This window comes from Thalassophryne amazonica, chromosome 8, assembly GCF_902500255.1.
Source record: "Thalassophryne amazonica chromosome 8, fThaAma1.1, whole genome shotgun sequence".
In the NCBI taxonomy this organism is placed as follows: Eukaryota; Metazoa; Chordata; class Actinopteri; order Batrachoidiformes; family Batrachoididae; genus Thalassophryne; species Thalassophryne amazonica.
Window position 1 is genome coordinate 106,547,709 of NC_047110.1, and position 72,089 is coordinate 106,619,797.

Consider the following 72,089-nt stretch of genomic DNA (forward strand, 5'->3'; position numbering starts at 1 on the left):
CCACGCAAACACAGGGAGAACATGAAGACTCCACAGAGGAAGGTCCAGGTTGGAAATTAACCCAGGAACTTCTCACTGTAATGCAACGGTGCTAACCACTAAGCTACTGTGCCACCCGAGAACCACAAAGAGACAGATAAAGGAACCAATAAACCACCACCACAAAATTAAATTGTAATCAATATGACCAGAGACAGACAGACGAGTGACCACATGACCTTTGCTCTCCCTCCACAAATGTAATTCTGCTTCTTCCATCAGTTGGTGGAGGTAATTATTCAAACACAACAAAGAGATTTGAAAATCTAAATAATAAATAATAAACAACAAACTTATTTGACCATTTTCTGCTTCAAGGCTGCTCGTTCTTCCAACATGAGTGAATCTGCTCATAAGTAATTGGACAAACTATATACGAGTCTGGGAGCATGTGCTGGTGCTGCGCTTTGCCATGCCCACAACACGACAGAACTGCCTTGAGTCCTGGATGGCAACTACCCAGGCAGACAACTGGTCCATTCCCACATCTCTAAAACACCCATCTAGCTGCTGCAGCCAGGTGGCATGTTGGCATCCTCTTGACCTTCTCCAGCTACTGGGGTCCTCAACACTCAGACACCTGCGTGCTAGTTCATGAAATGGATCCGCATGACCAAAATGTCACAGCTGACACTCTCTCACAATGCAAGTGATCCTCCTCATCCTAACCTCGCTTACTAACCGCTCGTTTGATACAAAGTCCAGCAGTATCCAAGGATCTTTCAGAGTCACCACGTACCAAAGACATCCTTTGTTTGCCTGCAAAGGTATCAGCATCGCCAAACACCTCTGTCCAGTGACCTTATGGTTCTGCATCTAGAAGTATGGTTCTGCATCCGGACCTGTAGGTGGTCCTTGAGCCTACAGTTCATCCCTGTAGGGGTTGACAGTAGGACTCGTACTTCAGCCACCGTAAAATCATCTGGCACCAGTTCCAAGACAAGAAAAGAAAGACTCCTCTTTCTGCTCGCCGAGGGAGTAACTCTGCTACTGTCTTTCACTGGAAGGTAGCATTAAGTAGTGGATGGGGGGAAGCCATTTGGAGCCTCATCTCCAGAGAAGAAGAAACTACAGGAACGCCCCAATGGTCTGGTCTTTGCTGGTGCTATGCTGAGGGGACATCCACTGCATGGTGGCACGCAGGTCCAAACCTGAAGCAGCTCATGCGGGTGGGCACCTAGAACATCCTTTCACTTCGCAAGGATGGCTATCTTCCACTGCTGTCGAGGGACCTTGGAAAACTCCACATTGCAGAAGTGCGAAGACCCAGAAGTGGCCAGATCTCCGTGGGTGGATACACCTACTTCTAGTTTGGTCATTCCAACAGTCGGCATATGGCGGCAGTGTCAGTTGCAGTGGCAGACCAGCTCTTTCCAATGGTGTTGGATATTACCCCTGTCAGTGAGCAGAAATATAACAATTAGATTTTACAGAAATCATCACTTTTACAGCCAGTTTTCTGCAGATGAGTGATTGATTATGTCTTGGATTTCATTTCCATCAATCATTAAGAGAATGCATCCCATTCCTGGTCCTCATGAATTATTATTTATTGTCAGCAGTACATGCAGTTTAAGCTTCAAGAGACCACACGTAGTTGAGCAACATTTTTCCCCCCCATGACTTCATATTATGACTTCTATGTGATTTTATCATGAAGTTACTTATACGAATGTATCACAACTATTTTACCGATTAATATGAGAATTTGATCAAATCGGTAGCCATACTGGTAGCAAAGATATAATGAAAAACATGTTTTTGGGTGATATTTTGCTTGACCTTGACTTTTGACCAGTCATCTGGAAACACTAACTCAAGTCATATTCTCAACAGGTTTGATTTTATTTTGTTTTTATTGAATGAACTGAGTCTGTCTGACTGTGATCCTTCAGATGGTCAGCAATTGACCCATAAACACAAATACAAACTCCCACAAACACCCACACGCCATTCATGACCTTAGTAATGATGACATCACCCACTGGAAAGCCCCCACCCCCATCAGAACTCCCATTTAGTGTGATTCAGGATGTTTTCTCTGACGTCAGGTTGCTGTTGGAGCCCTTTTGGGAGGTTAACTCATGAAAACGTTATTAATTCTTGGGTAACATGTGGATGTAACCAGGGAAGCTTGTTAATGGTCAGTGAGTGTCATGAATCCATCCTAATGTGAGTGCTATTGTTGAGAGCCAGACTGGGAGTCCGATAGAAAATGTCACGACTAGATCTGGTGAGTTTACAGAAACGGCAAAAGGCATGAAAAATCTAAAATGTTATGGGGACGTTCAACAGTCTAAAAAAAGGAGCTTGGGAAAGTAACATTTTGCAATGACTTACAGTTTCTCATTGAAAGAATTTTCCAAAACCAGACTTGGAGGTTGATTTTTTATGCATCTCTTCTAATAACTGCTGCCTGTCCGTTGCATATGAAAAGTTTAATTCCAAAATCAGATAAATGCCATTTTTCAAAAATATTAATTTACTGTCACCAACACGTTTCATTCATTTTTAATGTGAATTTTGGCTTGGTTCCCAAATTAGACAAGTGCTGAGTTTATTTCCCTATAAAACAAGTTATATCCATTTCAGCCATGGATATGTAGCATGTTGAGGGAACAATATGGATTCACATGTACAGCTGTACAGCTGTTTGATGGAAGAAGTCATTTTTGGCCATTAACATCTCCAAAAATTAAAGTTTTTTTTTATTATTATTTTAGTTTATCTGATATGTGTTAAAAAGTGATGAAGTACATTTCTATTCCATAATTTACTGCAATATAAAAATTTGTTTCATCAAAACAAAGACAAAGAAAATCATGATTTTCTCTAAACTAAGAAAATGTATCTCATTGAATTTGGGAAAGTGACATTTTGCACTGAGGAATACTCAAGGAATTTTTTTAATAGATATTTTTTTAATAATTGTTGCCTAGATTAATTCTAAAATGTGTTAAACACTATTTTTCAAAAAAAAAAATTAAAAAAAATTACTACTGCCAAAACATGTTATTAATTTTGTCACTCAAAACAAGATGCTTCAATTCAATTCAATTTATTCATTTTATATAGTACCATATCACAACAGAGTCACCTCAAGGCACTTCACACAAAACAATTCAGAAAACAAAATAAAATTAAATTATTTAAAAGATTAAAAAGCATAGTAAAAGAGTAAAAAAGTAAAAAGCATAATAACATACTATGCCAGTATGCTAGCCATATGAAAGGGAAAATAAGTGCGTCTTAAGTCTGGACTTGAAAGTCTCCACAGAATCTGACTGTTTTATTGATGCAGGGAGATCATTCCACAAAACAGGGGCACGATAAGAGAAAGCTTTATGACCTGCAGACTTTTTATTCACCCTAGGGACACAAAGTAGTCCTGCACCCTGAGAACGCAAAGCCCAGGCCGGTACATAAGGTTTAATTATGTCAGCTAGGTAGGGAGGTGCCAGTCTGTGAACAATTTTATAGGCTCGTAGGAGAGCCTTAAAATCTGATCTCACAGGGACAGAAAGCCAGTGAAGAGACGCCAAAATTGGTGTAATGTTTGTTGGTGATTTTTGAATGCAAATTTTGCTTCAATTGATACGTGCCGTGTTTAGTTCCCTACAAAAAGAGTTACATCCTTTTCAGCCATGATATGTAGCATTTTGGGGAAATAATGTTGATTCACGTGTACCATGTTGTGACAGCAAAAGTCATTTTTATAATAATAATATAGCCTTTATTGTTATTGTACACATATACAACAAAATTTGTCCTCTGCATTGAACCATCCTAACTACAGTTAAACACAATCCAACTACTAGGTGCAGTGGGCAGCCTCAGTCTGGTGCCCGGGGACCAACTCCAGATGTACAGATGCTTAGTCAGGGGTAGAGGAAGGAGGAGACTCTAAATAGGAATGTTTTTTTTTATTGTGGAAAGAAACTGGCACAGAGAGAACATTACAAACTCTACACAGAAAGGCCGGGAAGCAATCCCACAACCTTCTTGCTGTGAGGCATTAGTGCTAACCACTAAGCCGCCGTGCCACCATTTTTGGCCATAAAAACCTCCAAAAAATTAAACAGGATTTTGATCTAATATATGTTAAAAAGTGATTAAGTACATTTCTATACCATAATTTATTGGAATATTTCTAAATTAATTTTCTCAAAACAAGCAAAAAAAAAAAAAAAAAATCATGTTTACCTGAAAACAAAGCAAATGGATGTATGAGTATCTCATTTTGTAAATGGACTCTTCACATGTGCATCTTTATGTCAGTTATTTCATCAAAACCTCTTGTTTTGCTACAGAAAAAGGAGGCGGCGACATCAAAAGTGAACCGGTCTCAGGTGAGTTATAGTATCAAGCATCCAGATATTTACTTTCTTCCAGTCCCAATACACTGTATTCACAGTATTTATTTTGCAGAGGTGCACAAGATAAAAATAACAATGATAAATGGATCACAATGAGAAAACTGCAGACCTTCACCAGTAGCCAGAACACGTTCTGTAAACACAGACCTTTTGGCGCTCCCAATCCCGCATGTGGATTACTGATTTCCAGAAGTGTGCTGCCATGTAAGATGCTCAACTGCACACCAGGAGCAATTTATGGAATAAGGACCTTCCTCAAGAACATTTTTATGGTTTTCCTGTCTGATGATCCCCTGGTCACAAGTCTCTAACCTCTAAGGTACCGCCTCCCTCCACAAACTCGCTTGGATGAACCATGCCACCACATTCACATTTTATATGCATTTATCCAGCCAAATTTGCAAACAGTTGTTTGCAACTGTGTTGCCCCAGTGCATTTAAAATGCTTTGGTTCAACATGTCTGGATTGCTGGTCGATAATTTTTGTAATTAAAGTCAAGTTGGGCTAAATTTGTGCAGGTTAAAAATTACCCTTAGTTTTTCACTTGTTGATTAGTATTTTTTTTTTTTTTTTTTTTTACTAATTATTACATAAAGTTGTTACACATGTTGTGTAATTCAATCCCTGTCCCACACACAAAATTAATGAATTAATTTCAAAAAATAAAAAATAGTTGAACTTTTACAGGGATTCTGTTGTGCAATAAATAAAAATGAATAAATAAACGCAGTAGAATTAACAATACATATATTGTGGATTTGGTGTTATACAGCCTTCAGGTCCTCAGTTCACTGCATATAGAAAATCCTTTGCTATAAATGAAATTTATGCAAGAAACAGTTTATTTTATATTTCTGTGAGATATGTTCAGGAAGTCCATATTTGGTGTCCCGCTGGCTCTGTATAGAATACATCAATGGGCTGATTTGTCCCACTGTGTGCCACACCCACATACTGTGGGAGGCCATGATGACTGCTCTGACGGCATAAGGGGCGTGGCAAGTAGCAGAACCTTTTCATTTAAAGCAACAGCCACAGAAACAGTTAATTTTTACAGAACAGGAAACTTTTTTTAACTTTTGGATACTGTACATCATGTCAGTGTCTGTTGGTGTTTTGGTTCCAGACATTAATAAAGGCTTTTTAAGATACCGGCCAAACTATTTAAGTTTGCAAAAAACAAACAAAAAAAGTGTAATATGACACCTTTAAACTTTATATTTCAATACTAATTTCAAGGCACTGTTTAAATTAGTTAGTTGGACCAACAGCGCAGTTTCTTTTTTTTTTTTTTTTGACCGAAAAATGCAAATAAAGGCCTCCATATCTGTTGTGTGTGTGTGCACGTGCACGTGCACGTGCGTGCATGTGCAGTGCTGCTGCGGTTGTTGGGATTGAAAAATGCAAAAGCCATTGGTTTGTTCTGGTATGAGGGCGATGAAAGCCCGAGGTGTTGTCATTCCTCTTGTTCCCCCTCCACACGCTGGAGGTGTGACATCAACGGCAGTAATGAAAGCAGCTCATCAATGGCCAGGCCAGAGAGCTATAAAAGGCCCTCAGAGTCCACTTATAACTGACAGGAGAATCCACAAAACTGAGCTGACTTCACTGTACACCACTGACACAGCAAGCCTGGACCTCTGCTCTCAACTCCAGAGGTACGTTCAACTTCTTCCACTTTAATCACTTTTTATGTTGCTTTTTAATGCAGCATCACTTATGAGGCTTTTAAGATCTGAAAATGTGTAATAATAATATTAATTATTGCAGGAAATTTCATGCAATGAATGATTCAATCATTTGCGTGATTTTGAGAAAATATAATTTTCCTGCAGGTCATCATGCAAAAGCTCAGCTGTAAACTTGTCTTCATCTCTCTGTGCTTCATCAACCTTTCCTCGCTCTGCGACAGTCGAGCCCTGAGGTCATTCAGCACCGAGTTCACATGGATGAACTTTAATACAGATATTTATTGAAAAAGCACGGCTGATGTCTCTGTTCTGATTTTGTGCACAGAAAAAGGACAGTGAGTGAGGTTCAGCTTATGCACAACCTCAGGCAGCACAAGCAGGCGCAGGAGCGTCGCGAGTGGCTGCAGACGCGGCTGCGGGGCATCCACACCGCGCCGGCCCGAGGCAGCAGCGAGGCAGGCCACACGAGGAAAAGGCCGATTCCAGAGGAGCTGTCTGACCTCAGCGACCTGACACCAGAGCAGATCCAGCACACGTTATGCTTGTTGGAAAAGCTTTTTGACTCAAAGCAGTCTTGACTTTGGGGGATTTGAGATAAGAGACAAAAACAGGCGGACGTTTCCTGTACCTTGAAAGATTTAGATTTTTCTTTTGAAGTCCTTCCAGATATTTTATGAATGTCTGAATGTGTCCATCTTTTATTTAAATGTTATTTTATTTATTTATTTATTTTATGAAAGTCATAATGCTGAAAAGGACAAAGAGAACTGTGCTTTGTTATACAATAAAGCGCTTTTATTTATTAAGCTGGTGGCTTTGAAAAACTTGTGTATTGATAATGAATTGAAAAAGCCAGACAAGACAGAGATGGAGCAAAGCCAAGGTCTACCCACTGCTGCTTTTACTGAGCTGAAATAAAGTTCCCCAGCCAAGGATGAAACGTGTGCTTCAGTTTGTCTATTTGAAGAGCATAATTCTAAAGGTTGCAGAAGCAATAAATGGACATTTTGCTTCGAAGTAGGACTTGGGTCAAAAAGAAAAGGAAATTCTGAGGTGAATCCAGATGTGGATTTATCATAATTTCTTATTTATTATTACTAGAGGGAACTCAGAGGACGCGTTGTGCACTGTTTCTCAAACATACAAATGAAAGGCATCAGAGGGCTAATGCACACCCTGCAAGCTCCCCACACCAAAATATAAACGTAAAGGAGTTTTTAACTGCGTATGACTTCATCATGTGACATTATCTTTGTTGTGAAGTCATGCATACCAAACTATCACAGTTATTTTGCTGATCAATATATGCTTTAGCTCATCCATCTATGCTTCTTGGTTGTGGAGATGAACAAAAAAAGTATTTTCAGACCATGTTTTCCATGACCCTGACCTTTGACCTTTGACTAAACAAGTCCAAAAATCTAAACACCTCTAGATATCTATCCAAGTAATGTCCTCTCAAGTTTACTCCATCTAGGCTTCTTGTTAGTCACTTGACATAGACAAAAAAGGTGTTTTTCAGATGACCTTGACCTTTCAACAAACAACTCAAAATCCTAAACGCCTCAAGATAACTCTCCAAGTAATGTTCTCACAAAGTTTAATCCATCTAGAATTTTTGTTTGTTGAGACAGAGAAAAAAAAAAAGAAAAAAGTGGTTGTTTTTACCATATTGCCATAAGCTTGACCTTTAACCTTTGTCTAAACTACTACAAAATTTACTCACCTCTAGATGTCTATCCAAGTCACGTTCTGACCAAGATTAATTTGTCTGGACTTTTTGGTTGTCGAGATATACAAAAAAGGCTGTTTTTGGGGGGGGAGAGACACAAGTTTTCCATGATTTTGACCTTTTAAACTTTGTACAAATTACTGCAAAATCAAATCATCTGTAGACAAACTATCTCAGGAATATTCCTACCAAGTTAGAAGAAAATTAATCCAGCCATTTTTTTTTTTGAGTTATCTTGTCTAAAGACACACACACACACACACACACACACACGCATATTGTGAGTGAGAACCACCCTTTCTGCTATGTTTAGAAATAAACTGATACTGCACTTAAACTCTACATGTCTGTCAAAGTCAAGTTCTCACCTCAGATTTTGAAGAATCACTTTGAGAGGAGCATTTTTACAGCCTCTGAAAGTCTTTTCTTTTAAAATCTTGTGAGGACCGCCCTAAATGTCCTCACTTTCCAAAATGGTCCTCACTAAAGAAAGAGGTCCTCTACTCACGATGATCCCCACAAAGATAGCGGTACAAACCCCCCCCCACCCACACACACACACACACACAGTAATAAGATAAGACAATATACTCCTTTATGAGTTCCCAAAATTTGCAGCATTGCAGCAGCAGTATTATTAAAATTGTGCGGCCGCTGGGCAAAGTGAAATGTGCGAATAGAAGACAAATGTAATTTCCCTAGGCGTGGCAAATCAAGAGAATGAAAAACAGAGAAATACTACGTACATTCTAAGCGGAACAGAAATGCATAAATGCAGTGAGTAATACAAGTTCAGTCAGTGTTGACCTGGAATATACATAAATAAACATATAGACTTCCTTCGAGCAGTACTGATTGTGCAGTGTAACAGCAGCAGGAAGGAAGAAGAACCTGCCACACAAAATAACACCTGAATCAAGGTGAGACATTCTAGGAAAAGAAAAATTACAATCTGCTTCAAATCTAATCAGCTCTTCCGTGACCTGAGGCTGACCTTTCCAGCAAAATTAATTGAAATGCATCTATGTCTCTGTGAGATATCCAGCTGACAGACAAACAAACAGCTAAAAGCTGCACTCGGAGAGCGTTCAGACCGTCTCTCTTCTATGATTTATGTTTCTCACCTTCAGACTCACTCAACAAACCCACTGAGGTGCCCTTGAGCAAGCACCTGATCCCGGTATGCAGCGGAGCCCCTTTGCATGGCAGCACCCTGTCATCACTGTGTGTGAATGGGTGATTGTGACGTGTCATGGTAAAGCACTTTGTACGCCAGATGGCCATGTTGCGCCACGCAGCCAAGACAACCGTAAGACTGACTGAGCTCTGGAAAGTTTTGGGCATGTTCTAAAAGAAAACAAATTTAACTGACCTATCTGCATTAATGCCGCACCACACAGAGGAGCACTCACCCCCACAGGTGTGTCTCACCTGTCAACGTCTGTGACATATGTCACTAAAGCATAAAACAAGACATTTCATGCATAAATGTACCTTATAGAAAAGGGGATTAACAGGTTTTTTTTTTTTTTTGGTTTTTTTTACAAGCACAGTCAGAAATGTGTGTAACTGTGAGTATGTTAACATGAAATTTCAACCACATTTAATTGCAACACCTACATAAAAATAGATTTTGCACAGTCCATCCACTTTAATTTTATTGAGTAGTTATTTTCCTATTATGCTGTGCACTGGGGAAGCATGGTTTTGTAGTCAGCCCTGTGTGTGTTTGTCTGTAGAACAAACAAACAAAACAAAGCGAAAAACCAGCAGGACAGATTTTCACCAGATTTAGTGGAAATATTTCTTGCACAAATATCTTGAGATGATTAACTTTTGGAGATGATTGGACAAAGGTCAAGAAAAGCATAGTGTCAAGCATATTTTCTGGAATATCTCTGCAACCAATGAGGCGAGAGAGATGATCTGAAGTTTATACTGATCAGCAAAAGATTTGTGATTGATCTGCATACGTGGTGTCATGATGGAGTCACAAAAAAGTCATAAACGGAAGGAAGGAAGGAAGTTCAGAGCACACAGGGTTTCATCAGATTTATGATGCCTTTCATTAGTCAGTTTTTATTAGATTTTTATTAATCTTTTTTTTTTTTTTTTTAATTAGTCATATATTGTTTACTATCAATATCTTTTAACACTAATCCTATGTTGGAAGGTTTCTTATCCTCTACAGTTGATTTTTAAAAGTATTTCTAGATTTTTATATATAATTTTACTGCCCAAATAAAAAACAGTCACTCAGTTATTTAAAAAAAAAATCTACTACCATTATCAAAAAACGTTTTTTTTTTTTTAGAAATTTCCAAATCAAGCAACCATCTCTTTTTCCATTCTCATTTACCAAGAGTTATATTATATTATATTATATTATATTATATTATATTATATTATATTATATTATATTATATTATATTTATATTATGTGGATTATTATGGATATTAATTTCACTTGATCACGGCTATGCCCGTTCTTATGATGTGTGTTTTTATTTTTATGAATCAATTTTATTTTATGTGGGCACGCGAGACCTCGGGGGGTTGGGGGAATTTGTCTCGCGATACGTTCACGTGAACTCAGCTTTTCCACACTAAAAACAAAAACACAAAATTAAATCTTTTCAGTGAAGTGGAGTTTACAGTGCAACGCTGGCTTTCACCGTGAACGCAGCACTTAGTGGCACAGTAGTCTGTTTTTGGCGTCCCGACCTGAACTAAAGGTTCCGTTGCATTATAGATGAAGTAGGCAAAGAAGAGTCTGTTTTTAAGCTTTGTTTACGAAGCTACTCTGCTAGCCGTTCGCTCGGCAGGCTAACGGAAGTGCCTAAAATCCTCTTCATGAGTAAAGAGTAAACATGACTGATCAACGGAGGTCTTTGGCTTCGCTGGTAAGTCGTGTTATAGTTCTTTATTTGTAATAAATCCACGCTTGTTTAATTTTTCGTTTTATGTGGCTAGCATTAACTTAAGCTAGCGTGCAATGCAGATTTTGGCCACACGGTGTCGGGTTAATGACAAATGCTTTATCTCGTCGCCGTTGTGTCTTTGCTGATGAGATTTTAGATACGAGGCTTTCTTTAATTTCTATCTTCTTGATTGAAACTTGCATTATTTTTAAATTTATAAGTCGAGTGGTTGCTCTTATGAATAAAAAAATCCTTGAGAAAGACTGCTTTAAAAAGGCTCTTATCAGTAGGCACTCATTCTTATTTAAACTAGACAAGTGCCTCCTGTGCAGCTTTGACACCACGCTGTCTCTCCTTATCTGGTGGTAATCACAGTGTTTTTTTATTGGATGCCAAATGATTACAGTGTTTTTTTTTGTTTGTTTGTTTGTTTTTTTTTGTTTTGTTTTTTTTATTGGATGCCAAATGATTAGTGTTTTTTTATTGGATGCCAAATGATTACAGTGTTTTTTTTTTTATTGGATGCCAAATGATAACACTGTTTTTTTATTGGATGCCAAAAGATAAGTGTTTTTTTTTATTGGATGCCAAATGATAACACTGTTTTTTTATTGGATGCCAAATGATAACAGTATTTTTTTTTTTATTGGATGCCAAATGATTACAGTGTTTTTTTATTGGATGCCAAATGATAAGTGTTTTTTATTGGATGACAAATGATAACAGTGTTTTCTTATTGGATGCCAAATAACAGTGTTTTTTTTTTTTTTTTATTGGATGCCAAATAACAGTGTTTTTATATTGGATGCCAAATTATTACAGTGTTTGTTTATTTATTTATTTATTTATTATTGGATGCCAAATGATTACAGTTTTTTTTTTTTTTTTTATTGGATGCCAAATGATTACAGTGTTTTGTTTTATTTTTTTATTGGATGCCAAATTATTACAGTGTTTTGTTTTGTTTTTTATTGGATGCCAAATGATAAGTGTTTTTTTTATTATTGGATGCTGAATGGTTACAGTGATTTGTTATTGGATGCTGTATGAATACAGTGGTTTGGTATTGGATGCCACATGTGGACAACCGAATACTGTATCATACAAATATCCACTTTGTATAAAAAAAAGTACAAAATCGAGTGGAGAAACTCAATGCAGCAGATGTCAAGACACATATGCTTCAAAATAATCACTTTTACAACCTGTTTTTTTTGTTGTTGTTGTTGTTTTTTTTTGTTTTTTTTAAGTAAGTAGCAATGAAGGGCTGGCTTCCAATCCTGCGACATAATAAATATTGTAGAAATGTGATTCTGTGACTTCCATAGTGTGTGAGTGTCAGCTATGATATTTTGCCCACATGGTGTATTTCACTGGGCATGGTGTGGCATGCAGATTCCTCATTGTTGAGGACCCCAGTGGCTGTGGAAGGCCAAGACACACCCACATCTCACCTGGCTGCAGCAGATGGATGATTAGCTACTTTCAAGATGTAGGGATGGGCTTGTACAGGAGCATGCTCCCAGACCTGACATGACCTGAAATGTGAATATGAGCAAATATTTTAAGCAAACAGATCTTAAACAGCTTTGCTGTGTAAAGTGACTGTTTTACCATCACTGATTTTTGCGTTGGCATATTTGTGTCAGTGGATCTTACATTCAAATGAGATGACTGGGAACATCAGGATAGTTGTCTGTGTGTAAAATATCTAAGAAAAACATTCACATGCTAATATGCTACAATGGTGAAAAATTCAACCAACCATTATAAAATAAATGAAAATGTTTTATCACATTTGTTCACTCTGCATCAGGGCAGAACAAAGTGGCCATGGGCCTGTAAAATCCCATTATAATCACAGAAACAACGATAGTACCAAATTCAATTCGGACCAATTTATTTATGCAGCGCTGCATCTTAACATAATAGTGCTATCAAGTGAGTGATTGTGATACGAGATCAGTGGATAAAATAAGATGTTTCACACCACAGCACTGATGCATCACCAGCCTCCCCATAAAAGGCTCCCACGACCTGCAAACCAAGTTCTTGAGCCCAAATATTCCAGCGCTGCACACATCTCAATGCAAATAGAGTTCCATTTAGACACAATGTAGCATGACTTCATCTAGGGCTGCAGCTATCGATTATTTTAGTAATCGAGTATTCTATTGATTAGTCTGGCGATTAATCGAGTAATCGGATAAAAAGTACTTTTGCATTTTTAAACATCAATAGTCCCGGGCTCTCCCTAAGCAATGGCACAATGTCGCTGCGCCAGAGTCTTGACATTTTGCTGAAATGTCGATGGGATGTGGCTTTCTGTTTTGTTTTTGTTTTTTTCAGCTTGTAAAATCTAACAATTTTTGAGTGTTTTTTTTTATTTTTTATTTTTTTTTTTTAAGGTTTGTTGACTGGGTCCCTGTGTGATTTTTGTTTTTTTCTCTCTCTCTCCCCTCTGCGATTCAGCAGATGCATTTCAGCTGGAGGTTGAACCTGCAAGCATCACAGTCAGCTTTTTTTCTTATCATTATCATTATTATTTTATTTAAGTTACAGTGTTTGTGAAGCGTTGTGTGTTGCCCAAAATGCCAAAATTAAAAAGCAAAACACTCAGTGTGAGTCTGAGCAAAACATAGAAGAAAGAGTGGACTTCTGCTGAGAGGATCTTCTTTCAGAAACCGTTTGTCAGTGTGGCTGGGATGGAGCTGTGACTTGCCCGGTGTGAGAGGAGTGCTGCGCCCCTTAGAGTGCTTTGATTGGAGAGTGGCTTCACCTCAGAACATGGCGCCATTTTGGTTCCAACTGTGCTGAACTACTGAATGAACCCTTAATGTTTTCAGAATTTTTAAAAAAAATTTAACCACATACAGCAACACATCCAGGTACAGGTACTATCAAAATAAATCTAAAAATAGTTAAGCTATAAAATTTACATACATTTACAATTTATGATGATTTATTTAAATAATTTAAAGCCTGATTTATGCAGCTGCTGCTCTGTAACTCCGTGTCATGCAATGACAAAGTTCTCCATCTCTGGATTATGCTTTATTCTGGACTAATTTGACCCTCAACAAGCTTTTCTTTCTGCAATCATCACCTCCAAATCATAGGTAAGCTGTACATTTCCTCTTTTATCGACTTATTGCTGTAAAGTTGTGGATGTTTCTGATCAGTTTGTAATCAGCGTTCACTGCAAATACTATTACAATATGATGGCAGATGAAGGTTTGAAAGCAGCAAAGTGTCAAATCGCAGTTGGCTGTGATTTGACACTTTTCTGCTTTCACTGTGCAGCCTGCAGCCTGAAAGAAATAAATGGTCAGACTTTGACTCCGATCCCACAATCAAGGGTTTTAATGGAAATACAGTGGGATCGGACGGGACATTTTATCCGATGTGAGCAAAAAATCCATTGTACAAATTCTGTTATATACAATGTTTATTACATGGAAAACAATACAAAAACTTTGGGACTTTTTGACTGGTGACTGTGAATATCTGGTTTATACAATGACAGTTTAGGTGAGTTTTACTGAACATGGGACTAAACAATAAATTTGCCTCTGAAAGCTTTGAAGATGACGTCGCTTCCATCCCACAGGGCTGACTTTATTTTCCAAAATTTTTCTTCTGTTCGCATCTGAAGGGAATCTGTACATCTTGAAGCCCTTGTGTCTGTTTGTGCTTCCAAATGCACAACAACCTGGTATTTTCAGCGAATAAATAAATAAATAAAATAGCTGGATTTACATGCAGATGGATCAACAGCGAACGCTATTTTGAACCCAAGATGGCACCATGAGTCATGTGACTTTTTTTTTTTTTTTTTCTTCGACTCGTCATGTTGCCACTCTCTATCAAGGCACACTAGAGCCCGTCACACCGGGCAGAGAGAGACAACAGCTGGCCCCCGGGCGAATAGTCACTCCCCACGTAGAGCAGACCATGTGTTTTTTTAAAAAATAGACAAACACACTGCTTCACTTTAAATGCAGAGTCAGTCTATTTCAGATGATCAGTGTGGACTGTCTTTCTCTTAAAAGGCTTTATTTTATTGTGTCATGTTGGAAAGCTGTAGCTTTTGGCAATAAATTGATTAGCGTTGACACGGCTTATGCACGTGCTGTAGTCTTCTTCTGTTTTTTTTTGTTTTTTTTTCTTGGGGATGGCACAGTGCCACACACAGGCCTGGCATATGTACTACAATGTTAAACGGTGCTTCGAGGCACAGAATTTGCCTCGAACATTTTTTAATCAAATTATTCGAGTTACTCAACTAATTGTTTCAGCCCTAACTTCATCCCACACCTATTTACAATCCCTAATTCTTTCAGTGCACACACTTGTTAGCGTGCTACACCCACAGAGTCATGTTCAGTCAGTTCATGGCATTTATATACCAGTAGATCAGTAGATGTTTCCTCCAGCACGATCAACCATCCAAGAGGAAACCCTTCAGTCCCAAGCATGGAAATTACAACGCTGTAAAGATCATGTTATCCCACTTATCTGGCCTGAGAAATCCAGATGATCTCCTTGCATTCCTTCCCATCCTGCTCATCTGGATATCATCTTTCCTGTAACCAGATCAGGTGTGGCACCCACATCAGGCAGGATCTCTGACAGAAACAGGAGAGAAACTAATGAACAGAAAGACTAATCCACTTTAACATCCATGCAAAAAAATATTATTAATAGAATTAAAATATTACAAATAGCACTTGCAATGATTTTGTTTTTTCCCCCTCCTTTTTTAAACCTATATGTGAAAAATAAAAACATTAATGAAATACTTTCTTAGGGAGAGTCTCAAAACATTGTCCATGATTGATAATTTTTGCTTTTGCTTTAATAAATGTAAAAATATTGTAGTGTCCTGAAGTGCATCCTTTCCCATCATGCAGTGAGACAGTGTTTGTTGTGTGTTATTAATTGCTGGTGCTTATAGTTTTGACTTCAATGTGTGTTTTTTGTGTTGCTGCGCAAATGGTGTGTGTGTGTGTGTGAGGGTGGATTTTGCACACATTATCATTTTACAGTAATAATTATGTGTTTGGGTCTGTACACAACAAAAGCTGCTAAGTGACTTTTGTGTTCATCAGAATGCTGCAGTGACTCACTGATTCCTCTTTTCCCTGTAAATTAGAAAAATGTGGAGGAAAAGCTGTTAATCTTGAATTACTTCTGCCTCCAACCTGCATTAAAATTGTACAGCCTTTGGGTTATTTAAGATTTAAGTCATAAAAAGAATTTTCTTTGGCACCACTATAATTTGATGTATTAGCCTTTAAATAGGGCATTCATATCAAAATTCACATTGTTCGGAAAAAATAATAAATAGTTCCCCTGAAGGGAAGAAATTCAAATAAGCAGATGGCCTTGAACTACATTCGGCAGCGACCCAATACAGTCTGTGATGGTGACCGTAGTGACGTCGTAGATCTCATGGCGACTTCTCCTGACAATGCTGGGAAACACATGGCGACAGCTAATCAGATCAGAGGTCCACGCTGACGTCTGCTGGCTGCTCATTCAAACTAAATAATCCAAAATGACAGAAAACGCTCTCAAACATCTTATTTCTGTATAAATCTAATATGTTTCTCACATATTTTGTAAAGTTAGCGAGAAATAAATACTTCTATGTTTTAAAAAAAAAAAAAACACCTCTAAAATGATGCACAAGACATTCGACAGATGTTAACGTGCACACCCCGTGCACACGAGATCAAAGGTAACTTCTGGTAATTTCGAATCCACATGTATATGCACATGCTCTTCCTCCTGCAGGCAGCATTAAAAAGAAAAGAAAATATTCGCTATGGAATTCCTCCCATGTAAATCTGTTCTCTTCATTAAACTGAGATGTAATTTTGCACTGATACAAATAGAAACTGATCTTATAATGCTTGGATTTGAGTACAAAACAAACACATTTTGTCAGTTTTGTGGAATTTGAAAGGCCATATACAGCTGTATATATATATATATATATATATATATATATATATATATATATATATATATATATATTAAAAAAAACAGTTGATCATCATATTCTACTTGATAGGCTACAAAACTGTTTCGGGATTGCTGGAACTGCTCTTGTGTGGTTGACGTCTTATCTGTCTGGTCGTTCCCACTGTGTTTTGTGCAACGACACTACCTCTGATTTTAGGGGCATGAAGTTCGGGGTTCCGCAGGGATCCGTTTTGGGTCCCCTGCTTTTTCCCCTGTATATGGCACCCCTTGGGAACATTTTGCAGCGTTTTGGGGTTGCTTTTCATTGCTATGCTGATGACACTCAGTTGTATATGCCGATAGCTTCTGGAAATCCTGTCCACATAAAATCTTTACAGGACTGTCTCGCAGCAGTGAGAAGTTGGATGTCTAGCAACTTTCTACTTTTGAACTCTGATAAGACTGAAATGATGGTTCTTGGTCCAGCAAGACATCGGCATCAATTTGATCAGCTAGCGCTTAGCCTAGGTTCATGTGTTATACATCATACTGACAAAGTGAGGAACCTTGGGGTAATTTTTGATCCTACATTGTCCTTTGACCTCCACATTAGGGACATTATGAGGACTGCTTTCTTTCATCTAAGAAATATAGCAAAGATTTGTCCCGTCCTGGCTGATGCTGAGACTCTGATTCATGCTTTTGTTTCTTCTAGATTGGACTATTGTAATGCTTTGTTTTCTGGTTTATCACAGTTCAGCATCAGAGGTCTTCAACTGGTTCAAAATGCTGCTGCCAGACTTCTGACACGAAGCAGAAGGTTTGACCATATTACGCTGGTTCTGGCATCCCTTCACTGGCTTCCAGCCTCTTTGAGATCGGATTTTAAAGTATTACTATTGGCCTATAAAATTGTTCATGGACTGGCACCCCCGTCTGGCCGGCCTGGTTGAGTCCTATGTGCCCAAGAGCTCTGCGTTCACAGGGTGCAGGATTATTGTGTGTCCCGAGGGTGAAGAAAAAGTCAGCAGGTTACAGAGCTTTTTATCACTGCGCCAAAGCTCTGTGGAATGATCTGCCTGCGCTGATACGACAGTCGGATTCTGTGGAGACTTTTAAAGCCAGGCTGAAGACACACTTGTTCTTCCTGTTTTATCATTAGTATTTTATATGATTGTTTGTCTTTTTTTATTCGTTTTATTTATTTTATTTCTTTTACCTTTTTATGGTTAAATAATTTTATTGTGTTTTAATCTTATTTCATTTTATTCTGCTTTTAAATGTTTGTGTAGCGCCTTGAGGCGATTACTCATGATTTGGCGCTATATAAATTAATAAATTATATATATATATATATATATATATATATATATACACACACACACCATGGTTGTGAAATTCACATACATTCTAGGATGTTTAGGGAGTTTTAGTTTTCCTATCCTCGGTGTCTCATGGCGACAGAATTTCCGAGTAGCACTTGAACGCATCACCGCCCTGATTCAGCGGAGCACGCGGCCATTCACATTTTTTTTTTCTTTTTCTCTAAAGGTGACTCTGAGTGACTTGCCGCGCGCGCGCGCTCCTCTCGTCTCTCCTCCTCGTGCGGATACATTTGAAGCTTTTGGCTTCGATGCGCTCGGTCGAAGTCCTCGTCGAGCGCGTGGAACGATGCTGGTGAAGTTAGAAAGTAATGAGCGACGATGCTGAAGCCGCCGGGAAGCCCGCTTTGTTCGGAGGAGGCTTTTGTGCCGCTGTCATCCCGTGCTGCTTTGTCTTCACTTGGCCCGCGCACAGCCGCCGGTACGTGCACGTTAGAGGTTGCAAATAATATTAAAAAATTAAGTTGAAATTTTATTTATTTATTCATTTATTTGTTTTGCTGTGTCATTATATCACATAACTATTGAGTCAGTGATCATAGTGCTGCACTGGTGATGGGCTGATGCTGATTAATTTTATAGTTTGATCTAATCCGCACTGACATTTTATTATTAATTGTATTGTGATATAAAACAAATATTCTGTTCCATCCTTTATTTGCTACCAGCCTGCACTGCTGCATGGAGCTGCTTCTCTTTGCCCACCAGCCTGTTGGTGTCAGCAGACCCTAAATAATAGATGGGGACCCTCATCCCCCCTCCAGGCTCTCTCACATCACGCTTTTAATAGACCGCCACCGCTTCTCGTATTTTTCGGTTTGTACAGCTCAAACAGGAGAGGTGAACTTAACGTTAAAAGACATGAAAGTGGCAGTCGATGATTCTCTGGAGAGCATGAGCAGCCACATCCAGGTGTCTTGAGTCACTTCTAAATTTAGACTTAATCTTGATGGCCTAGGTCAGTGTACATCAAGAATCGCTTGATCATCTTTTGTTCCATTTAAATGGGGACGTTAAATCTATTTTAAAAAAGAGGAAGCAAGCCATTATGACATCATAAAAAAGCCCATTCTCACCACATTAAAGAGATCAAAGGATCATTTGAATGTGGAGCACTCCCCCACAATTTAGCCCACTTTTCCTCTTGACATTCTCTGTCAGGACTCAGAATTTATATTGAAATACGTTCAGAACTTTTTAAGGTGTCCTGTAATAACCGTACAGACGCCAGTGATCGCCGTAGAAATGATTTGGCTGTAACGCATTGCAGACAGTTGGAGGCAGTTGTATCGGTGTCTGTGGAGGCTGAGAAAGTGAAACGTTACCCCTCCTTTCCACCTCCTTGTGTTTCTCCCCGGCACCAGTATGAAGTCTTGGCTGCAGTAGGTTTGTGTTGCCATGTGAAAAGATGAAAGGAGCCACCTCAGCTCCTTTGTTGCTTCTCCCCTGCTGGTCAGGCTGCTGGCTGCCTGCCCGCTTGGCTCAAAGATGTTTTTTTTTTTTTTTTTTTATGATCCCTTTTCTTCCACACATTAAAACCTCATTGGAGAGAAAACACGCATTTGTGCTCTTTTCGGGCATAAATCCATCATGAAGATGAGTATATTAAATTTGCAGATCCACAGTCGTGATGTTGCTAAATCAATTACTCGTGACTCTGTTCCCCCAAGTGGACTTTGTAAAAAGCAGAATCATGCTAGTAGTTTATGTCTGTCTATAAATAGATGTCACTGATGTTTTCACATTCCCAGCAATTGGTAGCATTTTCTATAAAGGCAGTTAGGCCTTCTGCAGTCTTATTGTCGTCTGGTTGTCAGACGTTTCGGCTTCTATTACCACCATCTGCTACTATACCGTGAAACAGACGCTCCAATCAAACAGGTTTTCACTTCAGGAGTTTGAACTGATTTTGTGTAAACAATTATGTGTTCATAATTGTTCTTTAAATTCACCTTTGTGCTGCTGTTGTTTTGAAAATGCTCATTTCTGTCTTTCATGGATCTTTTCTAATGGCTCTTTGTGCGGTTAATTAGCAGTTCCAAGCAGCAGAATACTGATTGACAGTGTCAGACTCTCTGACCTTCATTGGGATCATTTTAGGTGTTAGTTCAAGGTCATGCAGGCCTTGATACTTTTTTTAATCTTAATTTGTTATCTGTGCTACAAAAGCCTGATCTGTAAGTCTTTAGCCTCATTTAATGTGCAATATTGAATAAGGACATGGACAGAGCTTTTTGTCTGTACTCTGCATTTATTTCATTTGTATTTGTGTCAGGGTTTTTTTCAGTAATATAAAAATGCTTAAATTTTGAGTAGTGTAAGAACAGTAGACTATAGTTTTGTTTGTCTTATTCAAAAGTTCTCCTTGAAATGTTACATATGACTGAAATACCCACTGTAACAGGAATGCTGTGAAAAATGTGCGATCACCAAAATGGTGTCCAAGCAAGCGCACACAGAGTGCTGATGTCGTGTGTGAATTGGCTCATTTATCACTTTGATTTATGACACGGTTTGTCATCTGTCCTTCAGTGACCAGCCCTGTGGTGCGTCAGTGTTGGACTGCAACCAGCAGCACGGGGTCAGCGCCATGAGTCTGTATGGGGCCGGCACCAACAGCAGTACTGTTGGGAGCGCCAGAGGAGGAGGAAGACCAGACTTTTACCATGAGCAACGGCAGCGCTCCAGCGACCGATCGCGGGACTCCTCCCACGAGCAAGGAGAAAGCCAGCTGACCCCCTGCATCAGGAATGTTACATCTCCTACACGGCAGCATGGTGAGGAATAAGAAGGAAGGGTTGGAGGGAAAACTCAAAACAGTTCCATCTAAATTGTTTGTGCAGCTGGCAGTGTTGATGTATATATTTTTAAATAAAGTATTATTCTGAGTGATTTTGTCCTGTGTATGTCCTGCAGACCGTGAACGTGGTGATGGAGGCTCTTCTTCCAGATCCTCCAGCCCTCGTCCTCCCAGAGTTTCTCTTTCCTATTCCCAAATGGGAGGGGCTCTTGTCAGTGGACATGTGACTCGTTCTCTGGGTCCTACCGTAGCTGACCTGCACTCTGTGACCCAGAACCTGGGCCAAGGGTCATGTGACATGATTTACGTATATGACCTTGGCAGTAAAGATGGCCATCGCGCCGGGCAACGGGTGGGAGAGCGTGTGACGCTTAATGTGGACAACACAAGATTTGTGGTGGATCCCGCCATCTTCACAGCTCAACCCAACACTATGCTGGGGAGGTAATGATGACAATGATGGATTTAAATGAAATCCACACATACAGAATTAATGAAGTTAAACTATGTTGTTTGTTTTTGCAGATGGATGTTGCTGGGTTTTTTTTTTTCTTCTTTGTTTCTCCATCACTCTTACTTATATCCCATTGGAAGCATATCTTTTTCCATTATGTGCGAATACTGCTGTATCTGCTTGTTGGACTGCCCCCTCCCACCCCTTTTTCAATGAAAGTTGATTAAACACCTACCGTAAAATAAATAAATGGTAACTTGACTGCATTTATATAGCACTTTTCCATCAGCATCAAAAGCTCAAAGTGCCGTACAATTATGCCTCACATTCACCCATTCACACAGAAACACTCACAGATGGCAGGGTGCTGCCATGTAAGGTGCTCACTACACACTGGGAGCAACCTGGGGATTAAGGACCTTATCCAAGGGCCCTCAGTGATTAAATAAAATGTTGTGGCCCCCAACACATCATAAAAAGCAAAAAAAAAAAGAAAAAGAGTTTTGCAATGTTTTTCCTCGTCCCTTTCACGTCATACCTGTGATGATGTCATCAGTGTGCGCTAGTAGTAGTCGTATGACGATGTCAGTTTGAGGATTTGCAGTACGAGAGTTGCCCACAAGGCGAAACAGATCTGATACTAAATGGGTGATTTATTTGGGATTTATTTTTGTGATGAAATCAGACATTTTATTGAAACATATGGAGGGGGTGGGCATTCTGACAAATGTAACAAATGTGCTCATGCGTCCGCCCACCCCCTCTTCATAGATTAAAATAACATTGGTGAATCTGCGTAGTCGGCCACAGGATCAGCAAAGGAGTCCTGAATATCTGTTTGGTTTGAGGTTACTGATTTTTTTTTGTGTGTGTGTTCAGACCCATTCTTTTTTCTTTCTTTTTTGTTTCTTCAGGATGTTTGGTTCTGGTCGGGACAATAATTTCACACGACCAAATGAAAAAGGAGAGTTTGAGGTGGCCGACGGCATCAGCTCAACTGTATTCAGAGCAATTCTGGTGAGCGAAACAGACTTTTGCATGTTTCTATATCATCCCAACTTTTTCTGATTTGAGGTTGTGTGTGTGTGTGTGTGTGTGTGTGTGTGTGTGTGTGTGTGTGTGTGTGTGTGTGTGTGTGTGTGTGTGTGTGTGTGTGTGTGTGTGTGTGTGTGTGTGTGTGTGTGTGTGTGTGTGTGTGTACACCCTATATTTTCCAGACTATAAGTCACTGCGGAGTATTCATCACATCTATCCAAAATTGCATCATGAAGCTGTGGGGGGGTTAAGGCTCAGTTGCCCTGGTCTATAAGTCAAATTAAATTTTGCAACACGGTGCTTTACCTTCATGCAACAGGAAACAAAATGAATTTAATTGGCACATTATTTATAATAATGCAAACACAATATTTGCAAGCAGAAGCAAATGAGCACATTGATATTATTGGACAAGGCAGAAAAGGCGAGTAAACTGGTTCTTGTTGGCAGTGAACATATGATCATAGCTGAGGTAAATGTGTAATTTGAAACTTTATATATAATGCCAAAACCATTTGTAAAGGATAATAGACTTGCCTGAGTTTAGCTGACTTTCCGTTGTTGTTTCACACAGTCCAAATACATGTCATGCAAGTTGTATATGCAAGTTGATTTCTTAAATTTAAGACCATCTAATTCTTTGTTGTCATCTGTTCTAGAGTCTGAATTACAATACCACATTCAGTGTACAGGAGCAGCTTGATACTTGTGTAGATGGTGCCATTTTGTGGTCATAGATGATAATGCACTATTTATATATATGTTGCAGGACCTTCCAAACTAATTTAAAAAAGTGACTTATAGTTGTGTGTGTGTGACATGTCATCTCTCGTGTGTACTTTTATAGTCTGTGTTCCTCTTCAAACATCTGCCGTCGTCATTTCCCCTGACACTCTTCTTTTTTTTTTCTCTGATGCTTTTCTTGTTCTCTGCACACCTTCGGCTCTATTGGTCCATCGTTTTGTTCTGCTTTTACTGACGTGATGCTCAGATCGTTCATCTCATGCTGTTCTGTCTCTGCACTGCACTTTTGTGAGGATAAATGTGAGAGCAGGTAAATCTGTTTTCTGCTCTACTTTTTGAATTCACACCTTCCCTGATCTTTCATTTGAGAACTGTGAGCGCTGCCTCAGGACCGTGGTCCACAGAAAACAGCCGATTTTTGATAAAGACAAATCGAGCCACCACTGGGTTAGTCTTCAAAGGGAAATATTTTTTGTGCCTGATTCAGTTTTTTGGACCAATTGTAGGATGTTTTAGTAAAGTAGGCTGTCATCACTCACATTATTGGTTTGTCCCTCAACAGAATTGCTGAGGCTCAATGAATTGTTTACTGTTATAATTCTTTTTTCCTGTCAGCAGCGACGCATGAATGAGGTTGGTCATTTGGTGAATTGAAGCCATTTTTCATATTGTACTTGAAGTTGTTGCTGATAAAAATAACACCATAATAAGCTAATAACAGAAACAAAATAAATGTAAGTAAGTTGTTTTCCTCTATTGCAGTGATTCACACAATGTGGGCTGTGGACTCCAATGGGCTGTGAAGTACTGCAGGTCATTAAAAATAAAGAAAAACATCTTTGATTTCCAATTTTGTAATAAAGTTTAAAATTACCTAAAAGTATTAGATCATTTTCAACATGTAATCAGAAGTAATAAAATGAAAGTGTAGGATTTAAATTGTTATTCTTCATTCATGTGATCTAGTTTAACGCACACACGTTGCATGTTACCACCGGGAGCAGTAGCTTGAAGGCAGCAACAGTAATCACAGCCAAAAAAAAACAAAGTTAACATTTTGATGGTGAAACACATGAAAGCATCAGAGATGAACAGCGTTACGCCTCCTATGGACTGCTTTGTGAATTAAATGTGCCAGTTGCTGTCCATGGTGCTGAAACACAGAAAAGGGGGGAAAAAGATCTCCCACATTTCCACCACCTCCTTGTAAAAATTGAGGTTTGCTTCAAAGAATGTGCACACATGCACACTCAGAGCATATTTGAGTGTGTTTAAATAGAGACGGGCCCATTTGGCAGGATTTTTTTTTTTTTTTTTTTTTTTTTTTGCTGTCATTTATTGTTGAATCTACATATGGACACAAGAAAACTTACAGAATGGTTGGAAAAAAACAGTGTTGGCGCCTTATTTACATTCAACAAAAATATAAACGCAACACTTTTGGTTTTGCTCCCATTTTGTATGAGATGAACTCAAAAGATCTAAAACTTTTTCCACATACACAATATCACCATTTCCCTCAAATATTGTTCACAAACCAGTCTAAATCTGTGATAGTGAGCACTTCTCCTTTGCTGAGATAATCCATCCCACCTCACAGGTGTGCCATATCAAGATGCTGATTAGACACCATGATTAATGCACAGGTGTGCCTTAGACTGTCCACAATAAAAGGCCACTCTGAAAGGTGCAGTTTTGTTTTATTGGGGGGATATCAGTCAGTATCTGGTGTGACCACCATTTGCCTCATGCAGTTCAACACATCTCCTTCGCATAAAGTTGAAGAGAACACCTCTCCAACGTGCCAAACGCCAGCAAATGTGAGCATTTGCCCATTCAAGTCGGTTACGATGACGAACTGGAGTCAGGTCGAGACCCCGATGAGGACGACGAGCATGCAGATGAGCTTCCCTGAGACGGTTTCTGACAGTTTGTGCAGAAATTCTTTGGTTATGCAAACCGATTGTTTCAGCAGCTGTCCGAGTGGCTGGTCTCAGACGATCTTGGAAGTGAACATGCTGGATGTGGAGGTCCTGGGCTGGTGTGGTTACACGTGGTCTGTGGTTATGAGGGTGGTTGGATGTACTGCCAAATTCTCTGAAATGCCTTTGGAGATGGCTTATGGTAGAGACATGAACATTCAATACACGAGCAACAGCTCTGGTTGACATTCCTGCTGTCAGCATGCCAATTGCACGCTCCCTCAAATCTTGTGACATCTGTGGCATTGTGCTGTGTGATAAAACTGCACCTTTCAGAGTGGCCTTTTATTGTGGGCAGCCTAAGGCACACCTGTGCACTAATCATGGTGTCTAATCAGCATCTTGATATGGCACACCTGTGAGGTGGGATGGATTATCTCAGCAAAGGAGAAGTGCTCACTATCACAGATTTAGACTGGTTTGTGAACAATATTTGAAGGAAATGGTGATATTGTGTATGTGGAAAAAGTTTTAGATCTTTGAGTTCATCTCATACAAAATGGGAGCAAAACCAAAAGTGTTGCGTTTATATTTTTGTTGAGTATATAAGGACAGGACAGGTGCTGTGACAATGTGATAAGCGTGTAGTACCATGTAGTTGTAGAAACAGTAATTGGGGTATGTGGTATGTCATTCCATATGATTTTTGTGCTAAAATAGATTTGTTGTTGTTGTTTTGGCTTCAGTGGAGATTGGACTGTGCTAAAGTGATGGGGTTCAAATTTTCTGACCCTTCCTTCTGGGGGGGAGGGTCACGTCCATTTTAGCCACCTGAGAACTAAAAATACACCTATTAGGTCATTCCATGCCAAGTCAGCCAGTGGTCCCCACATGGCCCCCTCCAAAAAAAGTGAAAAACACTGCACTTGCTCCCCAGCCAGAGAAATGCAAATACCCCAAGTTTTAATGAGCCAGTTCTAATACTTTAGGCACAGGAGCTGTTTCAAAATCACCGCATTTTTGTTAGTATTTGAAAAAAGCACTTTCTGGCCAACTTTGGAGAGCAATATAGCCTAGCGAAATTAAGTGAAACCCCTCAAACTTAGTATCCTAGGCAAAATCATACTGGAAAAGCCATATCTGGCATCAAAACAATGATATCTGGCTTCATTTTTTTATCCAACTGTTCTTAAAAACTGCCAGAAACGGTACATTTTCTAAACGATGTCTTACTTTGAGCATGCACTGTGTCAAAATGGATAAATACCCCCACACTTCTCTTTACAGGCATAGACTCTCATGAACTTGTTTCAGTTTTGCATTTCAGCTTAAATTTTGCTTGCAAGAGAAAAATTGAAGTTACGCAATTTCAATTTTTCGCAAAAATACCCCATGATTGACCACAAAAATCACCAGGTGAGCAATTGATAAAAAATTTGAAATTTCAACCATGCAGTTATATGGATGTAAAGATTATACTAAATTTCAAGTTTGGGCAAGAAATATTTATATATTTTTAGTTTTTCTGAAAAGTCATCATTTTTATGAATACAGATCCCACAACATGATATACAATGTCATGTAATCTAAAAATACTTTCAAGGTTTACCTGAATGATTCATTTCTTATATTTATTTAATAGTTAAATACACAGTGAACAAGTAATATTTCCTACATAATCTTTAAAATGCACACATTTGCAAACAAAGTGCTCTTAATCTAGTTATACCATGTATACCAAACATAGCCATCATGTCCAAAAACTATGTTCTTGGGTTATGTACAGGAAAACGTGTTTTCTGCAGACACAGCACAGGCAAAAAAGGCTAATAGTAAATCAGCTACTGTAATAATATTTGTCATCAGTATGCATGTTATGTGTGCAAAAACCCTGGGAGAAGTGACTCAACTTTGTTCTGATCACTCATTCAGACTGTACTTGCGAGCACCCTTGCCTTTGCTCTGTGCATTTGGCGCACTAACGATACAGATGATATGCTGAAAGGGCACCCAGCATTCATCTGTTCATGGCCAGGAGAGGATATTGTTTGTTGACCGCTTCATAAAAGCGATTAGAACATCACTGTGTTCATCAGACTGATCCTTGATTCTTCCAACGTACCATTCCTCATCGTACATACAGGCGACATATGTCCCGGGCTGGCAGTCCTGCCACTGTTCATCATTCTCAGCAGCAGCTGCTGTTCCAACTCGTACTGTGGTGTATGAATCATCTTCAGACACTCTCTTCATTTTCAAACTCATCTGTGATAACGGAATAAAATAATGGTGTGACCTGATCCCTGCCACTGTTTTACATCTCTCAAAATGCTCTGTCAGTTGATATTGCTCAATGTGTTGCTGTACAGCACTCTTGTCCAAAAAGAAAAACTGAATTCCCGAAATATTCCTTTTGGCCCACAGATACATATCTCCTGGAGTGAGTATTTGGTTCTTTACAGTAGCTTGAAGACTGGCTCGAGCCACTAGCCTTTTCACTGTCCCACCAGTCCCATCACATAAAGGGCTTTATAATATAGACAAACACTTGTAAATCTCTTTTTGTGGATTTTTCTTGGATCACAGCAAAAACGTGTGTACTCATAGCGTGACAGATACATTTTTTCATGGTGATAACAGATGATGTCTGAACTTTCCAGGGTCAGTCCAGTTCTCCACTGCAGAAGTTCCTTATCAGCATCACTCAAATCAACAAAATTGTGAAAGCCAACTGTTTTACACAATGTCTTTCGATGAGATTCATCTTGCAAAGTCAACCCTAGACCACATTTTGCCTCCATGATTGATGAGAATATGATTAGGCAATGGTCAGAATTCCCAGAAATTCTTTGATGTACGTATTTTTGGGAAACCAGGTTGAAATTAGGTTGTTCATTTAATCCCACCTTCTGGGAAATTCTAAATATAGCCTGACCTTTTTCTGGGAAATTGTCAAAATTATCATTCATTTGGGCACCCTGTGCTGTTGCATCCATCAGCAATAGTTTTTTACCAAGTTAAAATAATTGTATAATTATTATAGTTATTATGTAATAACTATATATTCACATTTCTAGCCCATTGATTAAGACTTAACACCATATAGTCAATGTGTGATTTCACAAAATATTGCCTATTGTAAAAAAATTATTAAAATAGAAATATTTCTTGCCCAAACTTGAAATTTAGTATATATTATCTTTACATCCTTTTAATGGCATGGTTGAAATTTCACATTTTTAATCAATTGCTCACCTGGTGATTTTTGTGGTCAATTAGAGGGTATTTTTGCGAAAAATCGAAATTGCACGATTTCAATTTTTCCCTCACAAGCACAATTTTGGCTGAAATGGAAAAATGAAACATTCTGCTGTTGTAACTGATTCATGAGAGTTTATGCCTGTAAGGAGAAGCATGGGCATTAATCTATTTTGACACAGTGCATGCTCAAAGTCAGACCTTGTTTAGAAAAAAATACCATTTTTGGCAGTTTTTAAGAACAGCTGGATAAAAAAATGAAGCCAGATATCATTGTTTTGATGCCAGATGTGGCTTTTCCAGTATGATTTTACCTAACATGGTAAGTTTGAAGGGTTTCACTTAATTTGGCTAGGCTATATTGCTCTCCAAAGTTGGCCAGAAAGAGCTTTTTTTCAAATAAGAACAAAAATGCTGCGATTTTGAAACTGCTCCTGTGTTTAAAGTATTAGAGCTGGCTCATTAAAACTTGGGGTATTTCCATTTCTCTGGAAGAGGAACAAGTACAATTTTTTTTTTATTTTTTTTTTGAAGGGGTCATGTGGGGGATTTTTTAAAATGCAGCTGCTCATAGAATGGTCTTCCTTGAACTCTCTGCAAATGTCATGGTTGAAACTGTGAAAACACTGTAAGGGAGGATGCTCTGAACAATGACTCTGATGATGAACAGCAACAGATCACACAGATTCATAAGGTACATTTAAGTTTGCAAAGCGACTGTAATTTAATGTGAAAATGGTCATTAACAGTGACAGGTGTATGGTCAGTTTTGATGGGGAGGGGGACATTGAAGTGACACCCCCACACTTAAGAAAGTGAGGGGGTCTGAAATTTACTCCAAAAGTATGACAGTTCAACTCAGTACATGTAAAAACCTACAAAATTAACTGGTGTTTTTTTTTATTTTTGAGGGGGCTAAAACAGTTGTGACCTAAACTTCACTCTAAAAGTACAATAATTCAACTCAGGACACATAAAAAAAACTCACAAAACAACTTTTTTAAAGTGATCTATATAGGTGTAAATCTATATAGGTGTGAATACACCTATTTTCACTACATACATATTATATATGTTTTTAATTAAAATATATATAATATGTATGTTGTGAAAATAGGTGTATTTATAGTTCTGAGGGGGACATAACGGAAGTGACCCCCACCTCCACTGCCAAGGAAGGAGAGGTCTGAAAATTTAAACCCCATCATTTTGGGAAAGTCTCATCACAGACAAAGCCAAAATGGCAACAAAATCAATTTTAGCACAACGGGAGCTGTTTGCTTGACTTACCAAACTGCACTAAATGCTGTAAGAATGATTTGCCTGTGGTACGCCTGTGATCATGCATGAGGAAAAAAATTAGTGGAAATGTGTTAGATGTTTTGAGAACATGGCAGGGATGTTAAAGTATGGACTTTAATCAGCACATTTTTCTGTTTTATCCACGGCCCTGCTGCATTCATCAAAATTTTCAGGATGCATTGCGTTCTTCATGGTCTCCGTCTGAATGTGATGGGACACTTACATCGTGTCCTCAAAAAATTTCTATCTACAACTATAAGCAACAGGATTGTTATCGTGTCTCACAGCAGCCTGTACTAAAGGTTCTTGAAATGGAGCAGTGCCTGCACCTGGTGGACATTTACCACTAATGCAGGTACAATAGAGTTTGCCAAGAGCTCCAGTTTGATACTGTTTTTGTAATAGTGAACATTAATTTTTCCATCAGCTCCATTGTTGTTTGTTTGCAGCCTGTTAGATGTGAGGAATTGCGAAATGCAGCCAATCAGCTTCTTTTCCTGCAGTGAAGTACTGGTGTTATTTTGATAGTTATACAGTATTTAAGGAGTCAGATTTGGCTGATATCTTCACACGGCCGTCAGGAGGTTGAAAGGTGATTTGTTTTATTTATTTATTTATGGGGGGGGGGGGGGGGTATTTATCGTTTCATCACCTTTCTCTCCACCTCCTTTCCATACGAGCATGTCAGCATTAAATGACATCACAGGATTTTCACTTGCATCATCATTTCCTCGCCACCTCTCTCCTCTTTTCCATCCATCCCTCCTCCCTCGCTCACTCAGCTGCGCAAGCACAGAAGCGTCAGTAATGGCGTCTTGTTTTTCCCTCCTGTGCTCTGTGTGCTGCTGCTGAAAATGACAGGATTACTACAAGTCGGGAATAATCCGCTGCCCTGATGGCGTTTCCATTCCCGAGCTGAGGGAGGCGTGTGACTACCTCTGCATCTCCTTCAACTACAGCACCATCAAGTGCAGAGACCTCAGTGAGTACAGACACACGCCGCACACGCGCGCACGGCCAACAGATGGAGTCTGTTCGCTAACTCGCGCACTCTGAGCACATTTTTATTTAAATGTTCCTGTGCCGGTGCAAACAGGACCCGTGCACCTAGACGCACTAACGTCATGTGTCTGTTTGCAGTGCATTTTGTTGCTTGTGTGTGTGTGTGTCAGAGTGTGTGGGAGGAGCAGTGTGTGTGTGACTGTAAGTAGGTCATTATTAGTGGTGAGATGTGATGCTCGGCTGTGCAGGCGAAGCTGCAGTGTTCACTCTCGGACCGATGGCATGCGGCTTTTATCTGCATTGAAATCTCAGGCAGGAAGGTGTTTTTTTTTTTTTTTTTCTTTTTTATCCATGTGTGCACAGGACAACTCCCAAAGTTATAGATTAATTTGTTTTTAGATATTGTGTTGGATCAGGAGTCTGATCTAGATTCTGATGTGTTTTCACTATTTGTTTATATTGGGAGTAAAAAAAAAAAACCCAGGTTGTGCTTAACTTTAATGTTCTTATAACTCTGTTTTTTATTTTTCAACCCCTTTCAGAAGTGAGCAGCAGTGTTGTGCCTTTAGCTCGACTGCATCTCGACTTCTCTTCTGTTAGCCCCCCCAAAACCATTTTTTCCAAATAAAATCTGTTATTTTCCTTACTGCACTTGTTCTGTTTAATTTTTATTTCCATGTAAAGTTATTTAAAAATAATAGTTAGAAGTTGGATTTCAGATTTTCATTGAGTTATCAGTTTACATCCACAAAGATGGAAGATTCCAAAGGATTCTCAAAATTGGGGGAATTACTTTTAAAAACATCTGAATGTCTAATTGGCAAATTCAGAGTTACTTGAGAAATACTTGATGGAAAATGTTTTTGCTCCTAAACTTTTGTGTGTGTGTGTGTGTGTGTGGTCAGGTTCGTAAGTAATTGGACAGTGACAATGTCCAATTACTTACAAACCTTACTTACAAAACAAGGTTTAACAAAAATATTGCATTAACAATTTTGGAATTACAGTCATTTGTGCACACAGTGGCCTCAGAGTCATTGCCCATAAGTAATTGGACAAACTACAAAAATTTTTACAGTTGGTTTTCCTCAGACAGTGAACTTTTCATAAAATAGGGCTGTGTTGTGATATTGCGGAGCCTGTATCAAATTGCTTTTTAAAATGAGTATCGTGATTTGTATTTGTATTGTTCGTAACTCCATGGAATAATGTCCTCTTGAAGCATAGATGATGACTGTTTATTTCTTTAGTGTTTGAGCTTCACCGCTGGTGCAGTTTCTGTGTAATTATTGTGAACAGGAATGTAATAATGTAATGACAGGTGTGTTCAGTCAGCCGGGTGAAGTTTTTAGTTCTAATTTTAACTACAGGTGAAAAGATGTTAATGTGTGACATCCTGACTGGAATTCTGACCTCCCTTGTTTGTTTACGTGTCGTTTATCTGCAGGTGCACTGATGCACGAACTGTCAAACGACGGGGCGAGGCGTCAGTTTGAGTGTTACCTGGAGGAGATGGTGCTGCCGCTGATGGTGGCCAGTGCTCAGAGTGGAGAGAGGGAGTGTCACGTGGTGGTGCTCACCGATGATGATGTGGTGGACTGGGATGAAGAGTACCCGCCCCAGATGGGAGAAGAGTACTCACAGAGTAAGACAGTGACACGTCCCAGAGTTAGTGAGGTGCACCAGGTGAATTCACAGACAGCATGAGAGATGCGTGCTTGCAGAGATGCAGTGTTAGAATCAGAGAGAGAGAGAGAGAGAAAACGCGCTCCAACAAAGTTGCAGAGAGAGCTAGACAGAGAGAGGTGCGCCGACAGTAGCAGAGAGAGCGAGAGAGAGAAAATGCGCTCCAACAAAGTTGCAGAGAGAGCTAGACAGAGAGAGGTGCGCCGACAGTAGCAGAGAGAGAGAGAGAGAGGCATGCCAACGGAGTCAAAGACAGTCAGACAGATGCGGAGTCGCAGAGAGAGAGAGAGACAAGACGCACTCCAACAAAGTTACAGAGAGAGAGAGGTGCGCCGACAGTCGCACAGAGAGAGAGGTGCGCGCCGACAGTCGCACAGAGAGAGAGGTGCGCGCCGACAGTCGCACAGAGAGAGAGGTGCGCGCCGACAGTCGCACAGAGAGAGAGGTGCGCGCCGACAGTCGCACAGAGAGAGAGGCGCGCGCCGACAGTCGCACAGAGAGAGAGGCGCGCGCCGACAGTCGCACAGAGAGAGAGGCGCGCGCCGACAGTCGCACAGAGAGAGAGGCGCGCGCCGACAGTCGCACAGAGAGAGAGGCGCGCGCCGACAGTCGCACAGAGAGAGAGGCGCGCGCCGTCAGTCGCACAGAGAGAGAGGGGCGCGCCGACAGTCGCACAGAGAGAGAGGCGCGCGCCGACAGTCGCACAGAGAGAGAGGCGCGCGCCGACAGTCGCACAGAGAGAGAGGCGCGCGCCGACAGTCGCACAGAGAGAGAGGCGCGCGCCGACAGTCGCACAGAGAGAGAGGCGCGCGCCGACAGTCGCACAGAGAGAGAGGCGCGCGCCGTCAGTCGCACAGAGAGAGAGGTGCGCGCGCCGACAGTCGCACAGAGAGAGAGAGGCGCGCGCCGACAGTCGCACACAGAGAGAGAGGGGCGCGCCGACAGTCGCACCGAGAGCGAGAGATTGGCGCGCCGACAGTCGCACCGAGAGCGAGAGAGGGGTGCGCCGACAGTCGCACAGAGAGCGAGAGAGGGGTGCGCCGACAGTCACAGAAAGAGAGGTGCCCTAACAGTGTGAGAGAGAGAGACAGAGAGGTGCGCCGACAATCTGAGAGAGAAAGACAGAGAGGTGCATAGACAGTTGCAAAGAAAGAGAAAGAGGTGTCCCAACAAGACAGACATCTAACTTATTCATCAAGACTCACAACGTAATGAGAAAATGATTGAAGACAAAAAAAGAATTTCTAAAAGTCTAATATCAGTTTAAACATTACAACTTTCACATATCTTGTTTATTCTGCAACAGCCAGACTTCCTGTTTGCTTCTCCACTCATTCAAGAGATGCCTTCAGTTTTTATTAATTACTAAATGTTCTGTTTTAAAGTTGGGGTCAGATGTAGTTTAGATCTTGTTCTGACTTATGGTATGGAAATAGAAGACTTAACAGTATTCCCTGAAAACTCCCTTCTGTCTGATCATTTTTTAATAACATTTACATTTACCCTGATGGACTACCCTGCAGTGGGGAATAAGTTTCATTACACTAGAAGTCTTTCAGAAAGCGCTGTAACTAGGTTTAAGGATATGATTCCTTCTTTATGTTCTCTAATGTCATATACCAACACAGAGCAGAGTAGCTACCTAAACTCTGTAAGGGAGTTAGAGTATCTCGTCAATAGTTTTACATCCTCATTGAAGACAACTTTGGATGCTGTAGCTCCTCTGAAAAAGAGAGCTTTAAATCAGAAGTGTCTGACTCCGTGGTATAACTCACAAACTCGTAGCTTAAAGCAGATAACCCGTAAGTTGGAGAGGAAATGGCGTCTCACTAATTTAGAAGATCTTCACTTAGCCTGGAAAAAGAGTTTGTTGCTCTATAAAAAAGCCCTCCGTAAAGCTAGGACATCTTTCTACTCATCACTAATTGAAGAAAATAAGAACAACCCCAGGTTTCTTTTCAGCACTGTAGCCAGGCTGACAAAGAGTCAGAGCTCTATTGAGCTGAGTATTCCATTAACTTTAACTAGTAATGACTTCATGACTTTCTTTGCTAACAAAATTTTGACTATTAGAGAAAAAATTACTCATAACCATCCCAAAGATGTATCGTTATCTTTGGCTGCTTTCAGTGATGCCGGTATTTGGTTAGACTCTTTCTTTCCGATTGTTCTGTCTGAGTTATTTTCATTAGTTACTTCATCCAAACCATCAACATGTTTATTAGACCCCATTCCTGCCAGGCTGCTCAAGGAAGTCCTACCATTATTTAATGCTTCAATCTTAAATATCATCAATCTATCTTTGTTAGTTGGTTATGTACCACAGGCCTTTAAGGTGGCAGTAATTAAACCATTACTTAAAAAGCCATCACTTGATCCAGCTATCTTAGCTAATTATAGGCCAATCTCCAACCTTCCTTTTCTCTCAAAGATTCTTGAGAGGGTAGTTGTAAAACAGCTAACTGATCACCTGCAGAGGAATGGTCTATTTGAAGAGTTTCAGTCAGGTTTTAGAATTCATCATAGTACAGAAACAGCATTAGTGAAGGTTACAAATGATCTTCTTATGGCTTCGGACAGTGGACTTATCTCTGTGCTTGTTCTGTTGGACCTCAGTGCTGCTTTTGATACTGTTGACCATAAAATTTTATTACAGAGATTAGAGCATGTCATAGGTATTAAAGGCACTGCGCTGCGGTGGTTTGAATCATATTTGTCTAATAGATTACAGTTTGTTCATGTAAATGGGGAATCTTCTTCACAGACTAAAGTTAATTATGGAGTTCCACAAGGTTCTGTGCTAGGACCAATTTTATTCACTTTATACATGCTTCCCTTGGGCAGTATTATTAGACGGTATTGCTTAAATTTTCATTGTTACGCAGATGATACCCAGCTTTATCTATCCATGAAGCCAGAGGATACACACCAATTAGCTAAAATGCAGGATTGTCTTACAGACATAAAGACATGGATGACCTCTAATTTCCTGCTTTTAAACTCAGATAAAACTGAAGTTATTGTACTTGGCCCCACAAATCTTAGAAGCATGGTGTCTAACCAGATCGTTACTCTGGATGGCATTTCCCTGATCTCTAGTAATACTGTGAGAAATCAAGCAGAAAATATAAATATGAGTTATTAAGACAGGCAAAGAATTTGAAAGGAACAAGTGTCTATATAAATGAGCATCTAACAAAAAAAATGCAGATATTGCTAGGGAAGCAAGACTACTAAGAAAACAGAAACATATTGTTGCTACATGGGTCTGGAATTGTAGGGTGTGGATTAGAGTGAAAGAAGGAACAAACGGTATACAAATCAAAAACATGGAGGACCTTACGAAATACAGACCTGAATAGACAATCAAATATAACATCTGTTGGTAATTGGACCAACAAAAAATCAGATCAAACATGGAAACAGAGGATAAAATATATGACATAGACACTAATATTGATGAAAGTATATTTGACTTAAAAACGATTGGTTGTGAGTATTATACAGTAGAACAGCTGAATAGTGAAAAAATTGCAGAAGATACCCTGTCACTCATACATATAAACAGTCGAAGCTTGTATTGTAAAATGTCACAAATAAAAGATTATTTAAATCAGTTTAAAAATAGATTTAGTATTGTTGCAATCACTGAATCTTGGCTTAAAGATGATCTCATGGATGAAGTTCAAATGGAGGGATATGAGCTGTATTTTGTAAACAGAAGATATAAAAAAGGCGGTGGTATTGCTCTGTATACAAAAACAGATCTGATGTGTACAATTGTTGAAGAAATGACAATTATGAATGATGTCATAGAAATTGTAACAGTGGAACTTGTACATGAAACATCTAAGAATATTTTAGTTAGTTGTGTATACAGAGCACCAGATTCTTGTGTTGTGAAATTTACAGATAAAATAATTGAATTATTCCATCAAATTAAAAACAAAACGCTTTTTATGTGTGGGGACTTTAATATTAACATAGAAAGCTCCAGCTGCCAAAGATCAAGTGATTTTGTGAATACAATGTATAGTTTGGGGTTATTCCCCTTGATAACAAAACCAACCAGAATTACATCGCAAAGTGCAACGGTAATTGATAATATATTTACAAACAGAACAGATGAAATTATCAAGAATGGGATCTTCATGACAGATATTAGCGACCATTTACCAATTTTTTTCAATATTTAAATATAAAAATAGGTACAACAAAAAAACTGATATAAACTTTAAAAGAGATAAGTCAGTAAAAGCCTTAGAGGCATTAAAATATGACCTTAAAAATCAAAACTGGGAAGAAGTTTATGTCAGTGATGTTAATGTAGCATATAACTCATTTATGAAAATATTGATGAAATCATACAATAAAAATTGTAAATTAATTGAAATTAGTAAGAAAAGAGTAAATAAACCATGGCTGACAAAGGGAATAAAAAATGAAATGCTTGTGCAAAGAAAAACTATTTATACAGGTGCTTTTTAAAATTGCAAACAAAGGAATCAGAACATAAATACAAAAAATATAAAAATAAACTATTAACAATAATTAGGAAACAAAAAAAAGATTATTACAGTGAAAAACTAAATAAGAGTAAAGATAATATGAGGGTAACATGGGGAATTATAAAAAGTGTGATTGATAGTGATGGAACGAAAGAAACTATTCCAAATTACTTTGTTAAGGAAAATAAAGAGATATATGATATAAAAGAAGTTGCAAATGGGTTTAATGATTATTTTTCAAATGTAGGGTCAAGTCTGGTGGGAAATAAACCAATAATAGAAGATAAATTATGTACATTGGTAAATACGGTCAATAGTATTTTCCTGGACAATGTGGAAAAAGATGAAATAAGAAATATTGTAAAAAACTGTGTAAGCAAAAGATCAACTGACCATGAAGATTTAGACATGATGACTGTAAAAAGTATAATAGAAATTGTTATTGAACCATTTACTTATATTTGCAATCTGTCTCTGTCAACTGGGGTTTTTCCAGATGAAATGAAAATTGCTAAGGTAGTCCCATTATATAAAAATGGAGACAAACATAATTTTTCTAATTACAGGCCAGTATCATTGCTTCCACAGTTTTCTAAAATTATGGAAAAAGTTTTTGTAACAAGATTGGATAAATTTATTGAGAAACATCATATTTTAAATAATGCTCAGTATGGATTCAGAACAAAACATTCGACAGCTATGGCAATTATGGAACTAATAGAGAAAATATCAACAACAATAGATAATAAGGATTATTTTGTAAGTATTTTTATTGACCTGAAAAAGGCTTTTGATGTTATAGACCACTCAAGATTGCTCCACAAGTTACAACAATATGGAATAAGAGGTGTTGCACATCAGTGGGTAAAAAGCTACTTAGAAAATAGAAAACAGTTTGTTCAGATAAATAATACAAAATCAGAATTGTGTAACATTATTTATGGAGTACCACAAGGATCGGTACTTGGACCCAAACTGTTTATTTTGTATATCAGTGATTTTGTGAATGTATCCAATGTGCTTGGCAGCATTTTATTTGCTGATGATACAACGCTGTTTTACTCTGGATCAGATATACAGGAAGTAGCACAAGTGATAAATACAGAGTTGGAAAAAGTTAAACATTGGTTTGATATAAACAGATTGTCACTAAATATTAATAAGACAAATTTCATATTGTTTAATGATAGAGCGAAAGAAAATAATGTGTCATTACAAATAGATGGAATGGATATACAAAGGGTAAAAGAAATGAAATTTTTAGGAGTCATGATTGATGAAGATCTTACATGGAAGTCACACATAAATTACATAAAAGGAAAAATAGCGAAAGCCATTGCTGTTTTGCATAAAGTAAAATATTCATTAAATAGTTATGGTTTATTAACATTGTACAATTCATTGATTGTCCCATATTTAACTTACTGTGTAGAAATCTGGGGATCAACATATACAACCTATATACAACCTTTATTTATTTTGCAGAAAAGAGCTTTAAAAGTGATTAGTAACAGTGGTTTTAGAGATTCATCTAATCCATTGTTTATTAAGTATAGGGTACTTAAATTTCATGATTTAGTTGATTTGAAAATATTACAAACGATGTACCAAGTTAATAAAAATACTTTACCAACAAACATTCAAAATATGTTTGAAAAAAGAGTAAGTAGTTATAAATTGAAAGGAATAGAAGTCTTTAAAAAACCAAGATTTAGAACCAAAGTAAAGGAAAGGAGTATTGCAGTAAATGGTGTCAAATTATGGAACAATCTTAATAAAGAAATTAAAGAATTAAGGTCGCTTAAATTATTTAAAAAACATATTAAATTAGATGTATTAAGTAAGTATGAAACTATGAAGTAAGTCAGTGGGCTGCAAGAAAGTAAAAAAAAAAAAAAAAAGTAAACTGTTAATAATGTTTGGAGTGTCTTAAGTTTAAATGTAACCTGTCAGTGATGTAATCTATTAATTAATGGTCATAATTATGAAATGGGTCAGTGGTATGTGACAAGTTAAAGAAATGCAATCTGTTAAATAATGTTGACTATGATGCTGTATATTGAAAGATTGTATTGTTAAAAGGGGCAGAAATCATAAGACTTGTTCTTCTTTCTGCTCCTTTTCATTCTGGTATTGTGGTGCTTTTGTTTTTTGCTTTTCTGTTTTTCTTTTAAATGAATGAAATAAATATTAAAGAAAGAAAGAAAGAAAGAAATCTTGGAGTCATTTTTGATCAGGATATGTCATTCAAAGCGCATATTAAACAAATATGTAGGACTGCGTTTTTGCATTTACGCAATATCTCTAAAATCAGAAAGGTCTTGTCTCAGAGTGATGCTGAAAAACTAATTCATGCATTTATTTCCTCTAGGCTGGACTATTGTAATTCATTATTATCAGGTTGTCCTAAAAGTTCCCTAAAAAGCCTTCAGTTGGTTCAGAATGCTGCAGCTAGAGTACTGACGGGGACTAGCAGGAGAGAGCATATCTCACCCATATTGGCCTCTCTTCATTGGCTTCCTGTTAATTCGAGAATAGAATTTAAAATTCTTCTTCTTACTTATAAGGTTTTGAATAATCAGGTGCCATCTTATCTTAGGGACCTCGTAGTACCATATTACCCCATTAGAGCGCTTCGCTCTCAGACTGCGGGCTTACTTGTAGTTCCTAGGGTTTGTAAGAGTAGAATGGGAGGCAGAGCCTTCAGCTTTCAGGCTCCTCTCCTGTGGAACCAGCTCCCAATTCAGATCAGGGAGACAGATACCCTCTCTACTTTTAAGATTAGGCTTAAAACTTTCCTTTTCGCTAAGGCTTATAGTTAGGGCTGGATCGGGTGACCCTGGACCATCCCTTGGTTATGTTGCTTTAGACGTAGACTGTGGGGGGGTTCCCATGATGCACTGTTTCTTTCTCTTTTTGCTCCGTATGCATCACTCTGCATTTAATCATTAGTGATCGATCTCTGCCCCCCTTCTCGGCATGTCTTTTTCCTGGTTCTTTCCCTCAGCCCCAACCAGTCTCAGCAGAAGACTGCCCCTCCCTGGGCCTGGTTCTGCTGGAGGTTTCTTCCTGTTAAAAGGGAGTTTTTCCTTCCCACTGTGGCCAAGTGCTTGCTCATAGGGGGTCGTTTTGACCGTTGGGCCTTGCCTTACAATATGGAGCACCTTGGGGCAACTGTTTGTTGTGATTTGGCGCTATATAAGAAAAAAGTTGAAAAAGTTGATTGATGTAGTTCATGTTGTTCTTCTGCTCCTCAGTCATCTACAGCACCAAACTTTACCGCTTCTTCAAGTACATCGAGAACAGAGACGTGGCAAAAACTGTGCTGAAGGACCGAGGACTGAAAAAGATCCGACTGGGCATCGAAGGTACTGCATCTGCCTCTTTAAATATTTACAGCTGCTCTCAAAATTATTAAACTGCTTTTATAATTTATTTTTGTAAACAAAAGCCCTACATCCTGCCAAATTCTTCTTAATCTTACAGAGTGAACATGCATCCTGACATAAGGTTCAGTAGGTCATGTAAGATCTACTCTCAAGTCTTCTGGTTGTAGTTAATATTCTACAGGCTTATTCTGAATCAGACTATTTCACTGCAGCCAGACAAACTTGCACTTTTGTATTGTGAGAGACATTATATACGTAAAGAGGTACGTCGTCAGCATAACAGTGAAAGTCGGTCTCATGGTGACAAATAATCCAACCAATAGTTGCAACATAGAGAATAACGGAGGACGTAGAACAAAACCTTGAGGTACTCCATATTTTGCTGTGGAGAATTGAGAAGTTGTTTTATTTTAAAATAAATAATAACCAAAGAAGTAAGATCTCAGCCATTCAAGTACCGGATCAGAGATGGCAAAATATTAAATTTCAGGTCTTTGAGGTTTGGCTTGAAATGGACACAGGGATACTGCCGGCCAAAACACACGCAGACATTTGTTTGCTGCTTGCGTTGATAACAGGCAGTTTTAGACTAGAATGTCAGAATGGGCTGGTTTCCAGATTAACACGGGGCGATTTGAAAATGCTGCAGTTTTAAAGGGGTTGAGATTTAAAGCTGAGGTTGTTCAACGTGATTCAGCGCAACGTGATTCATGAAACATGTATCTAAAGCGTGTGTCATAGCTAAAGCATTGTGGCAGTATTTTGTTTGAGGAAAGAACAGAAACGCTTCCTGTTAATGCAGGGAAAACCAGCTCGGTGGCTTAGTGGTTAACACTGTTGCCTCACAGCAAGAAGGTCATGGGATCAATTCCCACCTGTGGCCTTTCTGTGTGGAGGTTGCATGTTCTCCCTTGTGTTTGTATGGGTTTCTTCCCGCATTTAAAGACATGCAGGTTAGGTGAATTGGTAACTTTATAATGGTCCAGGTCTCCCTTGCAAAAGAGGTCTCGATCTCAACAGGACTAACCTGGTTAAATAAAATGAAGTTAACTACTCATTGTGCAAAATGTGATTTCAACCACATCCACAGCAAGATGTTAATGTGAAATTCATTTAATAAAGAACCACATCATTAGCCGCCCTGCAAAATAAATACTTCCTGCTAGCTAAAGGGGCAGATAACACGATTAATGTTAGCTATCTTTTTTTAATCCCACTTCTGAAACTCAGACTGCAAATGGTTGAGAAATCATTTGTCCGATGTACAGCGAGTGACCTTAAGAATGTAAGCATTTGTGGGATTTTTATTTTTGTTTGTTCTCAATAAGTGGAATAAAACTTGTCAAACAGAACAAAAATAAACACAAACTGCATTTGTTCACAGTGACGATGGCGAGCAGCTGCAGTGAAAACATGTTGGAAAAAAAAGTCGATTCAGTCCAAACCTGCCACCTGGTGGATAAACACTTTAATGCGTCAGTGTTAAAAGTAACGAGACATTTCCTGCCTTTGTGTCGCAGAGTAATGCTAACGTGTTGTCTGGAATCTTGTTCTACTCCGTTTTTCATTTATTAATTGATTTCTTGTTCTATAAAAGTTGATGTTTAAAAATTATGTTTGTGTTTCTTGCCAATTTACAAACTGACATGAGGTTTTGGTGAAAAAAGCGTTTAATGTGTTAAAGTTCACGATCTAACCTCTGACCTTCCTTCTTGCTAGGCTACCCTACTTACAAAGAGAAGGTGAAGCGGCGCCCTGGAGGTCGTCCGGAGGTAATTTATAACTATGTGCAGCGTCCGTTTATCCGAATGTCCTGGGAGAAGGAAGAAGGGAAAAGTCGCCACGTGGACTTCCAGTGCGTAAAGTCCAAATCTATCACAAATCTGGCGGCAGCCGCTGCTGATATTCCCCAGGACCAGCTCGTGGTCATGCACACACCGGGACCTCAAGTAGATGAGCTGGACACACTGCCGGGGCATCAGCCGCCGCCGCCGCCAAGTTTTCACGACTCCCACCAATCACTGCAGGGACAGGAGGGCGCCGCCCCCCAGCTAGCACAGGGCTACGATGGCCCCAACCAGCAGGCTCAGGACAGCCTAGGTCAGGCCGCACAGGGTCCGGCCCACAGCAACCAGCAGCACAGCAGACGTGCTCTGACTGCGTACTGCTATGAACCCGATCCCGACACCCCCTCTGCATGAGCCCCACTCTGAACCTCCTCACCTGCTGTCACAGCACACAGTCCGTTGCAGTGCGGCGTGGACGAGGCTGCGTTCGTTCAGTGTCAGTCACATGACCTGACACAGCGCAGAGCCGGCAGTAGCAACCAGGTAGTGCAGCTGACCGGGGAAGAATCAGGAAGCGGCAGCTTTCTGCACCGACGCACTGAGTGGAGTGGCAACGCATCACCTTTTTCCACACACGGAGGCAACTACGTTTGTAGAAGACAGTTAGTGGCAGAGCGTCGACCTTCATTCGAGTTTTTGTAACATTTGTTCACACATTACTGAATGTGTCTCTGAGGTCAATGATCAGGTGATCTCCTCCGTTCTCTGTGCTGCACTGCGCGTCTTCTGTGGTTACTGCACGCATTTATGAAAAATTAGCCATCGGCCCGCTGGAACATGTTCGTGTTGTGATGTCAGGAGATGGAATGAGGTCATCAGATCACTCCCGCAGCTTTGGCACAGAGGTGCGACGCACCAGCAACAGCACAGAGTGCAAAGTCACAAATGTAAAAAAAAAACTTTTGGATGGCACTTTTCACACCAAAAAAAAAAAAAAGTATAATGCCCCCCCCCCCCCCCCCCCAAAAGGCTGCAACAAACTGGGGAAATCAAGTCGCCACCCTCATGCGCTGTTTTTTGTTTGCACCCAACAGAACAGAGTAAGTTTTACAGAAGCACACAAACCTGATTGTTCTGCGAGAGTCTATTTAAAAACAAAGATCAGCCATGAAGGCAGCTTCGTCTTCTCCAGAGCCAAAGCGCCGCATCACAGCTGTTATTTGTAGATGTTCAAGCAGAAACGCTCAGGAGCCGAGATTGCGTGAAGTCATGAAACGTGGTTCATGAGACTTCAGCGCTTCTTTGTGCATCCATGAATCACTAAGTTCCGACACAAAGGCTGGTTTGGAAAAACCTTTTAGCAGCAATCAGGTTTTTTTTTTTTTTTTTCCCGTGTTGAACGTCCTCGTCCTGTTTGCTGTGAGCACAAAGTTTTTCAAATAAATCATGATCACAAAACCTTTTGGATGACTGGTGTGCTCATTTACTGCCATAATTTAATTTACACAAATTAGTCAACTTTAACTCAATTAGACTACACGACTAATTTAATAAAGCACAATTATCGAGCCTGGGCGCTGCCAGAGTTTCTAACAAAGTTTACACTGAATCTACCGTCAAAGAAAATCAGCTGATGATTTCTTTAGCTCCACAATCTGAAGACCTGCAGTAAATCAAAGACTTTACCCTGATTAGCTGGAATATAATTTGGATTTTGTTATTAGGGGGTGTCCAAAAATAAAATAAAAACACTAAATCTGAGGAAAATTATCTTGCTGCCTGGACAGATAATATCACTTGACAAGATGTCTTGAATTAAGATAGATGTAGAATCTTGGTACACTGCAAATTTGGTTCTTACAAAGAAAAAAAAAGTACATTTAAAAGCGTTAGATAATTTATTGTTTAGAGTTAATTTCGTAAGGGTCTGACATGCTTGTTTCTAGATTTAAACAATCTTAATTCAAGAAATCTTAAGTGAAATTATCTGTACATGCAGAAAGATAATTTTCCTCAGATTTAGTGTTTTTATCTGTTTGTCAACACCCTTTTTTCAGTGTACAACCTGAATTTTTGATGATCTAAGAAACAAGTGTCTGAAATTGGGATTTTTTTTTTAATTATTATATCTGCCATGGACATAAAAAAAAAAGCCTGCATTTGTCTGTCAGCAGGATTACGTCAAAACTACTTCACGGATTCTCACCCAATTTTCACCACAGATAAAGTGAGGAAAATAAGTATTTGAACACCCTGCGATTTTGCAAGTTCTCCCACTTAGAAATCATGGAGGAGTCTGAAATTTTCATCTTAGGTGCATGTCCACTGTGAGAGACAAAAAAAAAAAAAATCACAATGATTTTTTTATTTGTATGTTACTGCTGCAAATAAGTATTTGAACACCTGTGAAAATCAACGTTAATATTTGGTACAGTAGCCTTTGTTTGCAATTACAGAGGTCAAATGTTTCCTTAGTTTTTCACCAGGTTTGCACACACTGCAGCAGGGATTTTGGTCCATTCCTCCATACAGATCTCCAAATCTTTCAGGTTTGGAGTTTCAGCTCCCTCCAAAGATTTTCTATTGAGTTCAGGTCTGGAGACTGGCCAGGTCACTCCAGGACCTTGAAATTGCTTCTAACGGAGCCCCTCCTTAGTTGCCCTGGCTGTGTGTTTGGGGTCATTGTCATGCTGGAAGACCCAGCCATGACCCATCTTCAATGCCCTTACTGAGGGAAGGAGGTTGTTTGCCAAAGTCTCGCAATACATGACCCCATCCATCCTCCCTTCAATATGGTGCAGTTGTCCTGTCCCCTTTGCAGAAACACACCTCCAGAGTATGATGTTTCCACCCCCATGCTTCACGGTTGGGCTGGTTTTCTTGGGGTTGCTCTCATCCTCTAAACATGGTAAGTGGAGTTGATTCAAATAAGCTCTATTCTGATCTCATCTGACCACATGACCTTCTCCCATGCCTCCTCTGGATCATCCAGATGATCACTGGTGAACTTCAAACAGGCCTGGACATGTGCTGGCTTGAGCAGGGGGACCTTGCTGCCCTGCAGGATTTTAAACCATGACAGCATCATGTGTTACTAATGTAATCTTTGTGACTGTGGTCCCAGCTCTCTTCAGGTCATTGACCAGGTCCTCCTGTGTAGTTCTGAGCTTTCTCAGAATCATCCTTACCCCACAAAGTGAGATCTTGCATAGAATCCCAGACCAAGGGAGATTTCCAGATTTTTTTTTTTTTTTTTTAAGATTATGTCTCTCACAGTGGACATGCACCCAAGATGAAAATTTCAGACCCCTCCATGATTTCTAAGTGGGAGAACTTGCAAAATCGCAGGGTGTTCAAATACTTATTTTCCTCACTGTACATATTAGGCCATGGAAGACAAGACACCGTTAAGTTTTGGAGGTGCTCCCGATCCGAATCCAGATCAGGATTTCACTTTATATAAACTTTGAAGGATTACGTCAAAACTGCTTCAGATTCTCACCAAATTTGCACCACAGATAGATATTAGAACACGGAAGACCACTGAATTGTGGAGGTGATCCAGAATCCGTTTCAAGATTTCACTTTATATACACTTTGAAGGATTACGTCAAAACTACTCCACGGATTCTCAACAAATTGCACCACAGATAGATATTAGGACATGAAATACTCCACTAAATTTTGGAGGTGATCCAGATCTGGATTGCCAAACATCAGAAATCTCTAACAATTACTACAAAAACAAGAGCAATTAAAGTGGTTTGTCTACACCTTTTTCCAGGATTAAAGTAACATGTAAAAGTTACTGTGGGTCAGTCTTTTACAGTATTATTAATTTTAACATTCCCCCTCGGAGGGTGTTCTTGGTCTGGCCATATGTCAAAAAGGGGGTTTATGAATATGCAGCGGTAGGCTGGCAAAAACAAAAGTGTCGATCCCTAAATGTTTCCGACCCTGGCTGTGCACCCTGTACTGTCACGTTGGGTCAGCTCCTGGGACGTTAGACATTTCTGCCAGGGTTCTTGTAGCTAATTCTTCAATCGTGAATCGCAAAGGCTGTGAAACACGACAGTGGGGAATGCTCCAGGGATCAAGACGCCCCCGAGAAGATGAAACAATCAGGAGGTTTCCAAAGTGCATCACATGAACACATCCAGTCCACAATAACAGAAACAATTTTATTTTAAAAATATTTCACTGCTGATACATACAATACACTCATCATAGATATTTGCATAAAGTATACTCTTAACATGATAATATTTAAAGATTTGATACATTTTTTTTAGTGGGGGGAGGGATAACAGGGGCAACACGTAGTGTGAAGCATAGAAACAGACAGAACCACTAAAATGGGTAAGATGGAGAAAACTCAGGATGATCAGAGGACGGGGCGGAGCCTAACGCTTCTGTTACAGTGTGGACCATTCTGCATCCTGCAAAGTTGTCTTTTTTTTTTTTTTAAACAGGATGCTGTAAAAGTGACTTTAAAAAAACAAAAGTGCTCAGAGAGGGAGGGGATAATGTGCAGTGCTACTTGGACTCCAAAGTAATAACTAAAATTTATATTGTCTGTCCTGTAAGAGGTATTAAATATGTATTCACAAAATTATCTCTTATGGGCATGAGTTGTTGATGCAAACTTTTCATAAGCTAAAAAAAAAAAGACATGCGAATAAAGTTGCAATTATACGAGATTACATTCATGAAAATCAAGTTTGGCAAGAAAATAAAAAATAAGTCAAATGTTTAATACTTGTGGCGTCCAATGTTCCAAACTTTATTCTTGCAACTTTACATCTTTGCCGCCACGCTCAAAGATTTTGTTCTCATAACTTGAAACTTGATTCTTGTAAGGACAGCCCCCGACAATTAAAAAAATAATTAGACATGGAGTTACTTTCCAGGTGCATTCTGGAGAATCTGCACACTGAAGAAAATGAATTTTCCAGTAAGATTATTGATCCACCAACCTCTGATCAAGCTGACTATTGGCTGCCCAAAAGCGGCTCCAGACATGGGGTGACTTGGATGCTGCCCAAAAGCGGCAGCGCATGTGGGGGCGACTTTGGAGGTGCCCAAAAGCGGCGCCCGACACAAAGATGACTTTGATGCTGCCCAAAAGTGGCACCCCACACGCGAGAGACTTTGGAGGTGAGCTTAACAGCTTATGTTGAGGAAGTTAACCATGGTGGAGGAAACCTAGCAGACTCGTGTTCCCTCCTGACCCTGTAGTCTCACTTTTCAAGGATTAGTTCTATCGCCGTGGATTCTGCTGGCTTCTCATCTCTTCATCATCTTACGTTTATCCGTTTCGACACTCGACCCGTCTAGAAGTAGCCCTCAGACTCAAAAGGTAGTTTGCATTGAAGGTTTCATGTGGCCACAGTACATCTGTGTGAAGTTCTAAAGAGTCCAAAGTTCTAGAGTAGCTGCAGGACTGTAAAAATAAGTCATTAGTTGCTGCAGTAGAATTCATCTCAGAGGTATTTTTAGCTTCCGACAACGCAACGAGTTCCAAAGACTCCAGCTGAAAGACTTCTTGGACAAAATTCAAGCTCAGGTAGTGACGACGGTCCCCGCTCAGCCGTCTCTAAGGGCTTCGTGTGGACACCATGCAAGAGTCCAGGAGAATGTGTTTGCATGTGAATGATAATGACACTAACAGCACCAGTTCACCTGTAGGTGGTGCAGACCTCAGGAAAATGGCAGTGAAGAACGTTTCCCGGCTTTTTGTGAGGATAGAAGAGATAACTCTGCTTCTGCACAAATCGCAGCGTTTACGTCGCTTCCTCCGTTACTTTTTAAACACTTCGCACAGCAAAAACGTGCAAAAGAACCTGCCAACCGTTTTAAACAACAGCGCACCAGCTCGTTCTTGCAATTTTATCTTAATTGCATGAACATACGACATTCTCAAGATTTTTTTTTTTTTTTTTTAAATGCATCTCACTTCACAGACGTGAGCTCAGAGTAACGCGGAGGAAATGAGAAACTTAAACTTGAGATTTCATCAAACAGGAAGTGGTTTGGGTTTTTTCCTTTGAGGGCCAAACAAATCAGGAACATTTTTCGTCTCAGATCTGGTGGCTCCTACTGGTTGTGAACGGACTTTTCCAAGCAGGCGGGAGAAACTGAATGTCTCCTCCCACTGCGCCAACACCGCACAACATCCATGGTCCTGGAATAGCGTAGGACTCCTGCGTTTGTTCTGGGTCACTGACCCGGTCAAACGGGAAGCAGAACCGCCGTTTGACAAAATTCAGTCATAATGTTCAACAAACACTGCAAAATTATTATTTTCTCTTAATTAAATAAACTTAAAGCCGCGTTCCATTCTGCCATCAACATTGTCCAGTTTGTGACCATCCAATCGGCATCGAGGAGCCGACTGTGTGACATCACATCCTGCCCCTCTCAGACAGCCACCTTAAGACACGGCTTTAGGATTTTAATGTAAACGTCCATCACGTGTTGCCGTGAGAGACGCCATCGTATGTGATGAAAACACGCCGTTACGGGTTTGCAAAATAACGCCTCTCACAAACGAAGATGCACTGAAGTTTGAAACCGTGATCCTGGACTGGTTTGTTAAGATGGACAGTGTTTGCAGTGGATTGTGGAGAGGCAGCCGGGCCAAACTCTTTCTGCCGGTGGCTCCAGAGAGTATCAGATCTCACAAAGGCCAAGGGAGGTCGCTGAAGTCCACGGGCCCACCCAGGCCGGCGTCCGCCTCCAGCAGTGACATGATGACCGCCATGGCCGCCTCGTCATTACTGGGGCTGCTGGACCCGGGTTCGTCCATGATGTCAATACTCAGGTGCGAGTTCTCACCTGGGCAGAAGACGGAACAATAAAGGTGAAGAGGGAAAAAAAAATTAATAAAAAAATAAAAGCAGAAAGGTTAAATATGCGATGGTCAGTTTTTGTTGTTACATAGCCTCCACCAGGGGGAGCAGTTGCGTTTGTGTGCGTGCTTATTGAGATTTGTGATTTTCTGGATAGAAAATGTGATTCATTGATGGTTATTAAGTGTTTATGTTTTTCCTGCTTCTTTAACTCACTCATGATGGACTGGTTGGAGTACGGATAACCCACAGAATCCAGTCCGGGAATGATCCCAGTGCTCGGCAGTTCAGGCGTGCCTCCGTTCTGAATCTACACATAAAAAACAAAGGAAAAAAGAAAAAAGCAGATCAGTTTCAGGTCAACTCATCTCCATACAAACACTAAAAACGACAGCATGCACAAGCCCCGTTTTATTGTTTTTTTTTTTGTTTTTTGAGAGAAAGCTACTACCCATAATCTCACTCCTCTTAGTCACTACCCACAATCCCACCCTTGCTACACATTTATTACCCACAATCCCACTCATTACACATTTATTACCCATAGTTTCGCTCTTGTTGCACAATACCGTGAGTCACTTTTAGACAGAATAAATATTTGTGCAAGTGATTAAAATCATATCTTAAAGACAAATCAAACTAAAACTATCTCAGTCACAAAACAGTTATATTATCTATTTATTTATTCATTCATATAAATTTTCAACCGTTACACAAAAATAATCAACCACTTTAAACTTGGTGAAAACCTCAAGTCCGATGCTGATGAGACACGGTTATAATTTACGTCTATATATATACTCCCTGTGTTTACATGGGTTCCTCCGAGTGCTCCGGTTTCCTCCCACATCCAAAGACATGCAGGCTAGGTGAATTGGAAACTATATAACTGTCCAGGTCTCTTGTAAAAGAGATCTCAATCTCAATGGGACTCACCCAGTTAAACCAAAGGTTAAAATTTCAAAATAAAATATATGTGTGGGGCTTCAAATAATGTTTTGTTCTCAAATACCGCCTCAAATCAAATTAACTATTCTCAGATCTGCTGAAATTTTAAATTAATTATAGAATTCAATGAAAAAACTCTCAACTTTGACTTCACTGGCCATTTTCAGCTACTTAACACTTAGCGCCCCCTAGCAGCAGGTGTGAGATAAAACAAATAGTGTAATGGTTAACAAATTTGCAAACAAAATTTGAGAGAAAACCTTTTCTCTGCACAGAAGTTTAAGATGCTGGAGACAGGGGTGGTGGCCAAGTGGTTAGTGCACTTGGTTTCAATGTGGAAGGTTCCCAGTTCAAACCCCACCCCTGCCACATTTCTCCATGTAATGTGGAGTTTTTTCAGGAAGGGCATCTATCCAAAATAAATAAATAAAAAATAAAAAAATTGTGCCAAATCAACATGCAGATCCACTTTCGATCTGCTGTGGAGACCCTGAGTGAAAATAAGGGAGCAGCCGAAGGGTCTTACTTTCAGTTTAGTTTGCTGAAGCCTCTATGCATAAAGTGGACAGAGAAGAACATGCACACGGGCGCGTTACCTTCTTGCCACCGGGTGAGCAGGTGTCAGGCGGCGGCGTGCTGGTGATGTTCAGAGGGCTTGACCCACAGCTGGAGGGGGAGGAGCCTCGAATCCTGATCAACAGAGACAGAGGGTGTAATGCATCTGAAACAGGCTTCACACAGAGTTCAGTTTTGATCTCATTTGTGAATCAGTGGGTCACAACATCCGAAGTCAGATGACAAGAATAAGAGAGAAACACAAAGATGCACTGACAAGCATCAGTGTTACCATGGCAACAAGCACCAGCATGTAACTTTCAGTAAAGACACCTGGTACAGTTCTGGCGCCACGCGGTTCAATCAGCTGAGCTCAAGTTCATCTGGAAGGTTCAGATCTGAGGTGGAATTCCTGCACTGACAGATTTCCTTTTCCAAAATCATTCCAGTCACCCCCCCCACCCCACCCCCGCCATCATGTCGTGCCTGGTCCAGCCTGTCCACAGGTATGTCTCCAAAAAAATGTACATATTCTTAAAATGTTCAATATTATTATTAAGAGAAATTACTAATTATAATAATTTCTGAAACCTTTTTTTTTTTGGATTGATTTTATGAGAAATTATATTATTTTGATATATGTTGTGTGTGTCCCCCCCCCCCACCACCACCCCAAAAAGAAACTATTTATTTAATTTTTATTTATTTATGTTAAGCTCTAGGCCATAATTATCCAAACTAAAATAAACATTTAAAAACATTCTGTAAAACATTTTATATACTCAACAAAAATATAAACGCAACACTTTTGGTTTTGCTCCCATTTTGTATGAGATGAACTCAACGATCTAAAACTTTTTCCACATACACAATATCACCATTTCCCTCAAATACTGTGCACAAACCAGTCTAAATCTGTGATAGTGAGCACTTCTCCTTTGCTGAGATAATCCATCCCACCTCACAGGTGTGCCATATCAAGATGCTGATTAGACACCATGATTAGTGCACAGGTGTGCCTTAGACTGCCCACAATAAAAGGCCACTCTGAAAGGTGCAGTTTTGTTTTATTGGGGGGGGGATACCAGTCAGTATCTGGTGTGACCACCATTTGCCTCATGCAGTGCAACACATCTCCTTTGCATCATCCGTGAAGAGAACACCTCTCCAAAGTGCCAAACAGCAGCGAATGTGAGCATTTGCCCACTCAAATCGGTTACGACGACGAACTGGAGTCAGGTCGAGACCCCGATGAGGACGACGAGCATGCAGATGAGCTTCCCTGAGACAGTTTCTGACAGTTTGTGCAGAAATTCTTTGGTTATGCAAACCGATTGTTCCAGCAGCTGTCCGAGTGGCTGGTCTCAGACGATCTTGGAGGTGAACATGCTGGATGTGGAGGTCCTGGGCTGGTGTGGTTACACGTGGTCTGTGGTTGTGAGGCTGGTTGGATGTACTGCCAAATTCTCTGAAACGCCTTTGGAGACGGCTTATGGTAGAGAAATGAACATTCAATACACGAGCAACAGTTCTGGTTGACATTCCTGCTGTCAGCATGCCAATTGCACGCTCCCTCAAATCTTGCGACATCTGTGGCATTGTGCTGTGTGATAAAACTGCACCTTTCAGAGTGGCCTTTTATTGTGGGCAATCTAAGGCACACCTGTGCACTAATCATGGTGTCTAATCAGCATCTTGATATGGCACACCTGTGAGGTGGGATGGATTATCTCAGCAAAGGAGAAGTGCTCACTATCACAGATTTAGACTGGTTTGTGCACAGTATTTGAGGGAAATGGTGATATTGTGTATGTGGAAAAAGTTTTAGATCGTTGAGTTCATCTCATATAAAATGGGAGCAAAACCAAAAGTGTTGCATTTATATTTTTGTTGAGTGTAGTTTATATGCAATGAGTCTACAACATAAAATTTTCACTTACTGGAATAACAGACACAAAAACAAACAAAAACACTTTTTTTTTTAAAGATGCACCCATACTTGTCATTTAGTCCATCTAAAGGACTCATTTATACTTAAACCTGACATCATCACTCTAAGAGCAGGTTCAGGTTGACTGAGGTGGGACAGATCTGATCTGAGGCGTGTCAATGCTCAAATCCCACTTTTTTGCACCATTTTATTCTGCAGCCTTACATCCAACACAAACCACATTTGGCATTAAACTACCATCAATCACATATAAGCTCGACTAGTTTAAGCGTTCATGTTGAGCTGCTGTGATGTTGCTCAAACTCACCTCTGGATCTCCATCACTTCGTCTGCAATCATACGGCCGATCTTTCCAGCTCCTGCCCGTGTCCCACCAGGAATGCCAGGCACCGCCTGCAGTGCCCGCCTTCCTCCACCTGCACAAACAACAAATTAACAAACATACAATTGGTATGTATTTCTTTTAAAAGGAATAGTTCATGGCACCAATCTTTAAAGTATGAATAATTTGGCTTCAAGTCTGCGAGCAGGTACAGTAGTGTTTAGAATAATAGTAGTGATATATGACCAAAAAGATTAATCCAGGTTTTGAGTATACGAGGTCTATTAGAAAAGTATCCAACCTTATTTTTTTCAAAAACCATATGGATTTGAATCACGTGTGATTACATCAGACATGCTTGAACCCTCGTGGGCATGCGAGAGTTTTTTCACGCCTGTCGGTTACGTCATTCGCCTGTGGGCAGTCTGAGTGAGGAGTCGCCCACCCTCTCGATTTTTTCATTGTTTAGGAATGGCTCAGACTGCTGCTTTGTTTGATAAAAATTTTTTAAAAAACTGTAAGGCACAACTGAGTGGACACCATTCGATAAATTCAGCTGGTTTTCGGTAAAAATTTTAACGGCTGATGAGAGATTTTGGTCTGGTAGTGTCGCTTTAAGGACGGTCCACGGCGCCTGACGGCGATCTGCGCTCTGAGGCAGCGTCATCTCGCTGTTTCAAGTTGAAAACTTCCACATTTCAGGCTCTGTTCACCCATTAAGTCGTCAGAGAACAGAGAACTTTCAGAAGAAGTCGGCATGAGGAGTTTATGCGGACATTCCACTGTTAAAGGTCATTTTGTAATGAAAGAATGTGCGGGCAGAGTCGCATGTCGGGCCGCACCCGACCGCGGGGGGGTCGCGACAGGAAAAACACCTCCGTTTGAAAACTTAACGGGCAAGTTGGAACATGCCCAACTGTTAAACAATTTCTCAGTTACTCACTTGTTGAAAGCCATCCAAAGCCGCCTGAATTTTACCAATGGTTTTCAACACGGAGGTGTTTTTCCTGTCGCGGCACACACAGATTTGCGGCGTCATCACGGAAACGACTCGGCGAATTTGCGTGCACGTTCTTTCATTACAAAATGACCTTTAACAGTGGAATGTCCGCATAAACTCCTCATGCCAGCCTCTTCTGAATCTTCTCTGTTCTCTCACGACGTCCTGGGTCAACAGAGCCTTAAATTAGGATGATTTCAGCTCGAAACAGCCAGACGACGTCGCCTGGGAGCGCTGCGCGACGTCCCGCACCGTGGGAAGTCCTTAAAGCGACAGAAACACCCCATAATCTCTCATCAGCCGTTAAACTTTTCACCGAAAACCAGCTGAATTTCTCGAATAGTGTCCACTCGGATATCCCTCACAGGTCCCGAAAAAAGTTTGATAAAGCAACGCGCGCCGTCTCGAGCAGCGTCTCAAACAAAGGAATTCAGCCGAGAGGGCTGGACCAGTGCTCACTCAAAGCCTGCCCACAGGGAAATGACATCACCGACACGTGTGAAAAAACTCACGCATGCGCACGAGGGTTCAAGCATGATTGGTGTAATTGCACGTCATTCAAATCCATATAGTTTTTTTTTATTATAAAACTGCCGGTTAGTTTTATAAGACACCTCGTATTTCTTATTGTTACATGGGAAACAATGCACCAGTAGATTCAGTAGATTCTCACAAATCCAACAAGACCAAGCATTCATGATATGCACACTCTTAAGACTATGAAATTGGGCTATTAGTTAAAAAAAAAAAAAAAAAAAAAGTAGAAAAGGGGGTGTTCACAATAATAGTAGCATCTGCTGTTGATGCTACAAACTCAAAACTTATGTTCAAACTGCTTTTTTAACAATCCTGTGAATCACTAAACTAGTATTTAGTTGTATAACCACAGTTTTTCATGATTTCTTCACATCTGCAAGGCATTAATTTTGTTGGTTTGGAACCAAGATTTTGCTCGTTTACTAGTGTGCTTGAGGTCATTGTCTTGTTGAAACACCCATTTCAAGGGCATGTCCTCTTCAGCATAAGGCAACATGACCTCTTCAAGTATTTTGACATTTCCAAACTGATCCATGATACCTGGTATGTGATATATAGGCCCAACACCATAGTAGGAGAAACATGCCCATATCATGATGCTTGCACCACCATGCTTCACTGTCTTCACTGTGAACTGTGGCTTGAATTCAGAGTTTGGGGGCCGTCTCACAAACTGTCTGCGGCCCTTGGACCCAAAAAGAACAATTTTACTCTCATCAGTCCACAAAATATTCCTCCATTTCTCTTTAGGCCAGTTGATGTGTTCTTTGGCAAATTGTAACCTCTTCTGCACGTCTTTTATTTAACAGAGGGACTTTGCGGGGGATTCTTGCAAATAAATTAGCATCACACAGGCGTCTTCTAACTGTCACAGCACTTACAGGTAACTCCAGACTGTCTTTGATCATCCTGGAGCTGATCAATGGGTGAGCCTTTGCCATTCTGGTTATTCTTCTATCATTTTGATGGTTGTTTTCCGTTTTCTTCCACGTGTCTCTGGTTTTTTGTGCCCATTTTAAAGCATTGGAGATCATTGAAGATGAACAGCCTATAATTTTTTGCACCTGCGTATAAGTTTTCCCCTCTCCAATTAACTTTTTAATCAAACTACGCTATTCTTCTGAACAATGTCTTGAACGTCCCATTTTGCTCAGGCTTTCAAACAGAAAAGCATGTTCAACAGGTGCTGGCTTCATCCTTAAATAGGGGACACCTGATTCACACCTGTTTGTTCCACAAAATTGACGAACTCACTGACTGAATGCCACACTACTATTATTGTAAACACCCCCTTTTCTACTTTTTTTTTTACTAAATAGCCAAATTTCATAGCCTTAAGAGTGTGCATATCATGAATGCTTGGTCTTGTTAGATTTGTGACAATCTACTGAATCTACTGGTGCATTGTTTCCCATGTAACAATAAGAAATATACTCAAAACCTGGATTAATCTTTTTAGTCACATAGCACTACTATTATTCTGAACACTACAGTATGAAGCCCTGATCGATAATCTTGAATCTTGTATTATTAATATATCGGCACAGCCTGTAATCTGGTTTGTTCTTATCACTGCAAAAAGACAGGAACGCTGAAAATTTAACGTGGCATCTGATCAGAGTAACTCGCCTGCAGATCACCACTGTTGCGTGCATACACATGGTTTGCCTTCATCGTCTAAACTTTCATTTGAAGTTTAAGACAAGAAAAGTGGGGAGACGATGGTCTAGTGGTTAAGCGTTGAACTTGAGGCAAGAAGATCCTTGGTTCAAATCCCAGCCTGACCAGAAAATCACTAAGGCCCTTGGGCAAGGTCCTTAATCCACTAGTTGCACCCTGACATAGGGGTGAATGTGAGGCATTATTGGAAAGCGCTTTGAGCGTCTGATGCAGATGGAAAAAGCACTATATAAATGTAGTCCATTTACAATGGGATCGACCATCACGTCAATGGCAACACGCACCAAACAAGTAATCAATGTTATTCTCAAATGGATTTTCACAGTCTTGAGTCTCCTCCCCCTCAACAATATTGATGTTGGAATCTTGGTGCAGATCTTTCCGTTGTGACTCAAACTCATAGGAATTCGTTGTCAACCAAAAAAACTGCTACTATGGCAACTTCTGCGCTTGATGTATTCACTATTTTTATGAGCTAAACAAACGTGGGTATGGCAGAGACATGGCCCCCTGATGCACATGTGACACTAGTAATGTAAGTAAGACACTTTGGTTGCTCCCTTGTTTGCACTCAGGGTCACCACAGCAAATTCAAGGTGGACCTGCATTAAGGCTGCAGCTATCGATTATTTTATCGATTATTCTGGCGATTAATCAAGTAATCAGATAAAAAGTACTTTTGCGTTTTTAAACACATCAACAGTCCAGGGCTCTCCCTAAGCAATGGCACAATGTCCTTGCGTCATCATGGAGATTGTTAAATTTAGTGTATCCCTTTCTGTTTTCGTGGGTAATCATTTATTTTTTCACATCTTTACAAATTTTGGATCTTTCCTGGTATCAGGAGCTCAGCCAAAGTCAGGCCAAAGTCTTGACATTTTGCTGAAATGGTGATGAAATGTGGCTTTCTGTTTTTTGTTTTCCCCAACTTATAAAATGTAACCATTTTAAGTTTTTTTTTTGTTGTTGTTTAAGGTTGGTGAACTGGGTCCCTGCGTGATTTATTTTTATCCCTCTTTCTCTGTGATTCAGCTAACAACTAGGTTATAATGTGTACAAAAATAAAAGGACTCACCCTCAGCAGGAGTACTTTTTTACTTACTTTTTTCTATTGTGTAAGATTTTATATGACATGTGAGCTGACTGTAAAAGGTGACAAAAACTAGCTTCTCCTTCCATGAGAGTGGCAAGTTTTGCTCCAACTGATTGGTTGCCTGAAGAGATGCTACTGTGATGACAGTATTTTACCTTCTGACGTGAGAACGCTGTCCATGCTCTGTGGTGAGGCAGCGGACTGAGGGTAGTCTGATCCTTCCATCACAGGACACCTGCAGTGATAACAGCAAATGTAGAAATGAGGAACAAGAGTGCTTTGAGAGCACAATATCCCCTGCTGGCAAATACTGGTACAAGTGCTTGCTACATTCTGCTCGCTACATTCTGATAACATTTCAAGGAATTGTACCAAGTTTCCCGAAATTCCTCTTAAAGATGTGAGATAAGTTGCTTTCAGAATGCAGGCACCCACTCATGAAACTGGCAGGTTTGTTAATCAAGGGCCATAACTCTGGTAAAATGTGTCAATCTTGTACAATATTACAATATGCATATTATCAACCTATAACAAGGATTTGTACCAAGGTACAAGAAATTCCCACTACAAATGTGAGAGGAGTTGATTTCAGGATGCAGGCACCAAAGCATGGAACTGGCAGGGTCTAGATTTGTTAATCAAGAGCCATAACTGTAGTAAAATGAGCCCAACTGGAACAATATGAAAATATGTGGATTACCAACCTATAACAAGGACTTGTACCAAGTTTCACAAAATTCCTCCTAAAAGTGTGACAGTTGATTTTAGAACGCTTATACCCTTTTGGGGAGGGAGAGAGGGAAGGATGGACAGATATCACCATGACATAATCCCTTGTTGGGCCTTCGGCCAGCAAGGGATAAAAACTAAAATATTTCCAACAGTATGGAGCAATGAAAACTCATTAAAAAATTTAAGAAGATATTTATGAAGAATCTGCCTCAAACAACTTCAGGGTGATCATTTATTGTTATTTTTAAATACTTACGAAACCACAGTGTTGGTGGAGACAATGTACTCCACTTCCTTGGTCCAAGGGTTCATGAAGCTGAACCATCGGCTCCTCAGTGTGATGAAGGAGCCGTCTTTGATCTTAAATTTGTAACAGTTGGTGCTGATCTTTTCTCTCATCTGCAGCACTGTGGACAAAAGCATCAGCGCATCAGGCGAGCTCAAACACACCACGCACCAGCCGTCTGTTTGTGGGACGCACCTTGTCTGTGGCACTCCGCAAGGTGGCCGATGTCGTCTTGGTGGAAATATTCATAGAACGAAGTTCCCAGCAGCTCCTGGGGCAGATACGCCAGGATGGCTGTGGCTCTGAGGAGTCAGAGAAACAGAACGAAGGACTTCAGAGCCTCTGATTTTTATTATGTAAAACAAAGATGTAGCAGAACTTTGCATTTTGATCTGCTGCGTTGGACTACATGGTTTAACGTTGTGATATAAAGTACATTAACATAATAGAAAGATGCCAGGTATCATTCAGTATTTCTCTATTAGACACAAACTTTATCTTTAAGCCATGAAAACTTGGTCTAAATACACCAACAGACCAACAAGTCTCACCTCTGGTCAACAAAGACAAATTTGCCGTCGATGGCGTGCCGGGAGACGTACTCTGTGGGCTTCACCCTGATATCAGCCAGGCTGGATTGGGGGACGATGTGGGGGTGCAGCCTGCCAATGGCCACCAGGCAGCTCAGGTTGCACCCCTCATTGTCGGGCTCGTTGTCCTCGTCGAGACCCATCTTGGTGGGCGGCCAGCTCTTCAAGTAGCCCGTACTGTGGATGGTGCAGAAGCTCTTTCGGTCCACTGTAATGCAGATAGAAAACAAAGCGCGGTTATAACAGGAAAGGAAGTCGTCTACAGGTTTTATATCAGACGAGCTCTGACTGGCTGATCAGACTGGAAGTTGTAAAACTGCAGTAAGACTCAGTCAAAACTTCTTTTTTTTTTAAAGCTACTCAAAAGTTTAACATTAATTTCAAAAGAGGAGGGGGGAAACCTTCCTCACCACCTCAACACACTGAGAAAGATCATTAAAACAAGAAAGTAACATGGTTTAAGGACTTTCCTCCCAACCTGATGCAGTGAAACAAGTCAAGATTTTCACTACAAAAGTAAGAAAGTTTATCATCAAGTGACTGTCAATCAATCAATCAATTTTATTTATATAGCGCCAAATCACAACAAACAGTTGCCCCAAGGCGCCTTATATTGTAAGGCAAGGCCATACAATAATTACGGAAAAACCCCAACGGTCAAAACGACCCCCTGTGAGCAAGCACTTGGCAACAGTGGGAAGGAAAAACTCCCTTTTAACAGGAAGAAACCTCCAGCAGAACCAAACCCACTTTCTAAAGAGCCGCAATGCCAGGGTTCAATAGCGCGCACCGATCGGCCAGCGCTCAGCAATTAACAGCCAGCATCAGTTCTGCAGCAAAGCAAGTTTTAAAAACATATTTTGCTCTCCTTTGCTTTGCACCAAGTCTGTTTCTGTACAACATACCCTTCTTACCAGCCAACCTGGTATCAAGAAACAGTATGGGAGGGGAGACACAAGTCTCCCCCCACCAAGCAAAAGGTTGACTTACTTACAGGTGATTTCACTGATTAACTGATTCCATCTACTCAAAGTGATATTAATCAGTGAAATCACCTGGTGGAGACAGTGGCTGCAAAGAAAACCTGCCCCCCTCTTGGCCCTTTCTGAAACAAGTTGCCCACCCCTGTTCTAGATAAAAGCTGGTGTTGTACCAAGTTCCACAACATCATGAATTAGTTTGCACAGATGTCTGTGAAAGGGCCGTTTTTTGCATAAGTGATTTATGATACTAAAAATGAATCAGCTGCTAATTCTCTGTTCTGCATCGTGTGTGTCACGAACATGTAAAGGGCTGTTTTTACAACCAAATATTTCCACCAACGTAGAGCAAAAAAAAAAAAAAAAAAAAAAAAAAAGAGTGTATTTCAGGTTGATTCTTTCCGTAATCCTGTTACCAAACAAATGTGATTGGGGGGGGGGGGGTGCCTGCAGTTTCAGTCAGAGCAATAACGCTGGTCACTCTGACTTAACGGGAGAAAGGGTCCAACGATTTACCCAGACCGACTTCAAACATGAGAAAATTAAGTACTTATATTTAAGGTTTTGTGGTATTTTGGAAATGCACGTTTCAGCATTCTAAAGAGGTAATTTCTTAGAGGGAGAGAGAGGACATAATTTTTATTTTTTGCTCTATGTAACTTGCTTTGAAAATGTAAGTGTTATGTTTCCAATGACAATAGAGCTCCATTGAAATTGAATTAAAAGAGAGAGAGAGAGAGTGCTGTCTTCTCTTCTCTCTTTTTTTCCAAGACCTGCCATTTTTCATCAATCAAGACTTGATTGACAATGATTGATAATGTAAGCGTTGTTTCCGATGTCAATAAAGCTCCACTGAAATTGAATTAAAAGAGAGAGACAGACAGAGAACGGGAGAGAGACAGAGAGTGTGCTGTCTTCTCTATAAAGTCTGCTTTTTTCCAAGACCTGCCATTTTTCATCAATCAAGACTTGATTGACAATGATTGATAATGTAAACGTTGTTTGCGATGTCAATAAAGCGCCACTGAAATTTGGGGGGGATGTCTTCTCTATAAAGTCTGCTTTTTTTCAAGACTTGTCATTTTTCATCAATGAAGACTTGATTGATTTGATTATTTTGACAGGGGTGCCCCAAAAATTACATACATGTACTGTTTCGAAGAAGGAGTGTATTTCCACATTTCCAAAATGCCACAAGAAACCACCAAAAAATAATAATAATAAAAGTACCTAGTTCTTTCATCAAAACATCAGATCTTGGCTTGCATCTAAGATGTACCTTCTGGCAAATTGTAGATGAACTTTCAGGTCTTCTTTTTAAGAAAATCCTCCTCTACACCACTTTATCATGGCGCATATATAACTGGGAATAGAAAATTCCTCATAAAATCAACAATAATAATAATAATAAAGCAAACAGAGCTCTGGTATCGGAATAATATCTCTATCAGCAGATTTCTAAATTCAGGTATCGGGACTGGATCGGAAGTGAAAATATGTGAATCAGTGCATCCCTAAAACATATAGGGGACAAAGTCACTAGAGCTGGCAGAGGAAACTATTTTCTCCATTAACAACCACAGAAGGTGCATATACACAACATCTGTGGAAAATATTCACTGGGACACTAAAATATTTAATACCAACAGGGACGTGACCAGTGGGGGTGGGGTGTGATTGCATGATTGTGCTTGAACAGCCTGCAAATGTTCCTCTGAGTCCAGTGACAGTTTACACTCCACTTCCTCCCATCATGCACCGAGCAGAGCAACACGCAGCCCGTCAGACCGTTTATCAACAGACATGCAAAAGGAGAGAAAGAAACAACAACAAAAACATACACACAAAAAAAAACTCTCTGAACACAAAAAGAGTTTTGCTAACAACATATAACTTCAATTAAATCTGTAAACCATGCAGCATGACAGGAAGCACAGGACCATGAAGACTTGAGCAACCTCAAGACTCCAACGAGAAGCAACACTTGCATTGTGGGAGAGCGTCAGGTACGACATTTTGACCACGTGGGACATTTCTCTATGTACGACCCTCCACAGAGGCTCCCGGGGGCCATGCCCACCCCTGCCCGATTCTCCATGTAATGTGAAGTTGTGTTAGGAAGGGCATCCAGTGTAAAATTTCTGCCAAATCAACATGCTCAGCCACGTTGGATCTGCTGTTGTGACCGCCAAGAGGAAGAAATAGGAAGTGAAGAGACTTACTTTTTTGTATGTTGATAATAAAAATGATTTTAACATCAGTTATTGGACTTTAATAATTTTACTTAAAGAGGGTAACCCCCCCTCTTTATTCCAGCACCAACTGAAAATGTGATTCCTGGTCTAAATAATGACATGACTAAAAACAGACGAGCAGAAACAGCGAGGGGTTGGCTTTGATAAGAACTCTTTTTGCACGGCGACCAAGACAACCTGGACAAAAAGCCGCCTGAGAACCTGCATTATTTTGAGTTTGTTTTTCAGGTTAACAGCAGTACCTTTTTTCTTTGAGCAGGTGGAAGGAAAGTCTTTATCCTCCACTTTAACAGAAGGCCGATTGCACTTCATCCTGCAGAAAAATGACCTTCTGGCTCCAGAACAGAGTCGAGATGGACCCGGTGTGATGTCAGTCTTCACCGGAAGACCAGCTGCAAATACAAAAAATATCTCAATTTAAATCACTGTTAGTGGATTTACTGAATGGTAAGTGTTTTAAATTCAGATTTAAAACATTTGTTCTCACTGACCATCTGCAGCAGTGATATTTAAATAATAATTATTATTTTTTGTTTGTTTGTTTTGTGGAGAACTCCGCTTAAATTTCTCATGTGATCTTTTAAAAAACCGGTACCAAACGCACAGTTAGGAACGACAATCCCAGACACAAACAAAATTATCACCCAATAGCACAAAGACAATAAAGATGCATTGAAACTGAATAAGAACTATTGCTAAAGAGCATCAATAAATGTCATTTAATTCAATAACAAACAGGGTTCCCATTCTTTAAGATGTCATTTTTCCAGGTATTTTTTCCCCAGATGTTTCAGGACAGTCATTTTATAAATCACAGGGTTGATTTTTTTGTTCAAAATTAACTTACATTTAAAACAAAAAAAACAACTGTTTAATCTGTAAATTTTCAATACACAGACACAGAGGCCTGCATTTTTCCAGGTTATTAATATGTCCAGTCTCAAATGAAAGAAAGCAATATGTTCCCTGGCTTGTTTTGCAAAAATAAAATGTATTCACAAAGCAGCAACCTGTACAATTTACAACCAAATTTTCAGGCATGTCCTAGGCTCTGTGGAAACTGACTGGGCTGCTGCTACAGGGAGTTTCAAACAAAATGCACACTGAAATTTTCTACAGTGCATCCAGAAAGTATTCACAGTGCTTCAGTTTTTCCACATTTTGTTATGTTACTGCTTTATTCCAAAATGGATCAAAAGAAAGAAGAAATCATGTTGTCATTATGGGGTGTTGTGAGTAGAATTTTGAGGGAATAAACAAGTTCACCATTTGTGAATAAGGCTGTAAAATAAAATGTGGAAAAAGAGAAGTGCCGTGAATACTTTCTGGATGCACTGAAGATTGAAAGTTTTCTATCAGTAATTACATAAATAAAGCCATAAAAGGATCGCTTTTTTTTTTTCCTTTTTAAGGTACACTTACATGGGGGGGAAATAAATAATTTTCATAATAGATAAATCACTGGATTATCTGAATATTTAGGGTTACCTGCTGGTTTACATAAAATATGACATGGCAAGTTTAATAAATACCGTGCACGTGAAAAATATTCACAGCACGTCACGTTTTTCACATTTTTTTGTTACAACCTTAAACCAAAATGGATGAAATCCATTTTTCCCCCTCAAACGTCTACCCCATTCTACCCCCTCAAACAATACCCCATAATGATTTTTTTTTTTAAAAATGAGATTTTTGTAAATTTATTAAAAATATATAAACTGTTGACATTACAATTCATTTGAAGAAATAAAAATAAAAATGAAAACTAAGAAATCACGTGTACATAAGTATTCAAAGCCTTTGCCATGAAGCTTGAAATTGAGCTCAGGTGCATCTTGTTTCCACAGCTTAACTGGAGTCCACCTGGGGTAAATTCAGTTGACTGGACATGATTTGGAAAGACAAACACCTGTCTACATATAAGGTCCCACAGTTGACAGTCAGAGCACAAACCAAGTATGAAGTCAAAGGAATTGTCTGTAGACCTCAGACACAGGATTGTCTCGAGGCACAAATCTGGAGAAGGGTACAGAAACATTTCTGCTGCTTTGAAGGTCCTAATGAGCACAGTGGCCTCCATCATCCCTAAATGGAAGAAGTTCAGATCCACCAGGACTCTTCCTAGAGCTGTCCGCCCGTCTAAACTGAGCAATTGGGGGAGAAGGGTCTTAGTCAGGGAGGTGACCAAGAACCTGATGGTCACTCTGTCATAGCTCCAGCATTCCTCTGTGGAGAGAAGAGAACCTTACAGAAGGACAACCATCTCTGCAGCAATCCACCAATCAGGCCTGTATGGTAGAGTGGCCAGACAGAAGTCACTCCTCAGTAAAAGGCACATGGCAGCCCACCTGGAGTTTGACAAAAGGCACCTGAAGGACTCTCAGACCAGGAGAAACAAACTTCTCTGATCTGATGAGACAAAGATTGAACTCTTTGGTGAGAATGTCAGGCATCATGTTTGGAGGAAACCAGGCACCATCCCAAAAGTGAAGCATGGTGGTGGCAGCATCATGCTGTGAGGATGTTTTTCAGCATCAGGAACTGGGAGACTAGTCAGGATTGAGGGAAAGATTTATGCAGCAATGTACAGAGACATCCTGGATGAAAACCTGCTCCAGAGCGCTCTTGACCTCAGACTGGGGCGACAGTTCATCTTTCAGCAGGACAATGACCCCAAGCACACAGCCAAGATATCAAAGGAGTGGCTTCAGGACAACTCTGTGAATATCCTTGAATGGCCCAGCCAGAGCCCAGACCTGAATCTGACTGAACATCTCTGGAGAGATCTGAAAATGTCTGTGCACTGACGCTCCCCATCCAACCTGATGGAGCTTGAGAGGTGCTGCAAAGAGGAATGGACAAACTGACCAAAGATAGGTGCACCAAGTTGTGAAATCATATTCAAGAAGATTTGAGGCTGTAATTGCTGCCAAAGGCACATCAACAAAGTACTGAGAAAAGGGTGTGAATACTTATGGACACATGATTTCTGGGTTGTTGGGTTTTTTTTTCATAAATTTGAAAAAATTTCAAACTTTTTTCATGTTGCCATTATGGGGTGTTGTGCATAGAATTTTGAGGGAAAACTGAATTTACTCCATAACCTAAAATATGGAAAAAGTGAATACTTTCCGGATGCACCGTATGAAGGCCCCTATGCACAAAATAAGAACAGAGTGACGAGTAAGCAAATTATAAACTGATGTCTGACAATGCGGTTGATTTTTATCATGTTGACAAGACGGGGTCAGACAGACGATAAGTGTGAAATGAATTTATATACATGTTGAAGAAATTGTTCTCTCTCTCTCTCTTTTTATATATATATATATATATATATATATATATATATATATATATAAACGGTATCAAAAGCAAAGAGATAAAACACACAAGAAACATGTATAAATGGACAGTTCATTAGCTTACTTTTAGCGTCAATCAGCCTCTCGCGGGGGGCTGTATCAGAAGACGACAGCTGTTCTTTGACCTTGGCGATGTCCTTGGGATGAAGGTAGTCAAACAGGCTCTGACCTATCAGGTCGTTCTGAAAGAGGAAAGACAAAGGCCAGAAAGAAATCAGCCAGAGGATAGTAGAGACACATCCACAATGTAGAATTACCACAAAATGCTGTAAATATACACTCAACAAAAATATAAATGCAACACTTTTGGTTTTGCTCCCATTTTGTATGAGATTAACTCAAAGATCTAAAACTTTTTCCACATACACAATATCACCATTTCCCTAAAATATTGTTCACAAACCAGTCTAAATCTGTGATAGTGAGCACTTCTCCTTTGCTGAGATAATCCATCCCACCTCACAGGTGTACCATATCAAGATGCTGATTAGACACCATGATTAGTGCACAGGTGTGCCTTAGACTGCCCACAATAAAAGGCCACTCTGAAAGGTGCAGTTTTATCACACAGCACAATGCCACAGATGTCGCAAGATTTGAGGGAGCGTGCAGTTGGCATGCTGACAGCAGGAATGTCAACCAGAGCTGTTGCTCGTGTATTGAATGTTGATTTCTCTACCATAAGCCGTGTCCAAAGGCATTTCAGAGAATTTGGCAGTACATCCATCCAGCCTTACAACCGCAGACCACATGTAACCACACCAGCCCAGGACCTCCACATCCAGCATGTTCACCTCCAAGATCGTCTGAGACCAGCCACTCGGACAGCTGCTGAAACAATCGGTTTGCATAACCAAAGAATTTCTGCACAAACTGTCAGAAACCATCTCAGGGAAGCTCATCTGCATGTTCGTCGTCCTCATCGGGGTCTCGACCTGACTCCAGTTCGTCGTCGTAACTGACTTGAGTGGGCAAATGCTCACTTTCGCTGGCGTTTGGCACGTTGGAGAGGTGTTCTCTTCACGGATGAATCCCGGTTCACACTGTTCAGGGCAGATGGCAGACAGCGTGTGTGGCGTCGTGTGGGTGAGCGGTTTTCTGATGTCAATGTTGTGGATCGAGTGGCCCATGGTGGCGGTGGGGTTATGGTATGGGCAGGCGTCTGTTATGGACGAAGAACACAGGTGCATTTTATTGATGGCATTTTGAATGCACAGAGATACCGTGACGAGATCCTGAGGCCCATTGTTGTGCCATGCATCCAAGAACATCACCTCATGTTGCAGCAGGATAATGCACGGCCCCATATTGCAAGGATCTGTACACAATTCTTGGAAGCTCAAAATGTCCCAGTTCTTGCATGGCCGGCATACTCACCGGACATGTCACCCATTGAGCATGTTTGGGATGCTCTGGACCGGCGTATACGACAGCGTGTACCAGTTCCTGCCAATATCCAGCAACTTCGCACAGCCATTGAAGAGGAGTGGACCAACATTCCACAGGCCACAATTGACAACCTGATCAACTCTATGCGAAGGAGATGTGTTGCACTGCATGAGGCAAATGGTGGTCTCACCAGATACTGACTGGTATCCCCCCCCCCAATAAAACAAAACTGCACCTTTCAGAGTGGCCTTTTATTGTGGGCAGTCTAAGGCACACCTGTGCACTAATCATGGTGTCTAATCAGCATCTTGATATGGCACACCTGTGAGGTGGGATGGATTATCTCAGCAAAGGAGAAGTGCTCACTATGACAGATTTAGACTGGTTTGTGAACAACATTTGAGGGAAATGGTGATATTATGTATGTGGAAAAAGTTTTAGATCTTTGAGTTCATCTCATACAAAATGGGAGCAAAACCAAAAGTGTTGCATTTATATTTTTGTTGAGTGTACTAAAAGGAACTTAAGGAGTTTGGGAGTCCGAAGCAGTCACAAAGAAAGGTACAGCTAGCGCGAGGTAAAACTGCTTTTTAATGCTTTCAGCTATATTCAGAACAACACTTTGATAAATGTTTTGCAATAGTAATGGCAAAAATCACTTTAGTACACAAGCTGTTATACAAAAATAAACAATTACAAATAAATATTCACCTTAAAAGGTACAGGACCACTGAGCTTTAAGATTTAAGGCATAAAAAAGAATTTTCACTGGCACCACTCTAATTTTATTCATTAGCCTTTAAATAGGGGATTCATAATACGACATTACCGATATGATCAAAATTCACATTGTCTAGAAAAAAAATTATTAAAAAAAAGTTCCCCTGAAGGGTAAGTTTTCAAAAAGAACAAACGACCTTGAACTACTGACGGCAGTGAGGGTTGGGGGGGTTGTCCCAGACTTGCGTGAAGCAATATGGGAAGAACATCGTAGCAGCCAGTCACAGTAAAGCGGTACAATGACGTATGCTGGCTCGTCTCACTCCACTACTACGGAAAACGCTCTGAAACAACGGCGTTTATGTGTAAATAAGGTGTTTCTCATATATTATGTAAAGCTGGTGAGAAGTAAACACCTCTAAAACTAAAAATGCTGTTTTGTAACCTGACAAGTATAGAAAATAGATTTTTTTTAGTCTTACATTTATTAACCCATTAGGTGTATCTTTTTCCCTAAAAACCTAAACTAACAAAGTTAATACAGGTATTATTTCCAGTACCTGGCTGTAGTTAAGAATCTTATAGACAGACTCTGAAACAAAGAGTATCTTGCCACGGTCACACCCAACCACAAACAGGAAGCCATCAGCAGCCTGTATTCAGAAAACAGAACTTAAGACATTGGATTCAACAGATGGCTTTTCTTCATAGAGCGTCAACATTCCATTAGTCAGTTTACTCTTGTGTCACTTTGCTCACCCGCAGTATCAAGTGCTTGAGTTCATCATCTGAAAGGAAGGAGGGTTTGTAGTTGGCCTCCGTGTAGGGATTAGCTGCACCTGCAAACCACAACAATCACACCGCTGTCATTTTTATCTCCTAACCTCTCTCCTACACATTTCTAATTCAGCAAACCAGCATGTCTGCATTCACCTCAAGCACACACTTAACTCGGGTTATTCAAAGAATTCTTTTTAAACTCCTATCATACTGCATGCAATACTGTCGTGGAGTCCAAGAATACAATTTCAATCAGCTGCTAAAAAAATCTGCTTTCAACTGAACTCACTTTCAACAGAACAAAAGTTTATATAAGAGATTTTGTTGAATAATGAATTAATAAGCACTGGTGGGCACACTTCCGCTAATCCGCTAACTTCTAATTAGCAAAGCTTCGAAAACCATCAGCTGACCAATTGGCTTCTGATAAATTTAGTTTCACTAACTTTTAGTTGACTAACATTTTTTGGCTGGTATAGTAAGTAAAGCCCAACAGTCAAAAATGTTTGTAAACCCTAAAATCACACTTTAGTTCCTGTCTGTTATATGTTTTGCAGCAGTCAGGCAGCTGTGAGGAGCTGAGCTCTGACCCCAGGAGTTGGGACCCGGCTGCTACAAAGAGAGAGAAAAAAAAAAATCATTTACATTCAACATAGAGTTCCCCAGGTGTGCAGCAAAAGGCATACATAGCGAAGCAGGTTTGACTTATGGTTTAATTTTAAAAACAAACTAATTCCAACCATTTTATTGATTTTAATGTCAACTCTAATTTTTACAAATTGAAAATATAAAAAATATACTTTAGTTTTAAATTAATGCACTAATTCTGAAGGTTTGAGCATTAAAACTCACAGATGCCAAAAAACATAATGGGAAAATGAGCCTCCTCATCACTGGTTGGTTTATTTGTAAAATAAAAACCAACACACAAGTTACTGTAACATGTGTTGGTTTTTACAAACAAATGTGTATTTGTAAATATGTCATTTGTTCTTCATTTGTAAAAAAAAAAAAATTAAAAAGGCATTTGCAAAACTGAAAATTCTGTGTGATTCAGCGCACTGACTGGCGACCGTGTGACAGTTGGATGCTATTTACACTCCCATCCAGTAGATGGTGGTGTTCCATGCATTTTGGGTCAAAGTCCATCCTTACAGCAGTGGGCAGGGCACACAAAAACAGAAGGTCCGGCTCATTGTTTGTGTTGGGTTTGTGATTGCCTTTGATTCTACTCAGAAGCGTTGGCGGTGCTTAAACTCAAAAACTGGCTTGTCAGTCATCATAGTGTACGAGAGTCAATATTGAATTTTTTTTTCAGTTTATCATTATATAAAAGTTAACTTTTCAGTTGATGGAGTTATCAAAGCTAACTTTTTGGTTAGCTATGCCCCCCACTGTTAAACCAGTGGTCTCCAAACTATTCCAGAAAGGGCCGAGAGGGTGCAGGTTTTCTTTGCAGCCACTGACTCCAGCAGGTGATTTCACTGATGAACTCATCCCACCTGCTCCAAGTGATGTTAATCAGTGAAATCACTTGCTGAAGTCAGTGGCTGCAAAGAAAACCTGCACCCTCTCGGCCCTTTCTGGAATAGTTTGGAGACCACTGTGTTAAACCGTTTGCAATAGATGAATTATATAATTACATCAACTACAGGAGCTAGAGAACTGCGCCAATGAGTTTTACCTGACCCGTCAATCACACATTCATCACAACAGTTATACTCAACAAAAATATAAATGCAACACTTTTGGTTTTGCTCCCATTTTGTATGAGATGAACTCAAAGATCTAAAACTTTTTCCACATACACAATATCACCATTTCCCTCAAATATTGTTCACAAACCAGTCTAAATCTGTGATAGTGAGCACTTCTCCTTTGCTGAGATAATCCATCCCACCTCACAGGTGTGCCATATCAAGATGCTGATTAGACACCATGATTAGTGCACAGGTGTGCCTTAGACTGCCCACAATAAAAGGCCACTCTGAAAGGTGCAATTTTGTTTAATTGGGGGGGGATACCAGGCAGTATCTGGTGTGACCACCATTTGCCTCATGCAGTGCAACACATCTCCTTGGCATCATCCGTGAAGAGAACACCTCTCCAACGTGCCAAACGCCAGCGAATGTGAGCATTTGCCCACTCAAGTCGGTTACGACGACGAACTGGAGTCAGGTCGAGACCCGATGAGGACGACGAGCATGCAGATGAGCTTCCCTGAGACGGTTTCTGACAGTTTGTGCAGAAATTCTTTGGTTATGCAAACCGATTGTTTCAGCAGCTGTACAAGTGGCTGGTCTCAGACGTCTTGGAGGTGAACATGCTGGATGTGGAGGTCCTGGGCTGGTGTGGTTACATGTGGTCTGCAGTTGTGAGGCTGGTTGGATGTACTGCCAAATCCTCTGAAACAACTTTGGAGACGGCTTATGGTAGAGACATGAACATTCAATACACGATCAACAGCTCTGGTTGACATTCCTGCTGTCAGCATGCCAAATGCACGCTCCCTCAAATCTTGCGACATCTGTGGCATTGTGCTGTGTGATAAAACTGCACCTTTCAGAGTGGCCTTTTATTGTGGGCAGTCTAAGGCACACCTGTGCACTAATCATGGTGTCTAATCAGCATCTTGATATGGCACACCTGTGAGGTGGGATGGATTATCTCAGCAAAGGAGAAGTGCTCACTATCACAGATTTAGACTGGTTTGTGAACAATATTTGAGAGAAATGGTGATATTGTGTATGTGGAAAAAGATTTAGATCTTTGAGTTCATCTCATACAAAATGGGAGCAAAACCAAAAGTGTTGCGTTTATATTTTTGTTGAGTGTATTTTGAAACAATTTCCACTTCAGTGACATACCAAAATGTGAAGGATTATCACTGTGAAATACATGATGATAATGTCACCATCAACTCTGTACCAACTGAAAGAAAATATCATCTGAATCTTTTGGTAAAATTAGCTGGCATTGATTTTCAGGTTCAACAGTGACAACAAAAAGCCAAACAGTTTGATCTAAAATGACATTTTTAAACTTATTTCAGGAACACAACCAGCCAGCTCTTTACAGATTAGTTTGTGATGTTGCTCCTCGACTGGCACAAGATGAACATGATGTCCATTTAGTACTAAAACAGATTTTTCCACCAAACAAAAGCATCCTTTATCCATAATCATGTTTGCCTTTTCCCATTTTTCTCCCAAAACTGTTCTTCCCAGTTATTTGAGGCATAAAGGAACCCAGGCTTGTAACCATTACTAAACAGAAGCTGACAGGTCCACCAACCCATCAAGCAAGTCTAATGTACTGTCAGATTAGAGTGAAGGACTTTAACAGTTAAAGGCACTTCAGGAATGACATCATCAGAAGATGCTGCATTTTATCCAAGAGGTTATCTTGTGTTCTGGATGGACTGACTGGTGGTTGGCTCTCACTGCGGTATTGTATCACTTCCTGTTCCGGAGCACAGCGGTGTTTTGCTGTATCTGTTAGCTGTTTAATCTCGCAGTTAGATTGATTTGATAACTAGATAACGATTTGTTTCACAGTGTAATCTTCACGTTCCTTAACTAAAGCACTCCCTCTGCTGAATCACCTCTAAATTATTTACACATTATTCACTTTGTGTGTTTTTAGGAATCCGCTAGCTTAGCGCAGCTACTAGCTCTTAGCCGATTTAGCATGGCGGCTTCTCCTGTCTCTCCTGCACTTTTCTGCTCTGGGTGTGAAATGTTTAGTTATTCCTTGGCCTCCTTTATCAGTAATGGTACTTGTTATAAGTGTAGCTTATTCGTAGCTTTGGAGGCCAGGCTGGGCGAATTGGAGACTCGGCTCCGCACCGTGGAAAAATCTACAGCTAGCCAGGCCCCTGTAGTCGGTGCGGACCAAGGTAGCTTAGCCGCCGTTAGTTCCCTTCCAGCAGATCCTGAGCAGCCAGGAAAGCAGGCCGACTGGGTGACTGAGGAGGAAGCGTAGCCCTAAACAGAAGCCCCGTGTACACCGCCAACCTGTTCACATTTCTAACCGTTTTTCCCCACTCGGCGA

General features: G+C 40.1%; 2 protein-coding genes and 1 long non-coding RNA gene across 7 annotated transcripts in view; 1 reads left to right on the forward strand and 2 right to left on the reverse strand.

Annotated features, from left to right (window-relative positions):
- Nucleotides 1-10,477: 10,477 nt before the first annotated feature.
- On the reverse strand, nucleotides 10,478-26,122 carry LOC117516259. Its single transcript, XR_004562345.1, has 3 exons — nucleotides 26,111-26,122; nucleotides 20,185-20,187; nucleotides 10,478-10,642 (listed from the first exon to the last, which is right to left on the reverse strand). It is a non-coding gene; the product is annotated as an uncharacterized LOC117516259 (long non-coding RNA).
- LOC117516258 (BTB/POZ domain-containing protein 10-like) lies at nucleotides 10,601-42,996 on the forward strand. 2 transcript variants are annotated; one of them, XM_034177190.1, is made up of 8 exons: nucleotides 10,601-10,742; nucleotides 20,645-20,889; nucleotides 21,029-21,356; nucleotides 22,281-22,383; nucleotides 30,489-30,609; nucleotides 32,077-32,274; nucleotides 40,081-40,191; nucleotides 41,932-42,996. In XM_034177190.1, the coding sequence occupies exons 2-8, from the start codon at nucleotides 20,703-20,705 to the stop codon at nucleotides 42,411-42,413; spliced, it is 1,530 nt and encodes a 509-aa protein (XP_034033081.1). In that variant the 5' UTR covers nucleotides 10,601-10,742; nucleotides 20,645-20,702; the 3' UTR covers nucleotides 42,414-42,996. The 2 variants fall into 2 exon arrangements, with proteins under 2 accessions (XP_034033081.1, XP_034033080.1); XM_034177189.1 differs by lacking the exon at nucleotides 10,601-10,742 and adding an exon at nucleotides 18,318-18,533.
- Nucleotides 42,997-46,161: 3,165 nt separating this feature from the next.
- LOC117516257 (aryl hydrocarbon receptor nuclear translocator-like protein 1) overlaps nucleotides 46,162-72,089 on the reverse strand; it is a 79,994-nt gene continuing 54,066 nt past the window's right edge. For 3 of the 4 annotated variants that reach the window (XM_034177186.1, XM_034177185.1, XM_034177188.1), the window contains 12 exons: nucleotides 68,016-68,095; nucleotides 67,817-67,909; nucleotides 65,212-65,329; nucleotides 62,022-62,171; nucleotides 58,506-58,752; nucleotides 58,150-58,256; nucleotides 57,925-58,075; nucleotides 57,092-57,171; nucleotides 52,612-52,720; nucleotides 50,395-50,488; nucleotides 49,067-49,160; nucleotides 46,162-48,836 (listed from right to left, as the gene is read on the reverse strand). In XM_034177186.1, coding sequence (XP_034033077.1) covers nucleotides 48,679-48,836; nucleotides 49,067-49,160; nucleotides 50,395-50,488; nucleotides 52,612-52,720; nucleotides 57,092-57,171; nucleotides 57,925-58,075; nucleotides 58,150-58,256; nucleotides 58,506-58,752; nucleotides 62,022-62,171; nucleotides 65,212-65,329; nucleotides 67,817-67,909; nucleotides 68,016-68,095 — 1,481 coding nt within the window. In that variant the 3' untranslated portion in view covers nucleotides 46,162-48,678. The remainder of the gene's footprint in view (nucleotides 48,837-49,066; nucleotides 49,161-50,394; nucleotides 50,489-52,611; nucleotides 52,721-57,091; nucleotides 57,172-57,924; nucleotides 58,076-58,149; nucleotides 58,257-58,505; nucleotides 58,753-62,021; nucleotides 62,172-65,211; nucleotides 65,330-67,816; nucleotides 67,910-68,015; nucleotides 68,096-72,089) is intronic. The other variant, XR_004562344.1, reaches the window with a different exon arrangement.

Excerpts from the sequence above, each read along its gene's own strand:
- LOC117516258 (XM_034177189.1), top strand. The coding sequence starts at position 18,424 with ATGAGCGACGATGCTGAAGCCGCCGGGAAGCCCGCTTTGTTCGGAGGA. Across the intron at positions 21,357-22,280 it reads CCCAACACTATGCTGGGGAG|GATGTTTGGTTCTGGTCGGG; the intron begins GTAATGATGACA and ends TTGTTTCTTCAG. Across the intron at positions 30,610-32,076 it reads CATCAAGTGCAGAGACCTCA|GTGCACTGATGCACGAACTG; the intron begins GTGAGTACAGAC and ends GTTTATCTGCAG.